Source organism: Colletes latitarsis, unplaced genomic scaffold (genome assembly GCF_051014445.1).
Source record: "Colletes latitarsis isolate SP2378_abdomen unplaced genomic scaffold, iyColLati1 scaffold0025, whole genome shotgun sequence".
Classification (NCBI taxonomy): domain Eukaryota; kingdom Metazoa; phylum Arthropoda; class Insecta; order Hymenoptera; family Colletidae; genus Colletes; species Colletes latitarsis.
Genome location: NW_027488375.1, coordinates 4,958,935 through 5,031,023, shown reverse-complemented (window position 1 = coordinate 5,031,023; position 72,089 = coordinate 4,958,935).

The window sequence follows — 72,089 nt, the reverse complement described above, 5'->3', positions numbered from 1 at the left end:
TCAAAACCAGAGAAAACCCAGGATCCGTTCAACAAGTATGTTAAGAATGCGAAAGTATGAGTCTGATCAGTGAAAATCTCGGGCCTCACCTAGACCTAACTTGCGTTGTCCTCTAAAATATTGTTGGAAACCAGGTTTCATTGACTGTTTCAGTGTGGTACTACATTACTACGTGATGCAATCCAGAAAAAGCCCAGGATCTAGCCATCAAGTATGAGAAATATGCGAAACAATGAGCCTGATGAGAGCAAATCCCAGACCTAACCTAGACCTACCATGCGTTATCCTCTAACATATTGAGCGAAACCAGGTTTAATGCACTGTTTCAGTGTGGTACCACACTATTTCATGATCCAAACCAGAGAAAGCCCAGGATCTGTTCAAGAAGTATGTGAAAAACGCTAAATTGTGAGCCTGATGAGGGCAAATCTTAGACCTAACCCAGACCTAAGATGCGTTATCCTCTAAAATATTTATCCAGACCAGGTTTCATTGAATGTTTCAGTGTGGTACCACTTTACTCCGTGATCCAATCCAGAAATAGCCCAGGATCTAGCCATGAAGTATGAGAAATATGCGAAAGTAGGAGCCTGATGAGGGCAAATCCTAGACCTATCCCAGGCCTAACTTGCGTTGTCCTCTAAAATATTGATCGAAACCAGGTTTACTTGACTGCTTCAGTGTGGTCCCACATTACTACGTGATCCAAACCAGAAAAAACCCAGGTTCCGTTCAACAAGTATGTGAAGAATGCGAAAGTTTGAGTCTGATGAGGGAAAATCCCAGGCCTAACCTAGACCTAACATGCGTTATCCTCTAAAATATTGATCGAAACCAGGTTTAGTCGACAGTTTCAGTGTGGTCCCACATTACTACGTGATCCAAACCAGAAAAAACCCAGGATCCGTTCAACAAGTATGTGAAGAATGCGAAAGTATGAGTCTGATGAGGTCAAATCCCAGACCTATCCCAGACTTAACTTGCGTTATCCTCTAAAATATTGATCGAAACCAGGTTTAATCGACTGTTTCAGCGTGGTACCACATTACTACGTGATACAATCCAGAAACAGCCCAGGATCTAGCCATGAAGTATGAGAAATATGCGAAAGTATGAGCCTGATGAGGGCAAATCCTAGACCTAACCCAAACCTAACATGCGTTATCCTCTAAAATATTTATCAAGACCAGGTTTAATTGAATGTTTCAGTGTGGTACCACATTACTACGTGAACCAAACCATAAAAAACCCAGGATCCGTTCAACAAGTATGTTAAAACTGCGACAGTATGACCCTGATGAGGGCAAATCCCAGGCCTAACCTAGACCTAACATGCGTTGTCCTCTAAAATATTGATGGAAACCAGGTTTAATTGACTGTTTCAGTGTTGTACTTCATTACTACGTGATGCAATCCAGAAAAAGCCCAGGATCTAGCCATCAAGTATGAGAAATATGCGAAAGAATGAGCCTGATGAGAGCAAATCCCGGACCTAACCTAGACCTAACATGAATTATTCTCTAAAATATTGATCGAAACCAGGTTTAATTGACTGTTTCAGTGTTGTACTTCATTACTACGTGATGCAATCCAGAAAAAGCCCAGGATCTAGCCATCAAGTATGAGAAATATGCGAAAGAATGAGCCTGATGAGAGCAAATCCCTGACCTAACCTAGACCTAACATGAATTATTCTCTAAAATATTGATCGAAACCAGGTTTACTTGACTGCTTCAGTGTGGTCCCACATTACTACGTGATCCAAACCAGAAAAAACCCGGGTTCCGTTCAACAAGTATGTGAAGAATGCGAAAGTATGAGTCTGATGAGGGAAAATCCCAGGCCTAACCTAGACCTAACATGCGTTATCCTCAAAAATATTGACCGAAACCAGGTTTAATCGACTGTTTCAGTGTGGTACCACATTACTACGTGATCCAAACCAGAAAAAAACCCAGGACCTGTTCAACAAGTATTTGAAGTATGCGAAAGAATGAGTCTGATGAGGGCAAATCCCAGGCCTAAACTGGTCCTAACTTGCGTTGTCCTCTAAAATATTGATGGAAACCAGGTTTCATTGACTGTTTCAGTGTGGTACTACATTACTACGTGATGCAATCCAGAAAAAGCCCAGGATCTAGCCATCAAGTATGAGAAATAAGCGAAAGAATGAGCCTGATGAGAGCAAATCCCAAACCTAACCTAGACCTAACATGCGTTATCCTCTAAAATATTGAGCGAAACCAGGTTTAATGGACTGTTTCAGTGTGGTACCACATTACTTCGTGATCCAAACCAGAAAAAGCCAGGATCTGTTCAACAAGTATGTGAAAAACGCTAAACTGTGAGCCTGATGAGGGCAAATCGTAGACCTAACCCAGACCTAAGATGCGTTAACCTCTAAAATATTTATCCAGACGAGGTTTCATTGAATGTTTCCGTGTGGTACCACTTTACTACGTGATGCAATCCAGAAAAAGCCCAGGATCTAGCCATGAAGTATGAGAAATATGCGAAAGTATGAGCCTGATGAGGGCAAATCCTAGCCCTAACCCAGACCTAACATGCGTTAGCCTCTAAAATATTTATCAAGACCTGGTTTAATTGAAAGTTTCAGTGTGGTACCACATTACTACGTGATGCAATCCAGAAAAAGCCCAGGATCTAGCCATCAAATTTGAGAAATATGCGAAAGAATGTGCCTGATGAGAGCAAATCCCAGACCTAACCTAGACCTAACATGAATTATTCTCTAAAATATTGATCGAAACCAGGTTTAATTGACTGTTTCAGTGTGGTCCCACGTTACTACGTGATCCAAACCAGAAAAAACCCAGGATCTGTTCAACATGTATGAGAAATATGCGAAAGAATGAGCCTGATGAGAGCAAATCCCAGACCTAACATAGACCTAACATGAATTATTCTCTAAAATATTGATCGAAACCAGGTTTAATTGACTGTTTCAGTGTGGTCCCTCATTACTACGTGATCCAAACCAGTAATAACCCAGGATCCGTTCAACAAGTATGTGAAGAATGCGAAAGTGTGAGTCTGATGAGTGAAAATCCCAGGACTAACCTAGACCTAACATGCGTTATCCTCTAAAATATTGATCCAAACCAGGTTTAATTGACTGTTTCAGTGTTGTACTTCATTCCTACGTGATGCAATCCAGAAAAAGCCCAGGATCTAGCCATCAAGTATGAGAAATATGCGAAAGAATGAGCCTGATGAGAGCAAATCCCAGACCTAACCTAGACCTAACATGAATAATTCTCTAAAATATTTATCGAAACCAGGTTTAATTGACTGTTTCAGTGTGGTGCCACATTACTACGTGATCCAAACCAGAGAAAACCCAGGATCCGTTCAACAAGTATGTGAAGAATGCGAAAGTATGAGTCCGATGAGTGAAAATCCCAGGCCTAACCTAGACCTAACATGCGTTATCCTCAAAAATATTGATTGAAACCTGGTTTAATCGACTGTTTCAGTGTGGTACCACATTACTATGTGATCCAGACCAGAAAATTGCCCAGGATCTGTTCAACAAGTATGTGAAAAACGCGAAAGTATGAGTCTGATGAGGCCAAATCCCAGACCTATCCCAGACTTAACTTGTGTTATCCTCTAAAATATTGATCGAAACTAGGTTTAATCGACTGTTTCAGCGTGGTACCACATTACTACGTGATACAATCCAGAAACAGCCCAGGATCTAGCCATGAAGGATGTGAAATATGCGAAAGTATGAGCCTGATGAGGGCAAATCCCAGACCTATCCCAGACTTAACTTGCGTTATCCTCTAAAATATTGATCGAAACCAGGTTTAATCGACTGTTTCAGCGTGGTACCACATTACTACGTGATCCCAACCAGAAAATAACCCAGGATCTGTTCAACGAGTATGTGAAGTGTGCGAAAGTATGAGTCTGATGAGGTCAAATCCCAGACCTATCCCAGACCTAACTTGCGTTATCCTCTAAAATATTGATCGAAACCAGGTTTAATTGACCGTTTCAGTGTGGTACCACATTACTACGTGATCCAAACCAGAAAATACCCAGGATCAGGTCAACAAGTATGTGAAGAATGCGAAAGTATGAGCCTGATGAGGGCAAATCCCAGACCTATCTCAGACCTAACTTGCGTTATCCTCTAAAATATTGATCGAAACCAGGTTTAATTGACCGTTTCAGTGTGGTACCACATTACAATGTGATCCAAACCAGAAAATAACCTAGGATCTGTTCAAGGAGTATGTGAAGTGTTGCGAAAGTATGAGTCTGATGAGGTCAAATCCGAGACCTATCCCAGACCTAACTTGCGTTATCCTCTAAAATATTGATCAAAACCAGGTTTAATCGACTGTTTCAGTGTGGTACCACATTACTACGTGATCCAAACCAGAAAAAACCCAGGATCTAGCCATCAAGTATGAGAAATATGCGAAAGAATGAGCCTGATGAGAGCAAATCCCAGACCTAACCTAGACCTTACATGCGTTATCCTCTAAAATATTGAGCGAAACCAGGTTTAATGGACTGTTTCAGTGTGGTACCACATTACTTCGTGATCCAAACCAGAAAAAGCCAGGATCTGTTCAACAAGTATGTGAAAAACGCTAAACTGTGAGCCTGATGAGGGCAAATCGTAGACCTAACCCAGACCTAAGATGCGTTAACCTCTAAAATATTTATCAAGACGAGGTTTCATTGAATGTTTCCGTGTGGTACCACTTTACTACGTGATGCAATCCAGAAAAAGCCCAGGATCTAGCCATGAAATATGAGAAATATGCGAAAGTATGAGCCTGATGAGGGCAAATCCTAGCCCTAACCCAGACCTATCATGCGTTAGCCTCTAAAATATTTATCAAGACCTGGTTTAATTGAAAGTTTCAGTGTGGTACCACATTACTACGTGATGCAATCCAGAAAAAGCCCAGGATCTAGCCATCAAGTTTGAGAAATATGCGAAAGAATGTGCCTGATGAGAGCAAATCCCAGACCTAACCTATACCTAACATGAATTATTCTCTAAAATATTGATCGAAACCAGGTTTAATTGACTGTTTCAGTGTGGTCCCATGTTACTACGTGATCCAAACCAGAAAAAACCCAGGTTCCGTTCAACAAGTATGTGAAGAATGCGAAAGTATGAGTCTGATGAGTGAAAATCCCAGGCCTAACCTAGACCTAACATGCGTTATCCTCAAAAATATTGAGCGAAACCAGGTTTAATGGACTGTTTCAGTGTGGTACCACACTACTTCGTGATCCAAACCAGAAAAAACCCAGGATCTGTTCAACAAGTATGTGAAAAACGCTAAACTGTGAGCCTGATGAGGGCAAATCTTAGACCTAACCCAGACCTAAGATGCGTTAACTTCTAAAATATTCATTCAGTCCAGGTTTCATTGAATGTTTCAGCGTGGTACCACACTACTACGTGATCCAAACCAGAAAAAACCCAGGATCTGTTCAACAAGTATGTGAAAAACGCGAAAGTATAAGCCTGATGAGGGCAAATCCCAGACATATCCCAGACCAAACTTGCGTTGTCCTCTAAGATATTGATGCAATCCACGTTTAATTGACTGTTTCAGTGTTGTACTTCATTACTACGTGATGCAATCCAGAAAAAGCCCAGGATCTAGCCATCAAGTATGAGAAATATGCGAAAGAATGAGCCTGATGAGAGCAAATCCCAGACCTAACCTAGACCTAACATGAATAATTCTCTAAAATATTGATCGAAACCAGGTTTAATTGACTGTTTCAGTGTGGCACCACTTTACTACGTGATCCTATCCAGAAATAGCCCGGGATCTAGCCATGAAGTATGAGAAATATGCGAAAGTAAGAGCCTGATGAGGGCAAATCCTAGACCTATCCCAGACCTAACTTGCGTTATCCTCTAAAATATTGATCGAAACCAGGTTTAATTGACTGTTTCAGCGTGGTACCACATTACTACGTGATCCAATCCAGAAACAGCCCAGGATCTAGCCATGAAGTATGAGAAATATGCGAAAGTATGAGCCTGGTGATGGCAAATCCCAGACATATCCCAGACCAAACTTGCTTTGTCCTCTAAGATATTGATGCAAACCACGTTTAATTGACTGTTTCAGTGTTGTACTTCATTACTACGTGATGCAATCCAGAAAAAGCCCAGGATCTAGCCATCAAGTATGAGAAATATGCGAAAGAATGAGCCTGATGAGAGCAAATCCCAGACCTAACCTAGACCTAACATGAATAATTCTCTAAAATATTGATCGAAACCAGGTTTAATTGACTGTTTCAGTGTGGTCCCACATTACTACGTGATCCAAACCAGAGAAAACCCAGGATCCGTTCAACAAGTATGTGAAGAATGCGAAAGTATGAGTCCGATGAGTGAAAATCCCAGGCCTAACCTAGACCTAACATGCGTTATCCTCAAAAATATTGATCGAAACCTGGTTTAATCGACTGTTTCAGTGTGGCACCACTTTACTACGTGATCCAATCCAGAAATAGCCCGGGATCTAGCCATGAAGTATGAGAAATATGCGAAAGTATGAGCCTGATGAGGGCAAATCCTAGACCTAACCCAGACCTAACATGCGTTATCCTCTAAAATATTTATCAAGATCAGGTTTAATTGATTGTTTCAGTGTGGTCCCACATTACTACGTGATGCAAACCAGAAAAAACCCACGATCTGTTCAACATGTATGAGAAATATGGGAAGGAATGAGCCTGATGAGAGCAAATCCCAGACCTAACTTAGACCTAACATGAATTATTCTCTAAAATATTGATCGAAACCAGGTTTACTTGACTGTTTCAGTGTGGTCCCACATTACTACGTGAACCAAACCAGAAAAAACCCAGGATCTGTTCAACAAGTATGTAAAAAACGCGAAAGTATGAGTCTGATGATGTCAAATCCCAGACCTATCCCAGACTTAACTTGCGTTATCCTCTAAAATATTGATCGAAACCAGGTTTAATCGACTGTTTCAGCGTGGTGCCACATTACTACGTGATACAATCCAGAAACAGCCCAGGATCTAGCAATGAAGTATGAGAAATATGCGAAAGTATGAGCCTGATGAGGGCAAATCCTAGACCTAACCTAGACCTAACATGAATTATTCTCTAAAATATTGATCGAAACCAGGTTTACTTGACTGCTTCAGTGTGGTCCCACATTACTACGTGATCCAAACCAGAAAAAACCCAGGTTCCGTTCAACAAGTATGTGAAGAATGCGAAAGTATGAGTCTGATGAGGGAAAATCCCAGGCCTAACCTAGACCTAACATGCGTTGTCCTCTAGAATATTGATGGAAACCAGGTTTAATTGACAGTTTCAGTGTTGTACTTCATTACTACGTGATGCAATCCATAAAAAGCCCAGGATCTAGCCATCAAGTATGAGAAATATGCGAAAGAATGAGCCTGATGTGAGCAAATCCCAGACCTAACCTAGACCTAACATGAATTATTCTCTAAAATATTGATCAAAACCAGGTTTATTTGACTGTTTCAGTGTGGTACCACATTACTACGTGATCCAATCCAGAAATAGCCCAGGATCTAGCCATGAAGTATGAGAAATATGCGAAAGTATGAGCCTGATGAGGGCAAATCCTAGACCTAACCTAGACCTAACATGAATTATTCTCTAAAATATTGATCGAAACCAGGTTTACTTGACTGCTTCAGTGTGGTCCCACATTACTACGTGATCCAAACCAGAAAAAACCCAGGTTCCGTTCAACAAGTATGTGAAGAATGCGAAAGTATGAGTCTGATGAGGGAAAATCCCAGGCCTAACCTAGACCTAACATGCGTTATCCTCTAAAATATTGATCGAAACCAGGTTTAATCGACTGTTTCAGCGTGGTACCACATTACTACGTGATACAATCCAGAAACAGCCCAGGATCTAGCCATGAAGTATGAGAAATATGCGAAAGTATGAGCCTGATGAGGGCAAATCCTAGACCTAACCCAAACCTAACATGCGTTATCCTCTAAAATATTTATCAAGACCAGGTTTAATTGAATGTTTCAGTGTGGTACCACATTACTACGTGAACCAAACCAGAAAAAACCCAGGATCCGTTCAACAAGTATGTTAAAACTGCGACAGTATGACCCTGATGAGGGCAAATCCCAGGCCAAACCTAGACCTAACATGCGTTGTCCTCTAAAATATTGATGGAAACCAGGTTTAATTGACTGTTTCAGTGTTGTACTTCATTACTACGTGATGCAATCCAGAAAAAGCCCAGGATCTAGCCATCAAGTATGAGAAATATGCGAAAGAATGAGCCTGATGTGAGCAAATCCCAGACCTAACCTAGACCTAACATGAATTATTCTCTAAAATATTGATCAAAACCAGGTTTATTTGACTGTTTCAGTGTGGTACCACATTACTACGTGATGCAATCCAGAAAAAGCCCAGGATCTAGCCATCAAGTATGAGAAATATGCGAAAGAATGAGCCTGATGAGAGCAAATCCCAGACCTAACCTAGACCTAACATGCGTTATCCTCTATAATATTTATCAAGATCAGGTTTAATTGATTGTTTCAGTGTGGTCCCAAATTACTTCGTGATCCAAACCAGAAAAAACCCAGGATCCGTTCAACAAGTATGTGAAGAATGCGAAAGTAAGAGCCTGATGAGGGCAAATCCTAGACCTATCCCAGACCTAACTTGCGTTATCCTCTAAAATATTGATCGAAACCAGGTTTAATTGACTGTTTCAGCGTGGTACCACATTACTACGTGATCCAATCCAGAAACAGCCCAGGATCTAGCCATGAAGTATGAGAAATATGCGAAAGTATGAGCCTGATGAGGGCAAATCCTAGACCTAACCCAGACCTAACATGCGTTATCCTCTAAAATATTTATCAAGATCAGGTTTAATTGATTGTTTCAGTGTGGTCCCACATTACTACGTGATGCAAACCAGAAAAAACCCACGATCAGTTCAACAAGTATGAGAAATATGGGAAGGAATGAGCCTGATGAGAGCAAATCCCAGACCTAACTTAGACCTAACATGAATTATTCTCTAAAATATTGATCGAAACCAGGTTTACTTGACTGTTTCAGTGTGGTCCCACATTACTACGTGAACCAAACCAGAAAAAACCCAGGATCTGTTCAACAAGTATGTAAAAAACGCGAAAGTATGAGTCTGATGATGTCAAATCCCAGACCTATCCCAGACTTAACTTGCGTTATCCTCTAAAATATTGATCGAAACCAGGTTTAATCGACTGTTTCAGCGTGGTGCCACATTACTACGTGATACAATCCAGAAACAGCCCAGGATCTAGCCATGAAGTATGAGAAATATGCGAAAGTATGAGCCTGGTGAGGGCAAATCCTAGACCTAACCCAAACCTAACATGCGTTATCCTCTAAAATATTTATCAAGACCAGGTTTAATTGAATGTTTCAGTGTGGTAACACATTACTACGTGAACCAAACCAGAAAAAACCCAGGATCCGTTCAACAAGTATGTTAAAACTGCGACAGTATGACCCTGATGAGGGCAAATCCCAGGCCTAACCTAGACCTAACATGCGTTGTCCTCTAGAATATTGATGGAAACCAGGTTTAATTGACTGTTTCAGTGTTGTACTTCATTACTACGTGATGCAATCCAGAAAAAGCCCAGGATCTAGCCATCAAGTATGAGAAATATGCGAAAGAATGAGCCCGATGTGAGCAAATCCCAGACCTAACCTAGACCTAACATGAATTATTCTCTAAAATATTGATCAAAACCAGGTTTATTTGACTGTTTCAGTGTGGTACCACATTACTACGTGATCCAATCCAGAAATAGCCCAGGATCTAGCCATGAAGTATGAGAAATATGCGAAAGTATGAGCCTGATGAGGGCAAATCCTAGACCTAACCCAAACCTAACATGCGTTATCCTCTAAAATATCTATCAAGAAAAGGTTTAATTGAATGTTTCAGTGTGGTACCACATTACTGCGTGAACCAATCCAGAAAAAACCCAGGATCCGTTCAACAAGTATGTTAAAACTGCGACAGTATGACCCTGATGAGGGCAAATCCCAGGCCTAACCTAGACCTAACATGCGTTGTCCTCTGAAATATTGATGGAAACCAGGTTTCATTGAATGTTTCAGTGTGGTACCACATTACTACGTGATCCAATCCAGAAATAGCCCAGGATCTAGCCATGAAGTATGAGAAATATGCGAAAGTATGAGCCTGATGAGGGCAAATCCTAGACCTAACCCAAACCTAACATGCGTTATCCTCTAAAATATTTATCAAGAAAAGGTTTAATTGAATGTTTCAGTGTGGTACCACATTACTACGTGAACCAAACCAGAAAAAACCCAGGATCTGTTCAACAAGTATGTTAAAACTGCGACAGTATGACCCTGATGAGGGCAAATCCCAGGCCTAACCTAGACCTAACATGCGTTGTCCTCTAAAATATTGATCGAAACCAGGTTTAATTGACTGTTTCAGTGTTGTACTACATTACTACGTGATCAAAACCAGAAAAAACCCAGGATCCGTTCAACAAGTATGTGAAGAATGCGAAAGTATGACTCTGATCAGTGAAAATCTCAGGCCCTACCTAGCCCTAACTTGCGTTGTCCTCTAAAATATTGATGGAAACCAGGTTTCATTGAATGTTTCAGTGTGGTACCACATTACTACGTGATCCAATCCAGAAATAGCCCAGGATCTAGCCATGAAGTATGAGAAATATGCGAAAGTAGGGGCCTGATGAGGGCAAATCCTAGACCTATCCCAGACCTAACTTGCGTAATCCTCTAAAATATTGATCGAAACCAGGTTTAATTGACTGTTTCAGCGTGGTACCACATTACTACGTGAACCAATCCAGAAACAGCCCAGGATCTAGCCATGAAGTATGAGAAATATGCGAAAGTATGAGCCTGATGAGGGCAAATCCTAGACCTAACCCAGACCTAACATGCGTTATCCTCTAAAATATTTATCAAGATCAGGTTTAATTGATTGTGTCAGTGTGGTCCCACATTACTACGTGATCCAAACCAGAAAAAACCCAGGATCTGTTCAACATGTATGAGAAATATGCGAAAGAATGAGCCTGATGAGAGCAAATCCCAGACCTAACCTAGACCTAACATGCGTTGTCCTCTAGAATATTGATGGAAACCAGGTTTAGTTGACTGTTTCAGTGTTGTACTTCATTACTACGTGATGCAATCCAGAAAAAGCCCAGGATCTAGCCATCAAGTATGAGAAATATGCGAAAGAATGAACCTGATGAGAGCAAATCCCAGACCTAACCTAGACCTAACATGAATTATTCTCTAAAATATTGATCGAAACCAGGTTTAATTGACTGTTTCAGTGTTGTACTACATTACCACGTGATCAAAACCAGAAAAAACCCAGGATCCGTTCAACAAGTATGTGAAGAATGCGAAAGTATGAGTCTGATCAGTGAAAATCTCAGGCCTTACCTAGACCTAACTTGCGTTGTCCTCTAAAATATTGATGGAAACCAGGTTTCATTGACTGTTTCAGTGTGGTACTACATTACTACGTGATGCAATCCAGAAAAAGCCCAGGATCTAGCCATCAAGTATGAGAAATAAGCGAAAGAATGAGCCTGATGAGAGCAAATCCCAGACCTAACCTAGACCTAACATGCGTTATCCTCTAAAATATTGAGCGAAACCAGGTTTAATGGACTGTTTCAGTGTCGTACCACACTACTTCGTGATCCAAACCAGAAAAAACCCAGGATCTGTTCAACAAGTATGTGAAAAACGCTAAACTGTGAGCCTGATGAGGGCAAATCTTAGACCTAACCCAGACCTAAGATGCGTTATCCTCTAAAATATTTATCCAGACCAGGTTTAATGGACTGTTTCAGTGTGGTACCACACTACTTCGTGATCCAAACCAGAGAAAGCCCAGGATCTGTTCAAGAAGTATGTGAAAAACGCTAAACTGTGAGCCTGATGAGGGCAAATCTTAGACCTAACCCAGACCTAAGATGCGTTATCCTCTAAAATATTGATCGAAACCAGGTTTAATCGACTGTTTCAGCGTGGTACCACATTACTACGTGATACAATCCAGAAACAGCCCAGGATCTAGCCATGAAGTATGAGAAATATCCGAAAGTTTGAGCCTGATGAGGGCAAATCCTAGACCTAACCCAAACCTAACATGCGTTATCCTCTAAAATATTTATCAAGACCAGGTTTAATTGAATGTTTCAGTGTGGTACCACATTACTACGTGAACCAAACCAGAAAAAACCCAGGATCCGTTCAACAAGTATGTTAAAACTGCGACAGTATGACCCTGATGAGGGCAAATCCCAGGCCTAACCTAGACCTAACATGCGTTGTCCTCTAGAATATTGATGGAAACCAGGTTTAATTGACTGTTTCAGTGTTGTACTTCATTACTACGTGATGCAATCCAGAAAAAGCCCAGGATCTAGCCATCAAGTATGAGAAATATGCGAAAGAATGAGCCTGATGAGAGCAAATCCCAGACCTAACCTAGACCTAACATGAATTATTTTCTAAAATATTGGTCAAAACCAGGTTTAATTGACTGTTTCAGTGTAGAACCACATTACTACGTGATCCAATCCAGAAATAGCCCAGGATCTAGCCATGAAGTATGAGAAATATGCGAAAGTATGAGCCTGATGAGGACAAATCGTAGACCTAACCCAGACCTAACATGCGTTATTCTCTAAAATATTTATCAAGACCAGGTTTAATTGAATGTTTCAGTGTGGTACCATATTACTACGTGATCAAAACCAGAAAAAACCCAGGATCCGTTCAACAAGTATGTGAAGAATGCGAAAGTATGAGTCTGATGAGGTCAAATCCCAGACCTATCCCAAACTTAACTTGCGTTATCCTCTAAAATATTGATCGAAACCAGGTTTAATGGACTGTTTCAGTGTGGTACCACACTACTTCGTGATCCAAACCAGAAAAAACCCAGGATCTGTTAAACAAGTATGTGAAAAACGCTAAACTGTGAGCCTGATGAGGGCAAATCTTAGACCTAACCCAGACCTAAGATGCGTTATCCTCTAAAATATTTATCCAGACCAGGTTTCATTGAATGTTTCAATGTGGTACCACTTTACTACGTGATCCAATCCAGAAATAGCCCAGGATCTAGCCATGAAGTATGAGAAATATGCGAAAGTAGGAGCCTGATGAGGGCAAATCCTAGACCTATCCCAGACCTAACTTGCGTTATCCTCTAAAATATTGATCGAAACCAGGTTTAATTGACTGTTTCAGCGTGGTACCACATTACTACGTGATACAATCCAGAAACAGCCCAGGATCTAGCCATGAAGTATGAGAAATATGCGAAAGTATGAGCCTGATGAGAGCAAATCCTAGACTTAACCCAGACCTAACATGCGTTATCCTCTAAAATATTTATCAAGATCAGGTTTAATTGATTGTTTCAGTGTGGTCCCACATTACTACGTGATCCAAACCAGAAAGAACCCAGGTTCCGTTCAACAAGTATGTGAAGAATGCGAAAGTTTGAGTCTGATGAGGGAAAATCCCAGGCCTAACCTAGACCTAACATGCGTTATCCTCTAAAATATTGATCGAAACCAGGTTAAGTCGACTGTTTCAGTGTGGTCCCACATTACTACGTGGTCCAAACCAGAAAAAACCCAGGATCCGTTCAACAAGTATGTGAAGAATGCGAAAGTATGAGTCTGATGAGGTCAAATCCCAGACCTATCCCAGACTTAACTTGCGTTATCCTCTAAAATATTGATCGAAACCAGGTTTAATCGACTGTTTCAGCGTGGTACCACATTACTACGTGATACAATCCAGAAACAGCCCAGGATCTAGCCATGAAGTATGAGAAATATGCGAAAGTATGAGCCTGATGAGGGCAAATCCCAGACCTAACCCAAACCTAACATGCGTTATCCTCTAAAATATTTATCAAGACCAGGTTTAATTGAATGTTTCAGTGTGGTACCACATTACTACGTGAACCAAACCAGAAAAAACCCAGGATCCGTTCAACAAGTATGTGAAGAATGCGAAAGTATGAGTCTGATCAGTGAAAATCTCAGGCCTTACCTAGACCTAACTTGCGTTGTCCTCTAAAATATTGATGGAAACCAGGTTTCATTGACTGTTTCAGTGTGGTACTACATTACTACGTGATGCAATCCAGAAAAAGCCCAGGATCTAGCCACCAAGTATGACAAATAAGCGAAAGAATGAGCCTGATGAGAGCAAATCCCAGACCTAACCTAGACCTAACATGCGTTATCCTCTAAAATATTGAGCGAAACCAGGTTTAATGGACTGTTTCAGTGTGGTACCACACTACTTCGTGATCCAAACCAGAAAAAACCCAGGATCTGTTAAACAAGTATGTGAAAAACGCTAAACTGTGAGCCTGATGAGGGCAAATCTTAGACCTAACCCAGACCTAAGATGCGTTATCCTCTAAAATATTTATCCAGACCAGGTGTAATGGACTGTTTCAGTGTGGTACCACACTACTTCGTGATCCAAACCAGAGAAAGCCCAGGATCTGTTCAAGAAGTATGTGAAAAACGCTAAACTGTGAGCCTGATGAGGGCAAATCTTAGACCTAACCCAGACCTAAGATGCGTTATCCTCTAAAATATTCATCGAAACCAGGTTTAATCGACTGTTTCAGCGTGGTACCACATTACTACGTGATACAATCCAGAAACAGCCCAGGATCTAGCCATGAAGTATGAGAAATATCCGAAAGTTTGAGCCTGATGAGGGCAAATCCTAGACCTAACCCAAACCTAACATGCGTTATCCTCTAAAATATTTATCAAGACCAGGTTTAATTGAATGTTTCAGTGTGGTACCACATTACTACGTGAACCAAACCAGAAAAAACCCAGGATCCGTTCAACAAGTATGTTAAAACTGCGACAGTATGACCCTGATGAGGGCAAATCCCAGGCCTAACCTAGACCTAACATGCGTTGTCCTCTAGAATATTGATGGAAACCAGGTTTAATTGACTGTTTCTGTGTTGTACTTCATTACTACGTGATGCAATCCAGAAAAAGCCCAGGATCTAGCCATCAAGTATGAGAAATATGCGAAAGAATGAGCCTGATGAGAGCAAATCCCAGACCTAACCTAGACCTAACATGAATTATTCTCTAAAATATTGGTCAAAACCAGGTTTAATTGACTGTTTCAGTGTAGTACCACATTACTACGTGATCCAATCCAGAAATAGCCCAGGATCTAGCCATGAAGTATGAGAAATATGCGAAAGTATGAGCCTGATGAGGACAAATCGTAGACCTAACCCAGACCTAACATGCGTTATTCTCTAAAATATTTATCAAGACCAGGTTTAATTGAATGTTTCAGTGTGGTACCATATTACTACGTGATCAAAACCAGAAAAAACCCAGGATCCGTTCAACAAGTATGTGAAGAATGCGAAAGTATGAGTCTGATGAGGTCAAATCCCAGACCTATCCCAGACTTAACTTGCGTTATCCTCTAAAATATTGATCGAAACCAGGTTTAATGGACTGTGTCAGTGTGGTACCACACTACTTCGTGATCCAAACCAGAAAAAACCCAGGATCTGTTAAACAAGTATGTGAAAAACGCTAAACTGTGAGCCTGATGAGGGCAAATCTTAGACCTAACCCAGACCTAAGATGCGTTATCCTCTAAAATATTTATCCAGACCAGGTTTCATTGAATGTTTCAATGTGGTACCACTTTACTACGTGATCCAATCCAGAAATAGCCCAGGATCTAGCCATGAAGTATGAGAAATATGCGAAAGTAGGAGCCTGATGAGGGCAAATCCTAGACCTATCCCAGACCTAACTTGCGTTATCCTCTAAAATATTGATCGAAACCAGGTTTAATTGACTGTTTCAGCGTGGTACCACATTACTACGTGATACAATCCAGAAACAGCCCAGGATCTAGCCATGAAGTATGAGAAATATGCGAAAGTATGAGCCTGATGAGAGCAAATCCTAGACTTAACCCAGACCTAACATGCGTTATCCTCTAAAATATTTATCAAGATCAGGTTTAATTGATTGTTTCAGTGTGGTCCCACATTACTACGTGATCCAAACCAGAAAAAACCCAGGTTCCGTTCAACAAGTATGTGAAGAATGCGAAAGTTTGAGTCTGATGAGGGAAAATCCCAGGCCAAACCTAGACCTAACATGCGTTATCCTCTAAAATATTGATCGAAACCAGGTTAAGTCGACTGTTTCAGTGTGGTCCCACATTACTACGTGGTCCAAACCAGAAAAAACCCAGGATCCGTTCAACAAGTATGTGAAGAATGCGAAAGTATGAGTCTGATGAGGTCAAATCCCAGACCTATCACAGACTTAACTTGCGTTATCCTCTAAAATATTGATCGAAACCAGGTTTAATCGACTGTTTCAGCGTGGTACCACATTACTACGTGATGCAATCCAGAAAAAGCCCAGGATCTAGCCATCAAGTATGAGAAATATGCGAAAGTATGAGCCTGATGAGGGCAAATCCTAGACCTAACCCAAACCTAACATGCGTTATCCTCTAAAATATTTATCAAGACCAGGTTTAATTGAATGTTTCAGTGTGGTACCACATTACTACGTGAACCAAACCAGAAAAAACCCAGGATCCGTTCAACAAGTATGTTAAAACTGCGACAGTATGACCCTGATGAGGGCAAATCCCAGGCCTAACCTAGACCTAACATGCGTTGTCCTCTAAAATATTGATGGAAACCAGGTTTAATTGACTGTTTCAGTGTTGTACTTCATTACTACGTGATGCAATCCAGAAAAAGCCCAGGATCTAGCCATCAAGTATGAGAAATATGCGAAAGAATGAGCCTGATGGGTGAAAATCCCAGACCTAACCTAGACCTAACATGCGTTATCCTCTAAAATATTGATCCAAACCAGGTTTAATGGACTGTTTCAGCGTGGTACCACACTACTACGTGATCCAAACCAGAAAAAACCCAGGATCTGTTCAACAAGTGTGTGAAAAACGCGAAAGTATGAGCCTGATGAGGGCAAATCCCAGACATATCCCAGACCTAACTTGCGTTGTCCTCTAAGATATTGATGGAAACCAGGTTTAATTGACTGTTTCAGTGTTGTACTTCATTGCTACGTGATGCAATCCAGAAAAAGCGCAGGAGCTAGCCATCAAGTATGAGAAATATGCGAAAGAGTGAGCCTGATGAGAGCAAATCCCAGGTCTAACCTAGACCTAACATGAATTATTCTCTAAAATATTGATCGAAACCAGGTTTAATTGACTGTTTCAGTGTGGTCCCACATAACTACGTGATCCAAACGAGAAAAAACCCAGGATCCGTTCAACAAGTATGTGAAGAATGCGAAAGTATGAGTCTGATGAGGTCAAATCCCAGGCCTAACCTAGACCTAACATGCGTTATCCTCAAAAATATTGATCGAAACCTGGTTTAATCGACTGTTTCAGTGTGGTACCACATTACTACGTGATCCAAACCAGAAAAAAACCCAGGATCTGTTCAACAAGTATGTGAAGTATGCGAAAGTATGAGTCTGATGAGGGCAAATCCCAGGCCTAAACTAGACATAACTTTCGTTATCCTCTAAAATATTGATCGAAACCAGGTTTAATTGACTGTTTTAGTGCGTTACCACTTTACTACGTGATCCAAAGCAGAAAAAACCCTCGATCAGGTCAACATGCATGTTAAAACTGCGAAAGTATGACCCTGATGAGGGCAAATCCCAGGCCTAACCTAGACCTAACATGCGTCATCTACTAAAATATTGAGCGAAACCAGGTTTAATTGACTGTTTTAGTGTGGTCCCACATTACTACGTGATCCAATCCAGAAAGAGCCCAGGATCTAGCCATGAAGTATGAGAAATATGCGAAAGTATGAGCCTGACGAGGGCAAATCCTAGACCTAACCCAGACCTAACATGCGTTATCCTCTAAAATATTTATCAAGGCCAGGTTTAATTGATTGTTTCAGTGTGGTCCCACATTACTACGTGATCCAAACCAGAAAAAACCCAGGATCCGTTCAACAAGTATGTGAAGAATGCGAAAGTATGAGTCTGATGAGTGAAAATCCCAGACCAAACCTAGACCTAACTTGCGTTATCCTCAAAAATATTGATCGAAACCGAGTTTAATCGACTGTTTCTGTGTGGTACCACATTACTACCTGACCCAAACCAGAAAAAACCCAGGATCTGTTCAACAAGTATGTGAAGAATGCGAAAGTATGAGTCTGATGAGTGAAAATCCCAGACCTATCCCAGACCAAACTTGCGTTATCCTCTAAAATATTGATCGAAACCAGGTTTAATCGACTGTTTCAGTGTGGTACCACTTTGCTACGTGATCCAAACCAGAAAAAACCCAGGATCAGTTCAACGAGCATGTGAAAAACGCGAAAGTATGAGCCTGATGAGGGCGAATCCCAGACCTATCCCAGACCAAACTTGCGTTATCCTCAAAAATATTGATCGAAACCGAGTTTAATCGACTGTTTCTGTGTGGTACCACATTACTACCTGACCCAAACCAGAAAAAACCCAGGATCTGTTCAACAAGTATGTGAAGAATGCGAAAGTATGAGTCTGATGAGTGAAAATCCCAGACCTATCCCAGACCAAACTTGCGTTATCCTCTAAAATATTGATCGAAACCAGGTTTAATCGACTGTTTCAGTGTGGTACCACTTTGCTACGTGATCCAAACCAGAAAAAACCCAGGATCAGTTCAACGAGCATGTGAAAAACGCGAAAGTATGAGCCTGATGAGGGCGAATCCCAGACCTATCCCAGACCTAACTTGCGTTATCCTATAAAATATTGATCGAAACCAGGTTTAACTGACTGTTTCAGCGTGGTACCACACTACTACGTGATACAATCCAGAAACAGCCCAGGATCTAGCCATGAAGTATGAGAAATATGCGAAAGTATGAGCCTGATGAGGGCAAATCCTAGACCTAACCCAAACCTAACATGCGTTATCCTCTAAAATATTGATCCAAACCAGGTTTAATGGACTGTTTCGGTGTGGTCCCACATTACTACGTGATCCAAACCAGAAAAAACCCAGGCTCCGTTCAGCAAGTATGTGAAGAATACGAAAGTATGTGTCTGGTGAGTGAAAATCCCAGGCCTAACCTAGACCTAACATGCGTTATCCTCATAAATATTGATCGAAACCTAGTTTAATCGACTGTTTCAGTGTGGTACCACATTACTACGTGACCCAAACCAGGAAAAACCCAGGATCTGTTCAACAAGTAAGTGAAAAACGCGAAAGTATGAGCCTGATGAGGGCAAATCCCAGACCTATCCCAGACCTAACTTGCGTTATCCTCTAAAATATTTATCCAAACCAGGTTTAATGGACTGTTTCAGTGTGGTACCACACTACTACGTAATCCAAACCAGAAAAGACCCAGGATCTGTTCAACAAGTATGTGAAAAACGCGAAAGTATGAGCCTGGTGAGGGCAAATCCCAGACCTATCCCAGACCTAACTTGCGTTGTCCTCTAAAATATTTATCATGACCAGGTTTAATTGATTGTTTCAGTGTGGCCCCACATTACTACGTGATCCAAACCAGAAAAAACCCAGGATCCGTTCAACAAGTATGTGAAGAATGCGAAAGTATGAGTCTGATGAGTGAAAATCCCAGGCCTAACCTAGACCTAACATGCGTTATCCTCAAAATTATTGATCGAAACCTGGTTTAATCGACTGTTTCAGTGTGGTACCACATTACTACGTGATCCAAATCAGTAAAAACCCAGGATCCGTTCAACAAGTATGTGGAGAATGCGAAAGTATGAGTCTGATGAGTGAAAATCCTCGGCCTAACCTAGACCTAACATGCGTTGTCCTCTAAAATATTGATGGAAGCAGGTTTAATTGACTGTTTCAGTGTTGCACTTCATTACTACCTGATCCAAACCAGTAAAAACCCAGGATCCGTTCAACAAGTATGTGAAGAATGCGAAAGTATGAGTGTGATGAGCGAAAATCCCAGGGCTAACCTAGACCTAACAAGCGTTACCCTCTAAAATATTTATCAAGACCAGGTTTAATTGACTGTTTCAGCGTGGTACCACATTACTACGTGACACAACCCAGAAACAGCCCAGGATCTAGCCATGAAGTATGAGAAATATGCGAAAGAATGAGCCTGACGAGAGCAAATCCCAGGCCTAACCTAGACCTAACATGAATTATTCTCTAAAATATTGATCGAAACCAGGTTTAATTGACTGTTTCAGTGTGGTCCCACATTACTACGTGATCCAAACCAGAAAAAACCCAGGATCCGTTCAACAAGTATGTGAAGAATGCGAAAGTATGAGTCTGATGGGTGAAAATCGCAGGCCGAAGCTAGACCTAACATGCGTTGTCCTCTAAGATATTGATGGAAACCAGGTCTAATTGACCGTTTCAGTGTGGTACCACATTACTACGTGATCCAAACCAGAAAAAACCCAGGATCTAGCCATCAAATATGAGAAATATGCGAAAGAATGAGCCTGATGAGAGCAAATTCCAGACCTAACCTAGACCTTACATGCGTTATCCTCTAAAATATTGAGCGAAACCAGGTTTAATGGACTGTTTCAGTGTGGTACCACACTACTTCGTGATCCAAACCAGAAAAAACTCAGGATCTGTTCAACAAGTATGTGAAAAACGCTAAACTGTGAGCCTGATGAGGGCAAATCTTAGACCTAACCCAGACCTAAGATGCGTTATCGTCTAAAATATTTATCCAGACCAGGTTTCATTGAATGTTTCAGTGTGGTACCACATTACTACGTGATCCAAACCAGAAAAAACCCAGGATCTAGCCATCAAATATGAGAAATATGCGAAAGAATGAGACTGATGAGAGCAAATTCCAGACCTAACCTAGACCTTACATGCGTTATCCTCCAAAATATTGATCGAAACCTGGTTTAATCGACAGTTTCAGTGTGGTACCACATTACTATGTGATCCAAACCAGAAAATAACCCAGGATCTGTTCAAGGAGTATGTGAAGTGTGCGAAAGTATGAGTCTGATGAGGTCAAATCCCAGACCTCTCCCAGACCTAACTTGCGCTTTCCTCTAAAATATTGATCGAAACCGGGTTTAATCGACTGTTTCAGTGTGGTCCCACATTACTACGTGATCCAAACCAGAAAAAACCCAGGATCCGTTCAACAAGTTTGTGAAGAATGCGAAAGTATGAGTCTGATGCGTGAAAATCGCAGGCCTAACCTAGACCTAACATGCGTTATCCTCCAAAATATTGATCGAAACCTGGTTTAATCGACTGTTTCAGTGTGGTACCACATTACTACGTGATCCAAACCAGAAAAAACCCAGGATCTAGCCATCAACTATGTGAAGAATGCGATAGTATGAGTCTGATGAGTGAAAATCCCAGGCCTAACCTAGACCTAACATGCGTTATCCTCAAAAATATTGATCGAAACCTGGTTTAATCGTCCGTTTCAGTAAGGTACCACATTACTATGTGATCCAAACCAGAAAAAACCCAGGATCTGTTCAACAAGTATGTGAAAAACGCGAAAGTATGAGCCTGATGAGGGCAAATCCTAGACCTAACCCAGACCTAAGATGCGTTACCCTCTAAAATATTTATCCAGACCAGATTTCATTGAATGTTTCAGTGTGGTACCACATTACTACGTGATCCAATCCAGAAAATAACCCAGGATCTGTTCAAGGAGTATGTGAAGTGTTGCGAAAGTATGAGTCTGATGAGGTCAAATCCCAGACCTATCCCAGACCTAACTTGCGTTATCCTCTAAAATATTGATCGAAACCAGGTTTAATCGACTGTTTCAGTGTGGTCCCACATTGCTACGTGATCCAAACCAGAAATAACCCAGGATCCGTTCAACAAGTATGTGAAGAATGCGATAGTATGAGTCTGATGGGTGAAAATCCCAGACCTAACCTAGACCTAACATGCGTTATCCTCTAAAATATTGATCCAAACCAGGTTTAATGGACTGTTTCAGCGTGGTACCACACTACTACGTGATCCAAACCAGAAAAAACCCAGGATCTGTTCAACAAGTGTGTGAAAAACGCGAAAGTATGAGCCTGATGAGGGCAAATCCCAGACATATCCCAGACCTAACTTGCGTTGTCCTCTAAGATATTGATGGAAACCAGGTGTAATTGACTGTTTCAGTGTTGTACTTCATTACTACGTGATGCAATCCAGAAAAAGCCCAGGAGCTAGCCATCAAGTATGAGAAATATGCGAAAGAGTGAGCCTGATGAGAGCAAATCCCAGGTCTAACCTAGACCTAACATGAATTATTCTCTAAAATATTGATCGAAACCAGGTTTAATTGACTGTTTCAGTGTGGTCCCACATAACTACGTGATCCAAACGAGAAAAAACCCAGGATCCGTTCAACAAGTATGTGAAGAATGCGAAAGTATGAGTCTGATGAGGTCAAATCCCAGGCCTAACCTAGACCTAACATGCGTTATCCTCAAAAATATTGATCGAAACCTGGTTTAATCGACTGTTTCAGTGCGGTACCACATTACTATGTGATCCAAACCAGAAAATAACCCAGGATCTGTTCAACGAGTATGTGAAGTGTGCGAAAGTATGTGTCTGATGAGGTCAAATCTCAGACCATTCCCAGACTTAACTTGCGTTATCCTCTAAAATATTGATCGAAACCAGGTTTAATCGACTGTTTCAGTGTGGTACCACATTACTACGTGATCCAAACCAGAAAAAACCCAGGATCTAGCCATCAAGTATGTGAAGAATGCGAAAGTATGAGTCTGATGAGTGAAAATCCCAGGCCTAACCTAGACCTAACATGCGTTATCCTCAAAAATATTGATCGAAACCTGGTTTATTCGTCTGTTTCAGTAAGGTACCACATTACTATGTGATCCAAACCAGAAAAAACCCAGGATCTGTTCAACAAGTATGTGAAAAACGCGAAAGTATGAGCCTGATGAGGGCAAATCCTAGACCTAACCCAGACCTAACATGCGTTAGCCTCTAAAATATTTATCAAGACCAGGTTTAATTGAATGTTTCAGTGTGGTACCACATTACTACGTGATGCAATCCAGAAAAAGCCCAGGATCTAGCCATCAAGTTTGAGAAATATGCGAAAGAATGAGCCTGATGAGGGCAAATCGCAGACCTAGCCTTGACCTAACATGAATTATTCTCTAAAATAATGATCGAAACCAGGTTTAATTGACCGTTTCAGTGTGGTACCACATTACTACGTGATCCAAAACAGAAAAAACCCAGGATCCGTTCAACAAGTATGTGAAAAATGCGAAAGTATGAGTCCGATCAGTGAAAATCTCAGGCCTTACCTAGACCAGCATGCGTTGTCCTCTAAAATATTGATGGAAACCAGGTTTCATTGTCTGTTTCAGTGTGGTGCTACATTACTACGTGATGCAATCCAGAAAAAGCCCAGGATCTAGCCATCAAGTATGAGAAATATGCGAAAGAATGAGCCTGATGAGAGCAAATCCCAGACCTAACCTAGACCTAACATGCTTTATCCTCTAAAATATTGATGGAAACCAGGTTTCATTGACTGTTTCAGTGTGGTACCATACTACTTTGTGATCCAAACCAGAAAAAACCTAGGATCTGTTCAACAAGTATGTGAAAAACGCGAAACTGTGAGCCTGATGAGGGCAAATCTTAGACCTAACCCAGACCTAAGATGCGTTACCCTCCAAAATATTTATCTAGACCAGGTTTCATTGAATGTTTCAGTGTGGTACCACATTACTACGTGATCCAATCCAGAAAATAACCCAGGATCTGTTCAAGGAGTATGTGAAGTGTTGCGAAAGTATGAGTCTGATGAGGTCAAATCCCAGACCTATCCCAGACCTAACTTGCGTTATCCTCTAAAATATTGATCGAAACCAGGTTTAATCGATTGTTTCAGTGTGGTCCCACATTACTACGTGATCCAAACCAGAAAGAACCCAGGATCTGTTCAACATGTATGAGAAATATGCGAATGAATGAGCCTGATGAGAGCAAATCCCAGATCTAACATAGACCTAACATGAATTATTCTCTAAAATATTGATCGAAACCAGGTTTAATTGGCTGTTTCAGTGTTGTACTTCATTACTACGTGATCCAAACCAGAAAAAACCCAGGATCTGTTCAACATGTATCAGAAATATGCGAAAGAATGTGCCTGATGAGAGCAAATCCCAGACCTAACCTAGACCTTACATGAATTATTCTCTAAAATATTGATCGAAACCTGGTTTAATCGACTGTTTCAGTGTGGTACCACATTACTATGTGATCCAAACCAGAAAATAACCCAGGATCTGTTCAACGAGTATGTGAAGTGTGCGAAAGTATGAGTCTGATGAGGTCAAATCCCAGACCAATCCCAGACTTAGCTTGCGTTATCCTCTAAAATATTGATCGAAACCAGGTTTAATCGACTGTTTCAGTGTGGTACCACATTACTACGTGATCCAAACCAGAAAAAACCCAGGATCCGTTCAACAGGTATGTGAAGACTGCGGAAGTATGAGTCTGATGAGTGAAAATCCCAGACCTAACCTAGACCTAACATGCGTTATCCTCTTAAATATTGATCCAAACCAGGTATAATGGACTGTTTCAGTGTGGTACCACACTACTACGTGATCCAAACCAGAAAAAACCCAGGATCTGTTCAACAAGTATGTGAAAAACGCGAAAGTATGAGCCTGATGGGGGCAAATCCAAGACCTATTCCAGACCTAACTTGCGTTGTCCTCTAAGATATTGATGGAAACCAGGTTTAATTGACTGTTTCAGTGTTGTATTTCATTACTACGTGATTCAATCCAGAAAAAGCCCAGGATCTAGCCATGAAGTATGAGAAATATGCGAAAGTATGAGCCTGATGAGGGCAAATCCTAGACCTAACCCAGACCTAACATGCGTTAGCCTCTAAAATATTTATCAAGACCAGGTTTAATTGAATGTTTCAGTGTGGTACCACATTACTACGTGATGCAATCCAGAAAAAGCCCAGGATCTAGCCATCAAGTTTGAGAAATATGCGAAAGAATGAGCCTGATGAGGGCAAATCCCAGACCTAACCTTGACCTAACATGAATTATACTCTAAAATATTGATCGAAACCAGGTTTAATTGACCGTTTCAGTGTGGTACCACATTACTACGTGATCCAAAACAGAAAAAACCCAGGATCCGTTCAACAAGTATATGAAAAATGCGAAAGTATGAGTCCGATCAGTGAAATTCTCAGGCCTTACCTAGACCAGCATGCGTTGTCCTCTAAAATATTGATGGAAACCAGGTTTCATTGTCTGTTTCAGTGTGGTGCTACATTACTACGTGATGCAATCCAGAAAAAGCCCAGGATCTAGCCATCAAGTATGAGAAATATGCGAAAGAATGAGCCTGATGAGAGCAAATCCCAGACCTAACCTAGACCTAACATGCTTTATCCTCTAAAATATTGATGGAAACCAGGTTTCATTGACTGTTTCAGTGTGGTACCACACTACTTCGTGATCCAAACCAAAAAAAACCTAGGATCTGTTCAACAAGTATGTGAAAAACGCGAAACTGTGAGCCTGATGAGGGCAAATCTTAGACCTAACCCAGACCTAAGATGCGTTATCCTATAAAATATTTATCCAGACCAGGTTTCATTGAATGTTTCAGAGTGGTACCACTTTACTACGTGATCCAATCCAGATATAGCCCAGGATCTAGCCATGAAGTATGAGAAATATGCGAAAGTAAGAGCCTGATGAGGGCAAATCCTAGACCTATCCCAGACCTAACTTGCGTTATCCTCTGAAATATTTATCAAGACCAGGTTTAATTGAATGTTTCAGTGTGGTACCACATTACTACGTGATCCAAACTAGAAAAAACCCAGGATACGTTCAACAAGTATGTGAGGAATGCGAAAGTATGAGTCTGATCAGTGAAAATCTCAGGCCTTACCTAGACCTAACTTGCGTTGTCCTCTAAAATATTGATGGAAACCAGGTTTCATTGACTGTTTCAGTGTGGTACTACATTACTATGTGATCCAAACCAGAAAATAACCCAGGATCTGTTCAAGGAGTATGTGAAGTGTGCGAAAGTACGAGTCTCATGAGGTCAAATCCCAGACTTATCCCAGACCTAACTTGCGTTATCCTCAAAAATATTGATCGAAACCAGGTTTAATCGACTGTTTCAGTGTGGTACCACATTACTACGTGATCCAAACCAGAAAAAACCCAGGATCCGTTCAACAAGTATGTGAAGAATGCGAAAGTATGAGTCTGATGAGTGAGAATCCCAGGGCTAACATAGACCTAACATGCGTTATCCTCTAAAATATTGATCGAAACCAGGTTTAATCGACTGTTTCAGTGTGGTACCACATTACTACGTGATCCAAACCAGAAAAAACCCCTTGATCAGTTCAACAAGTATGTGAAGAATGCGAAAGTATGAGTCCGATGAGTGAGAATCCCAGGGCTAACATAGACCTAACATGCGTTATCCTCTAGAATATTGATCGAAACCAGGTTTAATCGACTGTTTCAGTGTGGTACCACATTACTACGTGATCCAAACGAGAAAAAACCCAGGATCAGTTCGACAAGTATGTGAAAAATACGAAAGTATGAGTCCGATCAGTGAAAATCTCAGGCCTTACCTAGACCTAACTTCCGTTGTCGTCTAAAATATTGATTGAAACCAGGTTTCATTGACTGTTTCAGTGTGGTACCACATTACTACGTGATCCAAACCAGAAAAAACCCAGGATCCGTTCAACAAGTATGTGAAGAATGCGAAAGTATGAGTCTGATGAGTGAAAATCCCAGGCCTAACCTAGACCTAACATGCGCTGTACTCTAAAATATTGATGGAAACCAGGTTTCTTTGACTGTTTCAGTGTGGTACTACATTACTACGTGATGCAATCCAGAAAAAGCCCAGGATCTAGCCATCAAGTATGAGAAATATGCGAAACAATGAGCCTGATGAGAGCAAATCCCTGACCTAACCTAGACCTAACATGCGCTATCCTCTAAAATATTGAGCGAAACCAGGTTTAATTGACTGTTTCAGCGTGGTACCACATTACTACGTGATACAATCCAGAAACAGCCCAGGATCTAGCCATGAAGTATGAGAAATATGCGAAAGAATGAGCCTGATGAGAGCAAATCCCAGACCTAACCTTGACCTAACATGAATTATTCTCTAAAATATTGATCGAAACCAGGTTTAATTGACTGTTTCAGCGTGGTACCACATTACTACGTGATACAATCCAGAAACAGCCCAGGATCTAGCCATGAAGTATGAGAAATATGCGAAAGAATGAGCCTGATGAGAGCAAATCCCAGACCTAACCTTGACCTAACATGAATTATTCTCTAAAATATTGATCGAAACCAGGTTTAATTGACCGTTTCAGTGTGGTACCACATTACTACGTGATCCAAACCAGAAAAAACCCAGGATCCGTTCAACAATTATGTGAAAAATGCGAAAGTATGAGTCCGATCAGTGAGAATCTCAGGCCTTACCTAGACCTAACATGCGATGTCCTCCAAAATATTGATGGAAGCCAGGTTTCATTGTCTGTTTCAGTGTGGTACTACACTACTACGTGATGCAATCCAGAAAAAGCCCAGGATCTAGCCGTCAAGTATGAGAAATATGCGAAAGAATGAGCCTGATGAGAGCAAATCCCAGACCTAACCTAGACCTAACATGCGTTATCCTCTAAAATATTGAGCGAAACCAGGTTTAATGGACTGTTTCAGTGTGGTACCACACTACTTCGTGATCCAAACCAGAAAAAACCCAGGATCTGTTCAACAAGTACGTGAAAAACGCGAAACTGTGAGCCTGATGAGGGCAAATCTTAGACCTAACCCAGACCTAACTTGCGTTATCCTCTAAAATATTGATCGAATCCAGGTTTAATTGACTGTTTCAGCGTGGTACCACATTACTACGTGATACAATCCAGAAACAGCCCAGCATCTAGCCATGAAGTATGAGAAATATGCGAAAGAATGAGCCTGATGAGAGCAAATACCAGACCTAACCTTGACCTAACATGAATTATTCGCTAAAATATTGATCGAAACCAGGTTTAATTGACTGTTTCAGTGTGGTCCCACATTACTACGTGATCCAAACCAGAAAAAACCCAGGATCCGTTCAACAAGAATGTGAAGAATGCGAAAGTATGAGTCTGATGAGGTCAAAACCCAGACATATCCCAGACCTAACTTGCATTGTCCTCTAAGATATTGATGGAAACCAGGTTTAATTGACTGTTTCAGTGTTGTACTTCATTACTACGTGATGCAATCCTGAAATAGCCCAGGATCTAGCCATGAAGTATGTGAAATATGCGAAAGTATGAGTCTGATGAGGGCATATCCTAGACCTATCCCAGACCTAACTTGCGTTATCCTCCAAAATATTGATCGAAACCAGGTTTAATCGACTGTTTTAGTCTGGCACCACATTACTACGTGATCCAAACCAGAAAAAACCCAGGATCCGTTCAACAAGAATGTGAAGAATGCGAAAGTATGAGTCTGATGAGGTCAAAACCCAGACATATCCCAGACCTAACTTGCGTTGTCCTCTAAGATATTGATGGAAACCAGGTTTAATTGACTGTTTCAATGTGGTCCCACATTACTACGTGATCCAAACCAGAAATAACCCAGGATCCGTTCAACAAGTATGTGAAGAATGCGAAAGTATGAGTCTGATGAGTGAAAATCCCAGGCCTAACCTAGACCTAACATGCGTTATCCTCTAAAATATTGAGCGAAACCAGGTTTAATGGACTGTTTCAGTGTGGTACCACACTACTTCGTGATCCAAACCAGAAAAAACCCAGGATCTGTTCAACAAGTATGTGAAAAACGCGAAACTGAGAGACTGATGAGGGCCAATCTTAGACCTAACCCAGACCTAAGATGCGTTACCCTCTAAAATATTTATCCAGACCAGGTTTCATTGAATGTTTCAGTGTGGTACCACTTTACTACGTGATCCAATCCAGAAATAGCCCAGGATCTAGCCATGAAGTATGAGAAATATGCGAAAGTATGAGTCTGATGAGTGAGAATCCCAGGGCTAACATAGACCTAACATGCGTTATCCTCTAAAATATTGATCGAATCCAGGTTTAATTGACTGTTTCAGCGTGGTACCACATTACTACGTGATACAATCCAGAAACAGCCCAGGATCTAGCCATGAAGTATGAGAAATATGCGAAAGTATGAGTCTGATGAGTGAGAATCCCAGGGCTAACATAGACCTAACATGCGTTATCCTCTAAAATATTGATCGAAACCAGGTTTAATCGACTGTTTCAGTGTGGTACCACATTACTACGTGATCCAAACCAGAAAAAACCCCGGGATCAGTTCAACAAGTATGTGAAGAATGCGAAAGTATGAGTCCGATGAGTGAGAATCCCAGGGCTAACATAGACCTAACATGCGTTATCCTCTAGAATATTGATCGAAACCAGGTTTAATCGACTGTTTCAGTGTGGTACCACATTACTACGTGATCCAAACGAGAAAAAACCCAGGATCAGTTCGACAAGTATGTTAAAAATACGAAAGTATGAGTCCGATCAGTGAAAATCTCAGGCCTTACCTAGACCTAACTTGCGTTGTCGTCTAAAATATTGATTGAAACCAGGTTTCATTGACTGTTTCAGTGTGGTACCACATTACTACGTGATCCAAACCAGAAAAAACCCAGGATCCGTTCAACAAGTATGTGAAGAATGCGAAAGTATGAGTCTGATGAGTGAAAATCCCAGGCCTAACCTAGACCTAACATGCGCTGTACTCTAAAATATTGATGGAAACCAGGTTTCTTTGACTGTTTCAGTGTGGTACTACATTACTACGTGATGCAATCCAGAAAAAGCCCAGGATCTAGCCATCAAGTATGAGAAATATGCGAAACAATGAGCCTGATGAGAGCAAATCCCTGACCTAACCTAGACCTAACATGCGCTATCCTCTAAAATATTGAGCGAAACCAGGTTTAATTGACTGTTTCAGCGTGGTACCACATTACTACGTGATACAATCCAGAAACAGCCCAGGATCTAGCCATGAAGTATGAGAAATATGCGAAAGAATGAGCCTGATGAGAGCAAATCCCAGACCTAACCTTGACCTAACATGAATTATTCTCTAAAATATTGATCGAAACCAGGTTTAATTGACTGTTTCAGCGTGGTACCACATTACTACGTGATACAATCCAGAAACAGCCCAGGATCTAGCCATGAAGTATGAGAAATATGCGAAAGAATGAGCCTGATGAGAGCAAATCCCAGACCTAACCTTGACCTAACATGAATTATTCTCTAAAATATTGATCGAAACCAGGTTTAATTGACCGTTTCAGTGTGGTACCACATTACTACGTGATCCAAACCAGAAAAAACCCAGGATCCGTTCAACAATTATGTGAAAAATGCGAAAGTATGAGTCCGATCAGTGAGAATCTCAGGCCTTACCTAGACCTAACATGCGATGTCCTCTAAAATATTGATGGAAGCCAGGTTTCATTGTCTGTTTCAGTGTGGTACTACACTACTACGTGATGCAATCCAGAAAAAGCCCAGGATCTAGCCGTCAAGTATGAGAAATATGCGAAAGAATGAGCCTGATGAGAGCAAATCCCAGACCTAACCTAGACCTAACATGCGTTATCCTCTAAAATATTGAGCGAAACCAGGTTTAATGGACTGTTTCAGTGTGGTACCACACTACTTCGTGATCCAAACCAGAAAAAACCCAGGATCTGTTCAACAAGTACGTGAAAAACGCGAAACTGTGAGCCTGATGAGGGCAAATCTTAGACCTAACCCAGACCTAACTTGCGTTATCCTCTAAAATATTGATCGAATCCAGGTTTAATTGACTGTTTCAGCGTGGTACCACATTACTACGTGATACAATCCAGAAACAGCCCAGCATCTAGCCATGAAGTATGAGAAATATGCGAAAGAATGAGCCTGATGAGAGCAAATACCAGACCTAACCTTGACCTAACATGAATTATTCGCTAAAATATTGATCGAAACCAGGTTTAATTGACTGTTTCAATGTGGTCCCACATTACTACGTGATCCAAACCAGAAAAAACCCAGGATCCGTTCAACAAGAATGTGAAGAATGCGAAAGTATGAGTCTGATGAGGTCAAAACCCAGACATATCCCAGACCTAACTTGCGTTGTCCTCTAAGATATTGATGGAAACCAGGTTTAATTGACTGTTTCAGTGTTGTACTTCATTACTACGTGATGCAATCCAGAAATAGCCCAGGATCTAGCCATGAAGTATGAGAAATATGCGAAAGTATGAGTCTGATGAGGGCAAATCCTAGACCTATCCCAGACCTAACTTGCGTTATCCTCCAAAATATTGATCGAAACCAGGTTTAATCGACTGTTTTAGTCTGGCACCACATTACTACGTGATCCAAACCAGAAAAAACCCAGGATCCGTTCAACAAGAATGTGAAGAATGCGAAAGTATGAGTCTGATGAGGTCAAAACCCAGACATATCCCAGACCTAACTTGCGTTGTCCTCTAAGATATTGATGGAAACCAGGTTTAATTGACTGTTTCAATGTGGTCCCACATTACTACGTGATCCAAACCAGAAATAACCCAGGATCCGTTCAACAAGTATGTGAAGAATGCGAAAGTATGAGTCTGATGAGTGAAAATCCCAGGCCTAACCTAGACCTAACATGCGTTATCCTCTAAAATATTGAGCGAAACCAGGTTTAATGGACTGTTTCAGTGTGGTACCACACTACTTCGTGATCCAAACCAGAAAAAACCCAGGATCTGTTCAACAAGTATGTGAAAAACGCGAAACTGTGAGACTGATGAGGGCAAATCTTAGACCTAACCCAGACCTAAGATGCGTTACCCTCTAAAATATTTATCCAGACCAGGTTTCATTGAATGTTTCAGTGTGGTACCACTTTACTACGTGATCCAATCCAGAAATAGCCCAGGATCTAGCCATGAAGTATGAGAAATATGCGAAAGTAAGAGCCTGATGAGGGCAAATCCTAGACCTATCCCAGACCTAACTTGCGTTATCCTCTAAAATATTGATCGAATCCAGGTTTAATTGACTGTTTCAGCGTGGTACCACATTACTACGTGATACAATCCAGAAACAGCCCAGCATCTAGCCATGAAGTATGAGAAATATGCGAAAGAATGAGCCTGATGAGAGCAAATACCAGACCTAACCTTGACCTAACTTGCGTTGTCCTCTAAGATATTGATCGAAACCAGGTTTAATCGACTGTTTTAGTCTGGCACCACATTACTACGTGATCCAAACCAGAAAAAACCCAGGATCCGTTCAACAAGTATGTAAAGACTGCGAATGAATGAGCCTGATGAGAGCAAATCCCAGACCTAACCTAGACCTAACATGCGTTATCCTCTAAAATATTGAGCGAAACCAGGTTTAATGGACTGTTTCAGTGTGGTAGCACACTACTTCGTGATCCAAACCAGAAGAAACCCAGGATCTGTTCAAGAAGTATGTGAAAAACCCTAAACTGTGAGCCTGATGAGGGCGAATCGTAGACCTAACCCAGACCTAAGATGCGTTATCCTCTAAAATATTTATCCAGATCAGGTTTCATTAAATGTTTCAGTGTGGTATCACTTTACTACGTGATCCAAACCAGAAATAACCCACGATCCGTTCAACAAGTATGTAAAGACTGCGAAAGTATGAGTCTGATGAGGTCAAATCCCAGACCTATCCCAGACCTAACTTGCCTTATCCTCTAAAATATTGATCGAAACCAGGTTTAATCGACTGTTTCAGTGTGGTACCACATTACTACGTGATCCAAACCAGAAAAAACCCAGGATCCGTTCAACAAGTATGTGAAGAATGCGAAAGTATGAGTCTGATGAGTGATAATCCCAGGCCTAACCTAGACCTAACTTGCGTTATCCTCCAAAATATTGATCGAAACCAGGTTTAATTGACTGTTTCAGTGTGGTCCCACATTACTACGTGATCCAAACCAGAAATAACCCAGGATCCGTTCAACAAGTATGTAAAGACTGCGAAAGTATGAGTCTGATGAGTGAAAATCCCAGGCCTAACCTAGACCTAACATGCGTTATCCTCTAAAATATTGATCCAAACCAGGTTTAATGGACTGTTTCAGTGTGGTACTACACTACTACGTGATGCAATCCAGAAAAAGCCCAGGATCTAGCCATCAAGTATGAGAAATATGCGAATGAATGAGCCTGATGAGAGCAAATCCCAGACCTAACCTAGACCTAACATGCGTTATCCTCTAAAATATTGAGCGAAACCAGGTTTAATGGACTGTTTCAGTGTGGTACCACACTACTTCGTGATCCAAACCAGAAAAAACCCAGGATCTGTTCAAGAAGTATGTGAAAAACCCTAAACTGTGAGCCTGATGAGGGCGAATCGTAGACCTAACCCAGACCTAAGATGCGTTATCCTCTAAAATATTTATCCAGATCAGGTTTCATTAAATGTTTCAGTGTGGTATCACTTTACTACGTGATCCAATCCAGAAATAGCCCAGGATCTAGCCATGAAGTATGAGAAATATGAGAAAGCAAGAGCCTGATGAGGGCAAATCCTAGACCTATCCCAGACCTAACTTGCGTTATCCTCCAAAATATTGATCGAAACCAAGTTTAATTGACTGTTTCAGCGTGGTACCACATTACTACGTGATACAATCCAGAAACAGCCCAGGATATGTTCAACATGTATGAGAAATATGCGAAAGAAAGAGCCTGATGAGAGCAAATCCCAGACCTAACCTAGACCTAACATGAATTATTCTCTAAAATATTGATCGAAACCAGGTTTAATTGACTGTTTCAGTGTGGTACCACACTACTTCGTGATCCAAACCAGACAAAACCCAGGATTTTCAACAAGAAAGTGAAAAACGCGAAACTGTGAGCCTGATGAGGGCAAATCTTAGACCTAACCCAGACCTAAGATGCGTTATCCTCTAAAATATTTATCCAGACCAGGTTTCATTGAATGTTTCAGTGTGGTACCACATTACTATGTGATCCAAACCATAAAATAACCCAGGATCTAGCCACCAAGTATGAGAAATATGCGAAAGAATGAGCCTGATGAGAGCAAATCCCAGACCTAACCTAGACCTAACATGAATTATTCTCTAAAATATTGATCGAAACCAGGTTTAATTGACTGTTTCAGTGTGGTCCCACATTACTACGTGATCCAAACCAGAAAAAACCCAGGATCCGTTCAACAAGTATGTGAAGAATGCGAAAGTATGAGTCTCATGAGTGAAAATCCCAGGCCTAACCTAGACCTAAAACGCGTTATCCTCTAAAATATTGATCGAAACCTGGTTTAATCGACTGTTTCAGTGTGGTACCACATTACTATGTGATCCAAACCAGAAAATAACCCAGGATCTGTTCAAGGAGTATGTGAAGTGTGCGAAAGTATGAGTCTGATGAGGTCAAATCCCAGACCTATCCCAGACCTAACTTACGTTATCCTCTACAATTTTGATCGAAACCAGGTTTAATCGACTGTTTCAGTGTGGTACCACATTACTACGTGATCCAAACCAGAAAAAACCCAGGATCCGTCCAACAAGTATGTGAAGAATGCGAAAGTATGAGTCTGATGAGTGAAAATCCCAGGCCTAACCTAGACCTAACATGCGTTATCCCCTAAAATATTGATCCAAACCAGGTTTAATGGACTGTTTCAGTGTGGTACCACACTACTACGTGATCCAAACCAGAAAAAACCCAGGATCTGTTCAACAAGTATGTGAAAAACGCGAAAGCATGAGCCTGATGAGGGCAAATCCCAGACATATCCCAGACCTAACTTGCGTTGTCCTCTAAGATATTGATGGAAACCAGGTTTAATTGACTGTTTCAGTGTTGTACTTCATTACTACGTGATGCAATCCAGAAAAAGCCCAGGATCTAGACATCAAGTATGAGAAATATGCGAAAGAATGAGCCTGATGAGAGCAAATCCCAGAACTAACCTAGACCTAACATGAATTATTCTCAAAAATAATGATCGAAACCAGGTATAATTGACTGTTTCAGTGTGGTACCGCACTACTATGTGATCCAAACCAGAAAATAACCCAGGATCTGTTCAACGAGTATGTGAAGAATGCGAAAGTATGAGTCTGATGAGTGAAAATCGCAGGGCTAACCTAGACCTAACATGCGTTATCCCCTAAAATATTGATCCAAACCAGGTTTAATGGACTGTTTCAGTGTGGTACCACACTACTACGTGATCCAAACCATAAAAAACCCAGGATCTGTTCAACAAGTATGTGAAAAACGCGAAAGTATGAGCCTGATGAGGGCAAATCCCAGACATATCCCAGACCTAACTTGCGTTGTCCTCTAAGATATTGATGGAAACCAGGTTTAATTGACTGTTTCAGTGTTGTACTTCATTACTACGTGATGCAATCCAGAAAAAGCCCAGGATCTAGCCATCAAGTATGAGAAATATGCGAAAGAATGAGCCTGATGAGAGCAAATCCCAGACCTAACCTAGACCTAACATGAATTATTCTCTAAAATATTGATCGAAACCAGGTTTAATTGACTGTTTCAGTGTGGTACCGCACTACTATGTGATCCAAACCAGAAAATAACCCAGGATCTGTTCAACGAGTATGTGAAGTGTGCGAAAGTATGAGTCTGATGAGGTCAAATCCCAGACCAATCCCAGACTTAACTTGCGTTATCCTCTAAAATATTGATCGAAACCTGGTTTAATCGACTGTTTCAGTGTGGTACCACATTACTATGTGATCCAAACCAGAAAATAACCCAGGATCTGTTCAAGGAGTATGTGAAGTGTGCGAAAGTATAAGTCTGATGAGGTCAAATCCCAGACCTATCCCAGACCTAACTTGCGTTATCCTCTAAAATTTTGATCGAAACCAGGTTTAATCGACTGTTTCAGTGTGGTACCACATTACTACGTGATCCAAACCAGAAAAAACCCAGGATCCGTTCAACAAGTATGTGAAGAATCCCCTCAGGGGCTGCCAGCCTTTCAGCTGCGGTACGGACTTAACGAACCCGGGGTACCCGAGTCATACACACACCGTAAGCCTCCTGTTGGTCGTCACAACGACCCATTCACAATTCCCTATTGGTTTTGTGAATGGTACGTGACGACAGGAGGAACGGGGGTCTTGGCTTAACCGCCTGGGCCACGAGTATGGCGACTCTATAAAATCGCCCTCCAATCCTAAGCTATGGTGCGCGGCGATGGGATGCATGGTTGGGGGAGAAGGCCCAATCCCAAGCGACCACCTCCGGGGAACCTGCCGAACCCCCGGAGTATATAGGCTTACCCGGGTAAGGCGGCTCTGCCCGGGTGGACCTTTTCTTCCGACCTGCTCGTGGGAATATTATGGAGTTCAATATTAAAACGGGGATGGGACGGGGTAAGTCAGAGGGGGAGGACGAAGGCGGTGTTGGGACTGGAGTGACGGCGCTCGTGCCGCCTCCAGCGCCTGGCCCGGCTTCGTGGAAGGTGGAGGAGGACGACGAGACTGCGTCAGTCTCGTCCTTCTCCTCCACCAGGAGCCTCAGAGGCTCTAAGAGGAAGAGGGCGGGGCAGGCCGTCGTCGAGGTGGGCGGGGCGATGAGCCCGTCGGTGAGGCTGAGTTGCCTCAGGGACGAGGTGACCGAGGAGATATCGGAGAGGATCTCCTCGTCCCTGAGGCGGGTGGAGAAAGTCGCCGCTGCCTGCGCCTTTAAGGGGCAGAAAAGCGGTGGCGCGGAGGCCCTGAAGGCCGCGGCGGAGGAAATGAGGGAGGCGGCGCGGGAGCTCAGAGGGCGGAACGCCCGTCTGCAGCTCCTGTTGGAGGAGGAGCGACGGGGGAGGAGGAGGGCAGAGGCGCTGTGGAACAGCGTCCCTCGGCGGAGGTAAATAAGCGGAGTGCGGCGGCAGTGGTGCGGGGCACCGCGGGCCCCTCCACCCGCACTCCGCCCGTGAAGAAGTCCCCGTCCTCCTCAGAAGACGATCTTCTGAGGAGGATTGGGGACATGATTGATGGCAAGCTGGCCGCCTTCCGGGAGGAGCTCCTCGCCGGAAGAGCGGTCAGCAGGAAGGCGGTGCCTCCCCGACCTGTTCCGCTACAGTCGGGGAAGGCAAAGAAGGGCGGAGTGAAGGCTCCGCCCAGCGTTGCGGCACCAGGGCCCCGGGTCGCGACCCCCAAGGGGGGTCCCGTGGTCGCGGTGGTCGCGTCCTCCACGGCAACCTCCCAGGGGGGGGTGGCGTGGAGTGAGGTGGTGGGGCGGAAGGCGAAGCGGGCGGCGAGGAAGGCCTCGCAACCGCAGCCTCCGCCTCCGCCGCCGGCGGCCAAGGTAAAGGCCGCGAAGGTCGGGAAGGCACGACCAGGTCGTCCCCCAAAAACGGCAGCGGTGACGCTGACCGTTGCGCAGGGGGGCGACCTGACCCTCGCGGAGGCGATGCGGCTCGCCAGGGAGAATATCTCCCTGGAAGAGCTGGGCATCGCCTCCGTGAGGGCGGAGAGGGCCGTGACCGGGGGTCTCTTGCTGGAGATCCCCGGTGCAGAAGGCGGCGCGAAGGCGGATCGTCTCGCCCAGAGGCTCCGGGAGCAGCTGGGCGAGCGAGGTGTCCGGGTCGCTCGGCCCACGAAGCGCACGGAGATGCGCGTTTGTGGGCTGGACGACTCGGTCAGCGCACAGGATGTGTCCCGTGCCCTTGCGAGGGCGGGGGACTGTCCTGTGGAGGACCTGCGGATCGGAGAGATCCGCAGGTCGCCCTCCGGCCTCGGGTCGGTGTGGGCCCGGTGCCCCCTCTCCGCCGCCCGTAAGGTGGCGGAATCCGGGAGGGTGTTGGTGGGGTGGGTTTCGGCGCGGGTGGACATCCTCGCGCCGCGCCCGCTCCAGTGTCACCGCTGCCTCGAATTGGGGCACGTGAGGCAGTGGTGCACCTCGCCGGTAGACCGCAGCGGTCAGTGTTACCGCTGCGGTGCCAAAGAGCACCGTGCGAGCCAGTGCTCGGCGGCCCCCCACTGCCCGCTGTGTGCGGACATGGGGAGGCCAGCCGATCACAGGGTGGGGAGCAAGAAGTGCTCCCCCCCCTCCCGGAAGGAGAGGAAGAGGCGGGCTGCACCGGCTCCGGTGCCGAGGGCGGTGGCATCGTCCTCCATGGAGGTGGACGGTGCTACGGGGACGGACGGCCGGGAGGAGGCTGGCGCGGCCATTAATTAATGCCGCCCCGCCTCCTCCTCCAGGCCAACCTCAACCACTGCCGCGCGGCACAGGACTTGATGTCCCAAGTCCTCGCGGAGTGGGGGGTTGGCCTGGCGGTCGCCGCCGAGCCGTACCGCGTCCCTGATCACCCTCATTGGGTGGGCGACGCGGACGGCTTGGTGGCGACGGTATGGGGAGGGGGCGACGGGTCCCCACCGTTCTCCTTGTTGGAGCGCGGTCGGGGATTCGTCGCCGTGGACTGGGGGGGAGTCGCTGTGGTGGGGTGCTACATTTCGCCCCGTAGCGGTCACGCTGCGTTCGAGCTGTACTTGGCCGAGGTCGCGGCATGCGTGCAGCGCTACGCGGCCCGGCCGGTGCTGGTCCTGGGGGATTTTAATGCCAAGTCGGTGGCTTGGGGATCCCCCAGGACCTCCGTTCGCGGCGGGATCCTGGGCGATTGGGCGGCGGGGCTCGACCTCCGGGTATTGAACCGGGGGTCGGAGCACACATGCGTGCGGCGATATGGGGGGTCCATCGTGGATGTTGGATTCGCGACCCCCAACGCCGTGCGCATGGTGTCGGGTTGGCACGTGGTCGCGGGGGCAGAGACACTCTCCGATCACCGGTACATCCGGATGGAGGTCTCTGCCGCCGCGAGTGCATCCCGACACGGCCGCCTGCGTGGCACCCCACCACGCCGCTGGGCGCTTCGGCGCCTGGACAAGGACGCCCTGATGGCAGCTACCCTCGCTGCAACTTGGCCGCAGGGAGCGGCCGAGTTGCCGAGCATAGAGGAGGAGGTCGCCCGGCTCGGAGCATTGGTCGCGGGTATTTGCGACGCGGCGATGCCTCGGGTCGGGCGGGCTTCTCCTCGCCGGACGGTGTACTGGTGGTCGGACGCGATCGCGGAGTTGCGAGTCGCGACTGTCCGCGCCCGACGCCAGTACACCCGCGCGCGCCGTCGTCAACGTACAGGCGACGGCGTGGCGCGAGCGAGGGCAGCTGATGACCTGTATGGAGCATACCGCGTGGCGCGGGTTGCTCTGCAGGTCGCCATCAAACGGGCCAAGACCCGGGCATGGAAGGAGCTCCTCCAGACCCTTGATGACGATCCATGGGGGCGCCCATATAAGGTGGTGCTGAATAAGCTCCGCCCGTGGGCGCCCCCCGTCACCGAGGGTCTTGACCCCCGGCTGCTGGAGGACGTGGTCAATACACTCTTCCCAATTGGGGAGAGGGGACCGCGTCCTCCGGCGGCGGCGGCTGTCCCAGTGGAGTGGACGGCCGAGCTGGGGGTCACGCAGGAGGAGCTGGCAGCGGCCATCAGACGGCTCGGGGTTCGTAACACGGCCCCGGGTCCGGATGGTGTGCCCGGCCGGGTTTGGGTCTTGACCCAGGGCGTCCTTGGGGCCGACCTCAGGCGGTTGTTCGACCGCTGCCTGAGGGACGGGCGATTCCCCCCCAGTTGGAAGGTGGCGAGGATGGTCCTCCTCCGGAAGGAGGGTCGGCCCGCGGAGTCTCCCTCCGCATACCGGCCCATTTGTCTCCTCGACGAGGTGGGCAAGCTCTTCGAGCGTGTGATTGCTGCCCGCCTCGTCGAGCACCTGTCGCGGGGTGATCCCGGTCTGGCCGACTGCAAGTGCGGTTTCCGGGGGGGCCGATCGACTATCGCATGACTATGCTGCGTCGGGTGCAGAGGCGCATGGCGCTCAGGGTCGTCCGCGGGTATCGGACCATGTCACATGAGGCGGCGACGGTTCTAGCGGGGATGCCGCCCATGGACCTGCTCGCGCGGTCGCACGCGGCGATGTACCGGCACCGCGTCGACCGTCGCGCGGGGGTGGGGGCGGTCCCGGGCGGGCAGGAACCTGCTTGGGGCGATTTGAAGCGCCAGGCCCGGCAGTCCGTGTTGCTCGCGTGGCAGGAGCGGCTGGCTCTGCCAACCGCGGGGCACCGGACTGTCGGGGCTGTTCGGCCACTCCTGAAGGAGTGGCTGGACAGAGGCCATGGCAGCCTCACCTACCGGCTGGCACAGGTATTTTCCGGGCATGGCAGCTTCGGAAGATACCTGTGCCGGATAGGGAAGGAGCCGACGGCGCGTTGCTGCCACTGCGACGCTGAGCAGGACACGGCGGATCATACCCTGGAGGTATGCCCCGCGTGGGAGGGGGAGCGCCGTGTCCTGGTCGGCGTCGTCGGGCGGGATGTCTCGCTGCCGGGCGTGGTGCGCGCCATGCTCGGCAGCGAGGAGAAGTGGAGGGCCGTGGCCTCCTTCTGCGAGAACGTAATGTTGCAGAAGGAGGCCGCGGGGAGGGAGCGCGAGCTTCAGCGGCGCGCTGAAGCTCGCGCTCGTCCGGTGGCCCGAGGTCGTCGCCCGGTCGCGAGGCGTCGCGGGCGGCCGCCTCGGCGTGGCCTCGGCGTGACCTAGGCTGGGAGGGGGGTCCTGAGGGGACCCTCCTCCCGCCAGGCGGCGCCGGGTCGGACCCGTTGGGGGTAGAAGTGCCTCCCCCTACCGGTCCGACGCAAGGGGAGGCACCCTCGGCGGTCTGATGCGGCCATTAACGCCCGGCCGCCGAGGGGTGGAAACGGGGTCGCGGGCGGTTGCGAGTTGGGGCTCGCAGCCGCCACTAAACGCGGCCCTGGGACGGATAGCGGCGGGATGGAGTGGCCCCGTCCCGCCGCTATGAGGCAGTGTGTCTACTGGGGGAACCGATTGCCCCCCCGGGGGATGGGCGCGAAAGCGCGGGCACGGGGAGGATACCGGAAGAATGCTTCGAGCGATTCCCGGTATCCTCCCAAAGCGTGCCGAAGGGTCACCGTGGGGTTTTTAGCGGGTAGGTCCCGCGCCTGTCGTTGTACGGGCGCGGGGAATCCCACACACCCCTCCCACCTCTCCCCAAGGAGGTGGGAGGTAGTCTTTCGAAGATTTTCCCCACGACAAAAAAAAAAAAAAAAAAAAAAAAAAAAAAAAAAAGTATGAGCCTGATGAGGGCAAATCCCAGACCTCTCCCAGACCTAACTTGCGTTATCCTCTAAAATATTGATCGAAACCAGGTTTAATCGACTGTTTCAGTGTGGTACCACATTACTACGTGATCCAAACCAGAAAAAACCCAGGATCAGTTCAACAAGTATGTGAAGAATGCGAAAGTATGAGTCTGATGTGTGAAAATCCCAGGGCTAACCTAGACCTAACATGCGTTATCCACTAAAATATTGATCGAAACCAGGTTTAATCGACTGTTTCAGTGTGGTATCACACTACTACGTGATCCAAACCAGACAAAACCCAGGATCTCTTCAACAAGAATGTGAAAAACGCGAAACTGTGAGCCTGATGAGGGCAAATCTTAGACCTAACCCAGACCTAAGATGCGTTATCCTCTAAACTATTTATCCAGACCAGGTTTCATTGAATGTTTCAGTGTGGTACCACTTTACTACGTGATCCAATCCAGAAATAGCCCAGGATCTAGCCATGAAGTATGAGAAATATGCGAAAGTATGAGCCTGATGAGGGCAAATCCCAGACATATCCCAGACCTAACTTGCGTTGTCCTCTAAGATATTGATAGAAACCAGGTTTAATTGACTGTTTCAGTGTTGTACTTCATTACTACGTGATGCAATCCAGAAAAAGCCCAGGATCTAGCCATCAAGTATGAGAAATATGCGAAAGAATGAGCCTGATGAGAGCAAATCCCAGACCTAACCTAGGCCTAACATGAATTATTCTCTATAATATTGATCGAAACCAGGTTTAATTGACAGTTTCAGCGTGGTACCACACTACTTCGTGATCCAAACCAGTCAAAACCCAGGATCTGTTCAACAGGAATGTGAAAAACGCGAAACTGTGAGCCTGATGAGGGCAAATCTTAGACCTAACCCAGACCTAAGATGCGTTATCCTCTAAAATATTTATCCAGACCAGGTTTCATTGAATGTTTCAGTGTGGTACCACTTTACAACGTGATCCAATCCAGAAATAGCCCAGGATCTAGCCATGAAGTATGAGAAATATGCGAAAGTGAGAGCCTGATGAGGGCAAATCCTAGACCTATCCCAGACCTAACTACCGTTATCCTCTAAAATATTGATCGAAACCAGGTTTAATTGACTGTATCAGCGTGGTACCATATTACTACGTGATACAATCCAGAAGCAGCCCAGGATCTGTTCAACATGTATGAGAAATATGCGAAAGAAAGAGCCTGATGAGAGCAAATCCCAGACCTAACCTAGACCTAACATGAATTATTCTCTAAAATATTGATCGAAACCAGGTTTAATGGACTGTTTCAGTGTGGTACCACATTACTACGTGATCCAAACCAGAAAAAACCCAGGATCCGTTCAACAAGTATGTGAAGAATGCGAAAGTATGAGTCTGATCAGTGAAAATCCCAGACCTAACGTAGACCTAACATGAGTTATACTCTAAAATATTGATCGAAACCTGGTTTAATCGACTGTTTCAGTGTGGTACCACATTACTATGTGATCTAAACCAGAAAATAACCCAGGATCTGTTCAACGAGTAAGTGAAGTGTGCGAAAGTATGAGTCTGATGAGGTCAAATCCCAGACCTATCCCAGACATAACTTGCGTTATCCTCTAAAATATTGATCGAAACCAGGTTTAATCGACTGTTTCAGTGTGGTACCACATTACTACGTGATCCAAACCAGAAAAAACCCAGGATCAGTTCAACAAGTATGAGAAGAATGCGAAAGTATGAGTCTGATGAGTGAAAATCCCAGGGCTAACCTAGACCTAACATGCGTTATCCTCTAAAATATTGATCCAAACCAGGTTTAATGGACTGTTTCAGTGTGGTACCACACTACTACGTGATACAAACCAGAAAAAACCCAGGATCTGTTCAACAAGTATGTGAAAAACGCGAAAGTATGAGCCTGATGAGGGCAAATCCCAGACCTATCCCAGACCTAACTTGCGTTGTCCTCTAAGATATTGATGGAAACCAGGTTTAATTGACTGTTTCAGTGTTGTACTTCATTACTACGTGATGCAATCCAGAAAAAGCCCAGGATCTAGCCATCAAGTATGAGAAATATGCGAAAGAATGAGCCTGATGAGAGCAAATCCCAGACCTAACCTAGACCTAGCATGAATTATTCTCTAAAATATTGATCGAAACCAGGTTTAATTGACTGTTTCAGTGTGGTCCCACATTACTACGTGATCCAAACCAGAAAAAACCCAGGATCCGTTCAACAAGTATGTGAAGAATGCGAAAGTATGAGCCCGATTATCTCCGCGGCAGGTGGATCGAGTATCCGGGCCGGGATGGTGATATGCGGAGGGAGGTGTACTGCGGTGTTCCGCAGGGGTCGGTCCTCGGGCCACTCCTGTGGAACATCGCGTACGACTCGGTGTTGCGGGCCGGCCTCCCCGACGGCGTCAGCACGGTGTGTTATGCGGATGACACACTGGTGCTGGCCGTCGGGGCGCACTGGGGGAGGGCCATGCGTCGCGCGGAGGAGGGGTCGCAACGCGTCGTCGACCGGATCAGGGGGATGGGGATGACGGTGGCGGTCCATAAGACCGAGGTGATTGCGTTTCATTCACCTCGGCAGGATCCGCCACCCCCTCTGATCCGGGTGGGTGGGGCTGACATCGAGGTGAAGCCCCGGATCAGGTATCTAGGGCTGATCCTCGATAGCCACTGGCGTTTCGAGGAGCATTTCCGCTGCCTGGTCCCCCGGTTGGAAAGGATGGTTGCGGCTCTGGGCCGGATCCTGCCCAACCTGGGGGGCCCGGCGGGCCGAGTTCGTCGCCTCTATGTGGCAATGGTCCAGTCGGTGGCCCTATACGGGGCCCCCGTCTGGGCGGACGACCTGGCTGCCTCCCGGCGCAGCATGACTATGCTGCGTCGGGTGCAGAGGCGCATGGCGCTCAGGGTCGTCCGCGGGTATCGGACCATGTCACATGAGGCGGCGACGGTTCTAGCGGGGATGCCGCCCATGGACCTGCTCGCGCGGTCGCACGCGGTGATGTACCGGCACCGCGTCGACCGTCGCGCGGGGGTGGGGGCGGTCCCGGGCGGGCAGGAACCTGCTTGGGGCGATTTGAAGCGCCAGGCCCGGCAGTCCGTGTTGCTCGCGTGGCAGGAGCGGCTGGCTCTGCCAACCGCGGGGCACCGGACTGTCGGGGCGGTTCGGCCACTCCTGAAGGAGTGGCTGGACAGAGGCCATGGCAGCCTCACCTACCGGATGGCACAGGTATTTTCCGGGCATGGCAGCTTCGGAAGATACCTGTGCCGGATAGGGAAGGAGCCGACGGCGCGTTGCTGCCACTGCGACGCTGAGCAGGACACGGCGGATCATACCCTGGAGGTATGCCCCGCGTGGGAGGGGGAGCGCCGTGTCCTGGTCGGCGTCGTCGGGCGGGATGTCTCGCTGCCGGGCGTGGTGCGCGCCATGCTCGGCAGCGAGGAGAAGTGGAGGGCCGTGGCCTCCTTCTGCGAGAACGTAATGTTGCAGAAGGAGGCCGCGGGGAGGGAGCGCGAGCTTCAGCGGCGCGCTGAAGCTCGCGCTCGTGCGGTGGCCCGAGGTCGTCGCCCGGTCGCGAGGCGTCGCGGGCGGCCGCCTCGGCGTGGCGGATGACCTAGGCTGGGAGGGGGGTCCTGAGGGGACCCTCCTCCCGCCAGGCGGCGCCGGGTCGGACCGGTTGGGGGTAGGAGTGCCTCCCCCTACCGGTCCGACGCAAGGGGAGGCACCCTCGGCGGTCTGGTGCGGCCATGAACGCCCGGCCGCCGAGGGGTGGAAACGGGGTCGCGGGCGGTTGCGAGTTGGGGCTCGCAGCCGCCACTAAACGCGGCCCCGGGACGGATAGCGGCGGGATGGAGTGGCCCCGTCCCGCCGCTATGAGGCAGTGTGTCTACTGGGGGGACCGATTGTCCCCCCGGGGGATGGGCGCGAAAGCGCGGGCACGGGGAGGATACCGGAAGAATGCTTCGAGCGATTCCCGGTATCCTCCCAAAGCGTGCCGAAGGGTCACCGTGGGGTTTTTAGTGGGTAGGTCCCGCGCCTGTCGTTGTACGGGCGCGGGGAATCCCACACACCCCTCCCACCTCTCTCCAAGGAGGTGGGAGGGAGTCTTTCGAAGATTTTCCCCACGACAAAAAAAAAAAAAAAAAAAAAAAAAAAAAAAAAAAAAGTATGAGCCCGATGAGTGAAAATCCCAGGCCTAACCTAGACCTAACATGCGTTATCCTCAAAAATATTGATCGAAACCTGGTTTAATCGACTGTTTCAGTGTGGTACCACATTACTATGTGATCCAAACCAGAAAATAACCCAGTATCTGTTCAACAAGTATGTGAGGTGTGCGAATGTATGAGTCTGATGAGGTCAAATCCCAGACCAATCCCAGACTTAACTTGCGTTATCCTCTAAAATATTGATCGAAACCAGGTTTAATCGACCGTTTCAGTGTGGTACCACATTACTACGTGATCCAAACCAGAAAATACCCAGGATCTGTTCAACAAGTATGTGAAGAATGCGAAAGTATGAGTCTGATGAGTGAAAATCCCAGGGCTAACCTAGACCTAACATGCGTTATCCTCTAAAATATTGATCGAAACCAGGTTTAATCGACTGTTTCAGTGTGGTACCACATTACTACGTGATCCAAACCAGAAAAAACCCAGGATCAGTTCAACAAGTATGTGAAGAATGCGAAAGTATGAGTCTGATCAGTGAAAATCCCAGGCCTAACCTAGACCCAGCTTGCGTTATCCTCTAAAATATTGATCGAAACCAGGTTTAATCGACTGTTTCAGTGTGGTACCACATTACTACGTGACCCAAACCAGAAAAAACCCATTATCTGTTCAACAAGTATGTGAAAAACGCGAAAGTATGAGCCTGATGAGGGCAAATCCCAAACCTCTCCCAGACCTAACTTGCGTTATCCTCTAAAATATTGATCGAAACCAGGTTTAATTGACCGTTTCAGTGTGGTACCTCATTACTACGTGATCCAAACCAGAAAAAACCCAGGATCAGTTCAACAAGTATGTGAAGAATGCGAAAGTATGAGTCTGATGAGTGAAAATCCCAGGCCTAACCTAGACCTAACATGCGTTATCCTCTAAAATATTGATCGAAACGAGGTTTAATTGTCTGTTTCAGCGTGGTACCACATTACTACGTGATACAATCCAGAAACAGCCCGGGATCTAGCCATGAAGTATGAGAAAAAATGCGAAAGTATGAGCCTGATGAGGGCAAATCCTAGACCTAACCCAAACCAAACATGCGTTATCCTCTAAAATAATGATCGAAACCAGGTTTAATTAATTGTTTTAGTTGTGGCACCACATTACTACGTGATCCAAAGCAGAAAAAACCCTCGATCAGGTCAAAATGCATGTTAAAACTGCGAAAGTATGACCCTGATGAGGTCAAATCCCAGACCTTTCCCAGACCTGACATGCGTTATTCTCTAAAATATTTATCAAGACCAGGTTTAATTGATTGTTTTAGTTGTGGCACCACTTTACTACGTGATCCAAAGCAGAAAAAACCCTCGATCAGGTCAACATGCATGTTAAAACTGCGAAAGTATGACCCTGATGCGTGAAAATCCCAGGCCTAACCTAGACCTAACATGCGTTATCCTCAAAAATATTGATCGAAACCTGGTTTAATTGACTGTTTTAGTTGTGGTACCACTTTACTACGTGATCCAAAGCAGAAAAAACCCTCGATCAGGTCAAAATGCATGTTAAAACTGCGAAAGTATGACCCTGATGAGGTCAAATCCCAGACCTTTCCCAGACCTGACATGCGTTATTCTCTAAAATATTTATCAAGACCAGGTTTAATTGATTGTTTCGGTGTGGTCCCACATTACTACGTGATCCAAACCAGAAAAAACCCAGGATCCGTTCAACAAGTATGTGAAGAATGCGAAAGTATGAGTCTGATGAGTGAAAATCCCAGACCTAACCTAGACCTAACATGCGTTATCCTCAAAAATATTGATCGAAACCTGGTTTAATTGACTGTTTTAGTTGTGGTACCACTTTACTACGTGATCCAAAGCAGAAAAAACCCTCGATCAGGTCAAAATGCATGTTAAAACTGCGAAAGTATGACCCTGATGAGGTCAAATCCCAGACCTATCCCAGACCTGACATGCGTTATTCTCTAAAATATTTATCAAGACCAGGTTTACTTGATTGTTTCGGTGTGGTCACACATTACTACGTGATCCAAACCAGAAAAAACCCAGGATCCGTTCAACAAGTATGTGAAGAATGCGAAAGTATGAGTCTGATGAGGGCAAATCCCAGACCTATCCCAGACCTAACATGCGTTATCCTCTAAAAGATTTAGCAAGACCAGGTTTAATTGCCTGTTTCAGTGTGGTACCACATTGCTACGTGATCCAAACCAGAAAAAGCCCAGGATCTGTTCAACAAGTATGTGAAAAACACGAAAGTATGAGCCTGGTGAGTGAAATTCCCAGACCTAACCTAGACCTAACATGCGTTATCCTCTAAAATATTGATCCAAACCAGGTTTAATGGACTGTTTCAGTGTGGTACCACTTTACTACGTGATCCAAAGCAGAAAATACCCTCGATCAGGTCAACATGCATGTTAAAACTGCGAAAGTATGGCCCTGATGAGGTCAAATCCCAGACCTGTCCCAGACCTGACATGCGTTATCCTCTAAAATATTGATCCAAACCAGGTTTAATTGACTGTTTCAGTGTGGTCCCACATTACTACGTGATACAATCCAGAAACAGCCCAGGATCTAGCCATGAAGTATGAGAAATATGCGAGTGTATGAGCCTGATGATGACAAATTCTAGACCTAACCCAAACCTAACATGCGTTATCCTCCAAAATATTTATCAAGACCAGGTTTAATTGAATGTTTCAGTGTGGTACCACATTACTACGTGAACCGAACCAGAAAAAACCCACGATCCGTTCAACAAGTATGTGAAGAATGCGAAAGTATGAGTCTGATGAGTGAAAATCCCAGGGCTAACCTAGACCTAACATGTGTTATCCTCTAAAATATTGATCCAAACCAGGTTTAATTGACTGTTTCAGTGTGGTACCACATTGCTACGTGATCCAAACCAGAAAAAACCCAGGATCAGTTCAACAAGTATGTGAAAAACGCGAAAGTATGAGCCTGATGAGGGCAAATCCGAGACCTATCCCAGACCTAACATGCGTTATCCTCTAAAATATTTATCAAGACCAGTTTTAATTGACTGTTTCAGCGTGGTACCACGTTACTACGTGATACAATCCAGAAATAGCACAGGATCTAGCCATCAATTATGAGAAATATGCGAAAGAATGAGCCTGATGAGAGCAAATCCCAGACCTAACCTAGACATAACATGCGTTATTCTCTAAAATATTTATCAAGACCAGGTTTAATTGATTGTTTTAGTTGTGGCACCACTTTACTACGTGATCCAAAGCAGAAAAAACCCTCGATCAGGTCAACATGCATGTTAAAACTGCGAAAGTATGACCCTGATGCGTGAAAATCCCAGGCCTAACCTAGACCTAACATGCGTTATCCTCAAAAATATTGATCGAAACCTGGTTTAATTGACTGTTTTAGTTGTGGTACCACTTTACTACGTGATCCAAAGCAGAAAAAACCCTCGATCAGGTCAAAATGCATGTTAAAACTGCGAAAGTATGACCCTGATGAGGTCAAATCCCAGACCTTTCCCAGACCTGACATGCGTTATTCTCTAAAATATTTATCAAGACCAGGTTTAATTGATTGTTTCGGTGTGGTCCCACATTACTACGTGATCCAAACCAGAAAAAACCCAGGATCCGTTCAACAAGTATGTGAAGAATGCGAAAGTATGAGTCTGATGAGTGAAAATCCCAGACCTAACCTAGACCTAACATGCGTTATCCTCAAAAATATTGATCGAAACCTGGTTTAATTGACTGTTTTAGTTGTGGTACCACTTTACTACGTGATCCAAAGCAGAAAAAACCCTCGATCAGGTCAAAATGCATGTTAAAACTGCGAAAGTATGACCCTGATGAGGTCAAATCCCAGACCTATCCCAGACCTGACATGCGTTATTCTCTAAAATATTTATCAAGACCAGGTTTACTTGATTGTTTCGGTGTGGTCACACATTACTACGTGATCCAAACCAGAAAAAACCCAGGATCCGTTCAACAAGTATGTGAAGAATGCGAAAGTATGAGTCTGATGAGGGCAAATCCCAGACCTATCCCAGACCTAACATGCGTTATCCTCTAAAAGATTTAGCAAGACCAGGTTTAATTGCCTGTTTCAGTGTGGTACCACATTGCTACGTGATCCAAACCAGAAAAAGCCCAGGATCTGTTCAACAAGTATGTGAAAAACACGAAAGTATGAGCCTGGTGAGTGAAAATCCCAGACCTAACCTAGACCTAACATGCGTTATCCTCTAAAATATTGATCCAAACCAGGTTTAATGGACTGTTTCAGTGTGGTACCACTTTACTACGTGATCCAAAGCAGAAAATACCCTCGATCAGGTCAACATGCATGTTAAAACAGCGAAAGTATGGCCCTGATGAGGTCAAATCCCAGACCTGTCCCAGACCTGACATGCGTTATCCTCTAAAATATTGATCCAAACCAGGTTTAATTGACTGTTTCAGTGTGGTCCCACATTACTACGTGATACAATCCAGAAACAGCCCAGGATCTAGCCATGAAGTATGAGAAATATGCGAGTGTATGAGCCTGATGATGACAAATTCTAGACCTAACCCAAACCTAACATGCGTTATCCTCCAAAATATTTATCAAGACCAGGTTTAATTGAATGTTTCAGTGTGGTACCACATTACTACGTGAACCGAACCAGAAAAAACCCACGATCCGTTCAACAAGTATGTGAAGAATGCGAAAGTATGAGTCTGATGAGTGAAAATCCCAGGGCTAACCTAGACCTAACATGTGTTATCCTCTAAAATATTGATCCAAACCAGGTTTAATTGACTGTTTCAGTGTGGTACCACATTGCTACGTGATCCAAACCAGAAAAAACCCAGGATCAGTTCAACAAGTATGTGAAAAACGCGAAAGTATGAGCCTGATGAGGGCAAATCCGAGACCTATCCCAGACCTAACATGCGTTATCCTCTAAAATATTTATCAAGACCAGTTTTAATTGACTGTTTCAGCGTGGTACCACGTTACTACGTGATACAATCCAGAAATAGCACAGGATCTAGCCATCAATTATGAGAAATATGCGAAAGAATGAGCCTGATGAGAGCAAATCCCAGACCTAACCTAGACATAACATGAATTATTCTCGAAAATATTGATCGAAACCAGGTTTAATTGACTGTTTCAGTGTGGTACCACATTACTACGTGATCCAATCCAGAAATAGCCCAGGATCTAGCCATGAAGTATGAGAAATATGCGAAAGTATGAGCCTGACGAGGGCAAATCCTAGACCTAACCCAGACCTAACATGCGTTATCCTCTAAAATATTTATCATGAGCAGGTTTAATTGATTGCTTCAGTGTGGTCCCACATTACTACGTGATCCAAACCAGAAAATAACCCAGGATCTGTTCAACGAGTATGTGAAGTGTGCGAAAGTATGAGTCTGATGGGGGCAAATCCTAGACCTATCCCATACCTAACATGCGTTATCCTCTAAAGTATTTATCAAGACCAGGTTTAATTGTCTGTTTCAGTGTGGTACCACATTGCTACGTGATCCAAACCAGCAAAAACCCAGGATCCGTTCAACAAGTATGTGAAGAATGCGAAAGTATGAGTCTGATGAGGGCAAATCCTAGACCTATCCCAGACCTACCATGCGTTATCCTCTAAAATATTGATCCAAACCAGGTTTAGTGGACTGTTTCAGTGTGGTACCACATTACTACGTGATCCAAACCAGAAAATAACCCAGGATCTGTTCAACGAGTATGTGAAGTGTGCGAAAGTATGAGTCTGATGAGGGCAAATCCCAGACCTATCCCAGACCTAACATGCGTTATCCTCTAAAATATTTATCATGACCAGGTTTAATTGATTGTTTCAGTGTGGTCCCACATTACTACGTGATCCAAACCAGAAAATAACCCAGGATCTGTTCAACGAGTATGTGAAGTGTGCGAAAGTATGAGTCTGATGGGGGCAAATCCTAGACCTATCCCATACCTAACATGCGTTATCCTCTAAAGTATTTATCAAGACCAGGTTTAATTGTGTGTTTCAGTGTGGTACCACATTGCTACGTGATCCAAACCAGCAAAAACCCAGGATCCGTTCAACAAGTATGTGAAGAATGCGAAAGTATGAGTCTGATAAGGGCAAATCCTAGACCTGTCCCAGACCTACCATGCGTTATCCTCTAAAATATTGATCCAAACCGGGTTTAGTGGACTGTTTCAGTGTGGTACCACATTGCTACGTGATCCAATCCAGAAATACCCCAGGATCTAGCCATGAAGTATGAGAAATATGCGAAAGTATGAGTCTGATGAGTGAAAATCCCAGGGCTAACCTCGACGTAACATGTGTTATCCTCTAAAATATTGATCCAAACCAGGTTTAATTGACTGTTTCAGCGTGGTACCACGTTACTACGTGATACAATCCAGAAATAGCACAGGATCTAGCCATCATGTATGAGAAATATGCGAAAGAATGAGCCTGATGAGAGCAAATCCCAGACCTAACCTAGACATAACATGAATTATTCTCTAAAATATTTATCAAGACCAGGTTTAATTGACTGTTTCAGTGTGGTACCACATTGCTACGTGATCCAAACCAGAAAAAACCCAGGATCCGTTCAACAAGTATGTGAAGAATGCGAAAGTATGAGTCTGATGAGGGCAAATCCCAGACCTATCCCAGACCTAACATGCGTTATCCTCTAAAAGATTTAGCAAGACCAGGTTTAATTGCCCGTTTCAGTGTGGTACCACATTGCTACGTGATCCAAACCAGAAAAAGCCCAGGATCTGTTCAACAAGTATGTGAAAAACACGAAAGTATGAGCCTGGTGAGTGAAAATCCCAGACCTAACCTAGACCTAACATGCGTTATCCTCTAAAATATTGATCCAAACCAGGTTTAATGGACTGTTTCAGTGTGGTACCACTTTACTACGTGATCCAAAGCAGAAAATACCCTCGATCAGGTCAACATGCATGTTAAAACTGCGAAAGTATGGCCCTGATGAGGTCAAATCCCAGACCTGTCCCAGACCTGACATGCGTTATCCTCTAAAATATTGATCCAAACCAGGTTTAATTGACTGTTTCAGTGTGGTCCCACATTACTACGTGATACAATCCAGAAACAGCCCAGGATCTAGCCATGAAGTATGAGAAATATGCGAGTGTATGAGCCTGATGATGACAAATTCTAGACCTAACCCAAACCTAACATGCGTTATCCTCCAAAATATTTATCAAGACCAGGTTTAATTGAATGTTTCAGTGTGGTACCACATTACTACGTGAACCGAACCAGAAAAAACCCACGATCCGTTCAACAAGTATGTGAAGAATGCGAAAGTATGAGTCTGATGAGTGAAAATCCCAGGGCTAACCTAGACCTAACATGTGTTATCCTCTAAAATATTGATCCAAACCAGGTTTAATTGACTGTTTCAGTGTGGTACCACATTGCTACGTGATCCAAACCAGAAAAAACCCAGGATCAGTTCAACAAGTATGTGAAAAACGCGAAAGTATGAGCCTGATGAGGGCAAATCCGAGACCTATCCCAGACCTAACATGCGCTATCCTCTAAAATATTTATCAAGACCAGTTTTAATTGACTGTTTCAGCGTGGTACCACGTTACTACGTGATACAATCCAGAAATAGCACAGGATCTAGCCATCAATTATGAGAAATATGCGAAAGAATGAGCCTGATGAGAGCAAATCCCAGACCTAACCTAGACATAACATGAATTATTCTCTAAAATATTGATCGAAACCAGGTTTAATTGACTGTTTCAGTGTGGTACCACATTACTACGTGATCCAATCCAGAAATAGCCCAGGATCTAGCCATGAAGTATGAGAAATATGCGAAAGTATGAGCCTGACGAGGGCAAATCCTAGACCTAACCCAGACCTAACATGCGTTATCCTCTAAAATATTTATCATGAGCAGGTTTAATTGATTGCTTCAGTGTGGTCCCACATTACTACGTGATCCAAACCAGAAAATAACCCAGGATCTGTTCAACGAGTATGTGAAGTGTGCGAAAGTATGAGTCTGATGGGGGCAAATCCTAGACCTATCCCATACCTAACATGCGTTATCCTCTAAAGTATTTATCAAGACCAGGTTTAATTGTCTGTTTCAGTGTGGTACCACATTGCTACGTGATCCAAACCAGCAAAAACCCAGGATCCGTTCAACAAGTATGTGAAGAATGCGAAAGTATGAGTCTGATGAGGGCAAATCCTAGACCTATCCCAGACCTACCATGCGTTATCCTCTAAAATATTGATCCAAACCAGGTTTAGTGGACTGTTTCAGTGTGGTACCACATTACTACGTGATCCAAACCAGAAAATAACCCAGGATCTGTTCAACGAGTATGTGAAGTGTGCGAAAGTATGAGTCTGATGAGGGCAAATCCCAGACCTATCCCAGACCTAACATGCGTTATCCTCTAAAATATTTATCATGACCAGGTTTAATTGATTGTTTCAGTGTGGTCCCACATTACTACGTGATCCAAACCAGAAAAAACCCAGGATCCGTTCAACAAGTATGTGAAGAATGCGAAAGTATGAGTCTGATGAGGGCAAATCCTAGACCTGTCCCAGACCTACCATGCGTTATCCTCTAAAATATTGATCCAAACCAGGTTTAGTGGACTGTTTCGTGTGGTACCACATTACTACGTGATCCAAACCAGAAAATAACCCAGGATCTGTTCAACGAGTATGTGAAGAATGCGAAAGTATGAGTCTGATGAGGGCAAATCCTAGACCTATCCCAGACCTACCATGCGTTATCCTCTAAAATATTGATCCAAACCAGGTTTAGTGGACTGTTTCAGTGTGGTACCACTTTACAACGTGATCCAAAGCAGAAAAAACCCTCGATCACGTCAACATGTATGATAAAACTGCGAAAGTATGACCCTGATGAGGGCAAATCCCAGGCCTAACCTTGACCTAACATGCGTTATCTTCTAAAATATTGATGGAAACCAGGTTTAATTGTCTGTTTCAATGTTGTTCTTCATTACTACGTGATACAATCCAGAAAAAACCCAGGATCTAGCCATCAAGTATGAGAAATATGCGAAAGAATGAGCCTGATGAGAGCATATCCAAGACCTAACATAGACCTAACATGAATTATTCTCTAAAATATTGATCAAAACCAGGTTTAATTGACTGTTTCAGTGTGGTACTACATTACTACGTGATCCAAACCAGTAAAAACCCAGGATCTGTTCAACAAGTATGTGAAGAATGCGAAAGTATGTGTCTGATGAGGGCTAATCCCAGACCTATCCCAGACCTAACTTGCGTTATCCTCTAAAATAATGATCGAAACCAGGTTTAATTGACTGTTTTAGTAGTGGCACCACTTTACTACGTGATCCAAAGCAGAAAAAACCGTCGATCAGGTCAACATGCATGTTAAAACTGCGAAAGTATGACCCTAATGAGGGCAAATCCCAGGCCTAACCTAGACCTAACATGCGTTATCTTCTAAAATATTGAGCGAAACCAGGTTTAATTGACTGTTTCAGTGTCGTACCACATTACTACGTGATCCAATCCAGAAATAGCCCAGGATCTAGCCATGAAGTATGAGAAATATGCGAAAGTATGAGCCTGATGAGGGCAAATCCCAGACCTAACACAGACCTAACATGCGTTGTCCTCTAAAATATTTATCAAGACCAGGTTTAATCGACTGTTTCAGTGTGGTCCCACATTACTACGTGATCCAAACCAGAAAAAACCCAGGATTCGTTCAACAAGTATGTGAAGAATGCGAAAGAATGAGTTAGATGCGTGAAAATCCCAGGCCTAACCTAGACCTAAAATGCGTTATCCTAAAAAATATTAATCGAAACCTGTTTTAATCGACTGCTTCAGTGTGGTACCACATTACTACGTGACCCAAACCAGAAAAAACCCAGGATCTCTTCAACAAGTATGTGAAAAACGCAAAAGTATGAGCCTGATGAGGGCAAATCCCAGACCTATCCCAGACCAAACTTGCGTTATCCTCTAAAATATTGATCGAAACCTGGTTTAATCGACTGTTTCAGTGTGGTACCACATTACTATGTGATCCAAACCAGAAAATAACCCAGGATCTGTTCAACGAGTATGTGAAGTGTGCGAAAGTATGAGTCTGATGAGGGCAAATCCTAGACCTATCCCAGACCTAACATGCGTTATCCTCTAAAATATTTATCAAGACCACGTTTAATTGACTGTTTCAGTGTGGTACCACATTACTATGTGATCCAAACCAGAAAAAGCCCAGGATCTGTTCAACAAGTATGTGAAAAACACGAAAGTATGAGCCTAATGAGGGCAAATCCTAGACCTATCCCAGACCTAACATGCGTTATCCTCTAAAATATTTATCAAGACAAGGTTTAATTGACTGTTTCAGCGTGGTACCACGTTACTACGTGATACAGTCCAGAAATAGCCCAGGATCTAGTCATGAAGTATGAGAAATATGCGAAAGTATGAGTCTGATGAGGGCAAATCCCAGACCTATCCCAGACCTAACATGCGTTATCCTCTAAAATATTTATCAAGACCAGGTTTAATTGTCTGTTTCAGTGTGGTACCACATTGCTACGTGATCCAAACCAGCAAAAACCCAGGATCCGTTCAACAAGTATGTGAAGAATGCGAAAGTATGAATCTGATGAGGGCAAATCCTAGACCTATCCCAGACCTACCATGCGTTATCCTCTATAATATTAATCCAAACCAGGTTTAGTGGACTGTTTCAGTGTGGTACCACATTACTACGTGATCCAAACCAGAAAATAACCCAGGATCTGTTCAACGAGTATGTGAAGTGTGCGAAAGTATGAGTCTGATGAGGGCAAATCCCAGACCTATCCCAGACCTAACATGCGTTATCCTCTAAAATATTTATCATGACCAGGTTTAATTGATTGTTTCAGTGTGGTCCCACATTACTACGTGATCCAAACCAGAAAATAACCCAGGATCTGTTCAACGAGTATGTGAAGTGTGCGAAAGTATGAGTCTGATGGGGGCAAATCCTAGACCTATCCCATACCTAACATGCGTTATCCTCTAGAGTATTTATCAAGACCAGGTTTAATTGTGTGTTTCAGTGTGGTACCACATTGCTACGTGATCCAAACCAGCAAAAACCCAGGATCCGTTCAACAAGTATGTGAAGAATGCGAAAGTATGAGTCTGATAAGGGCAAATCCTAGACCTGTCCCAGACCTACTATGCGTTATCCTCTAAAATATTGATCCAAACCAGGTTTAGTGGACTGTTTCAGTGTGGTACCACATTGCTACGTGATCCAATCCAGAAATACCCCAGGATCTAGCCATGAAGTATGAGAAATATGCGAAAGTATGAGTCTGATGAGTGAAAATCCCAGGGCTAACCTCGACGTAACATGTGTTATCCTCTAAAATATTGATCCAAACCAGGTTTAATTGACTGTTTCAGCGTGGTACCACGTTACTACGTGATACAATCCAGAAATAGCACAGGATCTAGCCATCATGTATGAGAAATATGCGAAAGAATGAGCCTGATGAGAGCAAATCCCAGACCTAACCTAGACATAACATGAATTATTCTCTAAAATATTTATCAAGACCAGGTTTAATTGACTGTTTCAGTGTGGTACCACATTGCTACGTGATCCAAACCAGAAAAAGCCCAGGATCTGTTCAACAAGTATGTGAAGTGTGCGAAAGTATGAGTCTGATGAGGGCAAATCCTAGACCTAACCCAAACCTAACATGCGTTATCCTGTAAAATATTTATCAAGACCAGGTTAGTTGAATGCTCCAGTGTGGTACCACATTACTACGTGAACCAAACCAGAAAAAACCCAGGATCCGTTCAACAAGTATGTGAAGAATGCGAAAGTATGAGTCTGATGAGTGAAAATCCCAGGCCTAACCTAGACCTAACATGCGTTATCCTCAAAAATATTGATCAAAACCTGGTTTAATCGACTGTCTCAGTGTGGTACCACATTACTATGTGATCCAAACCAGTAAAAACACAGGATCCGTTCAACAAGTATGTGAAAAACGCGAAAGTATGAGCCTGATGAGGGCAAATCCCAGACCTATCCCAGACCTAACTTGCGTTATCCTCTAAAATATTGATCGAAACCTGGTTTAATCGACTGTTTCAGTGTGGTACCACATTACTGTGTGATCCAAACCAGAAAATAACCCAGGATCTGTCCAACGAGTATGTGAAGTGTGCGAAAGTATGAGTCTGATGAGGGCAAATCCTAGACCTAACCCAAACCTAACATGCGTTATCCTGTAAAATATTTATCAAGACCAGGTTAGTTGAATGCTCCAGTGTGGTACCACATTACTACGTGAACCAAACCAGAAAAAACCCAGGATCCGTTCAACAAGTATGTGAAGAATGCGAAAGTATGAGTCTGATGAGTGAAAATCCCAGGCCTAACCTAGACCTAACATGCGTTATCCTCAAAAATATTGATCGAAACCTGGTTTAATCGACTGTCTCAGTGTGGTACCACATTACTATGTGATCCAAACCAGAAAATAACCCAGGATCTGTTCAACGAGTATGTGAAGTGTGCGAAAGTATGAGTCTGATGGGGGCAAATCCTAGACCTATCCCATACCTAACATGCGTTATCCTCTAAAATATTTATCAAGACCAGGTTTAATTGTCTGTTTCAGTGTGGTACCACATTGCTACGTGATCCAAACCAGAAAAAACCCAGGATCAGTTCAACAAGTATGTGAAAAACGCGAAAGTAAGAGCCTGATGAGGGCAAATCCCAGAACTATCCCAGACCTAACTTGCGTTATCCTCTAAAATATTGATCGAAACCTGGTTTAATCGACTGTTTCAGTGTGGTACCACATTACTATGTGATCCAAACCAGAAAATAACCCAGGATCTGTTCAACGAGTATGTGAAGTGTGCGAAGGTATGAGTCTGATGAGGGCAAATCCTAGACCTATCCCAGACCTAACATGCGTTATCCTCTAAAATATTTATCAAGACCAGGTTTAATTGACTGTTTCAGCGTGGTACCACGTTACTACGTGATACAATCCAGAAATAGCGCAGGATCTAGCCATCAAGTATGAGAAATATGCGAAAGAATGAGCCTGATGAGAGCAAATCCCAGACCTAACCTAGACATAACATGAATTATTCTCTAAAATATTGATCCAAACCAGGTTTAATGGACTGTTTCAGTGTGGTACCACTTTACTACGTGATCCAAAGCAGAAAATACCCTCGATCAGGTCAACATGCATGTTAAAACTGCGAAAGTATGACCCTGATGAGGTCAAATCCCAGACCTATCCCAGACCTGACATGCGTTATCCTCTAAAATATTGATCCAAACCAGGTTTAATTGACTGTTTCAGTGTGGTCCCACATTACTACGTGATACAATCCAGAAACAGCCCAGGATCTAGCCATGAAGTATGAGAAATATGCGAATGTATGAGCCTGATGATGACAAATTCTAGACCTAACCCAGACCTAACATGCGTTATCCTCTAAAATATTTATCACGAGCAGGTTTAATTGATTGCTTCAGTGTGGTCCCACATTACTACGTGATCCAAACCAGAAAATAACCCAGGATCTGTTCAACGAGTATGTGAAGTGTGCAAAAGTATGAGTCTGATGGGGGCAAATCCTAGACCTATCCCATGCCTAACATGCGTTATCCTCTAAAATATTTATCAAGACCAGGTTTAATTGTCTGTTTCAGTGTGGTACCACATTGCTACGTGATCCAAACCAGAAAAAACCCAGGATCCGTTCAACAAGTATGTGAAGAATGCGAAAGTATGAGTCTGATGGGGGCAAATCCTAGACCTATCCCATACCTAACATGCGTTATCCTCTAAAATATTTATCAAGACCAGGTTTAATTGTCTGTTTCAGTGTGGTACCACATTGCTACGTGATCCAAACCAGAAAAAACCCAGGATCCGTTCAACAAGTATGTGAAGAATGCGAAAGTATGAGTCTGATGAGGGCAAATCCTAGACCTATCCCAGACCTACCATGCGTTATCCTCTAAAATATTGATCCAAACCAGGTTTAGTGGACTGTTTCAGTGTGGCACCACATTACTACGTGATCCAAACCAGAAAATAACCCAGGATCTGTTCAACGAGTATGTGAAGTGTGCGAAAGTATGAGTCTGATGAGGGCAAATCCCAGACCTATCCCAGACCTAACATGCGTTATCCTCTAAAATATTTATCATGACCAGGTTTAATTGATTGTTTCAGTGTGGTCCCACATTACTACGTGATCCAAACCAGAAAAAACCCAGGATCCGTTCAACAAGTATGTGAAGAATGCGAAAGTATGAGTCAGATGAGTGAAAATCCCCGGCCTAAAACAGACCTAACATGCGTTATCCTCTAAAATATTGACCCAAACCAGGTTTAGTGGACTGTTTCAGTGTGGTACCACTTTACAACGTGATCCAAAGCAGAAAAAACCCTCGATCACGTCAACATGTATGATAAAACTGCGAAAGTATGACCCTGATGAGGGCAAATCCCAGACCTATCCCAGACCTAACTTGCGTTATCCTCTAAAATATTGATTGAATCCAGGTTTAATTGACCGTTTCAGTGTGGTACCACATTACTACGTGATCCAATCCAGAAATAGCCCAGGATCTAGCAATGAAGTATGAGAAATATGCGAAAGTATGAGCCTGACGAGGGCAAATCCTAGACCTAACCCAGACCTAACATGCGTTATCCTCTAAAATATTTATCATGACCAGGTTTAATTGATTGTTTCAGTGTGGGCCCACATTACTACGTGATCCAAACCAGAAAAAACCCAGGATCCGTTCAACAAGTATGTGAAGAATGCGAAAGAATGATTCTGATGAGGGCAAATCCTAGACCTATCCCAGACCTAACATGCGTTATCCTCTAAAATATTGATCCAAACCAGGTTTAATGGACTGTTTCAGTGTGGTACCACACTGCTACGTGATCCAAACCAGAAAAAACCCAGGATCTGTTCAACAAGTATGTGAAAACTGCGAAAGTATGACCCTAATGAGGGCAAATCCCAGGCCTAACCTTGACCTAACATGCGTTATCTTCTAAAATATTGATGGAAACCAGGTTTAATTGTCTGTTTCAATGTTGTTCTTCATTACTACGTGATACAATCCAGAAAAAGCCCAGGATCTAGCCATCAAGTATGAGAAATATGCGAAAGAATGAGCCTGATGAGAGCATATCCAAGACCTAACATAGACCTAACATGGATTATTCTCTAAAATATTGATCAAAACCAGGTTTAATTGACTGTTTCAGTGTGGTACTACATTACTACGTGATCCAAACCAGTAAAAACCCAGGATCTGTTCAACAAGTATGTGAAGAATGCGAAAGTATGTGTCTGATGAGGGCTAATCCCAGACCTATCCCAGACCTAACTTGCGTTATCCTCTAAAATAATGATCGAAACCAGGTTTAATTGACTGTTTTAGTAGTGGCACCACTTTACTACGTGATCCAAAGCAGAAAAAACCCTCGATCAGGTCAACATGCATGTTAAAACTGCGAAAGTATGACCCTAATGAGGGCAAATCCCAGGCCTAACCTAGACCTAACATGCGTTATCTTCTAAAATATTGAGCGAAACCAGGTTTAATTGACTGTTTCAGTGTCGTACCACACTACTACGTGATCCAATCCAGAAATAGCCCAGGATCTAGCCATGAAGTATGAGAAATATGCGAAAGTATGAGCCTGATGAGGGCAAATCCCAGACCTAACCCAGACCTAACATGCGTTGTCCTCTACAATATTTATCAAGACCAGGTTTAATCGACTGTTTCAGTGTGGTCCCACATTACTACGTGATCCAAACCAGAAAAAACCCAGGATCCGTTCAACAAGTATGTGAAGAATGCGAAAGAATGAGTCAGATGCGTGAAAATCCCAGGCCTAACCTAGACCTAAAATGCGTTATCCTAAAAAATATTGATCGAAACCTGGTTTAATCGACTGCTTCAGTGTGGTACCACATTACTACGTGACCCAAACCAGAAAAAACCCAGGATCTCTTCAACAAGTATGTGAAAAACGCAAAAGTATGAGCCTGATGAGGGCAAATCCCAGACCTATCCCAGACCAAACTTGCGTTATCCTCTAAAATATTGATCCAAACCAGGTTTAGTGGACTGTTTCAGTGTGGTACCACATTACTACGTGATCCAAACCAGAAAATAACCCAGGATCTGTTCAACGAGTATGTGAAGTGTGCGAAAGTATGAGTCTGATGAGGGCAAATCCCAGACCTATCCCAGACCTAACATGCGTTATCCTCTAAAATATTTATCATGACCAGGTTTAATTGATTGTTTCAGTGTGGTCCCACATTACTACGTGATCCAAACCAGAAAATAACCCAGGATCTGTTCAACGAGTATGTGAAGTGTGCGAAAGTATGAGTCTGATGGGGGCAAATCCTAGACCTATCCCATACCTAACATGCGTTATCCTCTAAAGTATTTATCAAGACCAGGTTTAATTGTGTGTTTCAGTGTGGTACCACATTGCTACGTGATCCAAACCAGCAAAAACCCAGGATCCGTTCAACAAGTATGTGAAGAATGCGAAAGTATGAGTCTGATAAGGGCAAATCCTAGACCTGTCCCAGACCTACTATGCGTTATCCTCTAAAATATTGATCCAAACCAGGTTTAGTGGACTGTTTCAGTGTGGTACCACATTGCTACGTGATCCAATCGAGAAATACCCCAGGATCTAGCCATGAAGTATGAGAAATATGCGAAAGTATGAGTCTGATGAGTGAAAATCCCAGGGCTAACCTCGACGTAACATGTGTTATCCTCTAAAATATTGATCCAAACCAGGTTTAATTGACTGTTTCAGCGTGGTACCACGTTACTACGTGATACAATCCAGAAATAGCACAGGATCTAGCCATCATGTATGAGAAATATGCGAAAGAATGAGCCTGATGAGAGCAAATCCCAGACCTAACCTAGACATAACATGAATTATTCTCTAAAATATTTATCAAGACCAGGTTTAATTGACTGTTTCAGTGTGGTACCACATTGCTACGTGATCCAAACCAGAAAAAGCCCAGGATCTGTTCAACAAGTATGTGAAGTGTGCGAAAGTATGAGTCTGATGAGGGCAAATCCTAGACCTAACCCAAACCTAACATGCGTTATCCTGTAAAATATTTATCAAGACCAGGTTAGTTGAATGCTCCAGTGTGGTACCACATTACTACGTGAACCAAACCAGAAAAAACCCAGGATCCGTTCAACAAGTATGTGAAGAATGCGAAAGTATGAGTCTGATGAGTGAAAATCCCAGGCCTAACCTAGACCTAACATGCGTTATCCTCAAAAATATTGATCAAAACCTGGTTTAATCGACTGTCTCAGTGTGGTACCACATTACTATGTGATCCAAACCAGTAAAAACACAGGATCCGTTCAACAAGTATGTGAAAAACGCGAAAGTATGAGCCTGATGAGGGCAAATCCCAGACCTATCCCAGACCTAACTTGCGTTATCCTCTAAAATATTGATCGAAACCTGGTTTAATCGACTGTTTCAGTGTGGTACCACATTACTGTGTGATCCAAACCAGAAAATAACCCAGGATCTGTCCAACGAGTATGTGAAGTGTGCGAAAGTATGAGTCTGATGAGGGCAAATCCTAGACCTAACCCAAACCTAACATGCGTTATCCTGTAAAATATTTATCAAGACCAGGTTAGTTGAATGCTCCAGTGTGGTACCACATTACTACGTGAACCAAACCAGAAAAAACCCAGGATCCGTTCAACAAGTATGTGAAGAATGCGAAAGTATGAGTCTGATGAGTGAAAATCCCAGGCCTAACCTAGACCTAACATGCGTTATCCTCAAAAATATTGATCGAAACCTGGTTTAATCGACTGTCTCAGTGTGGTACCACATTACTATGTGATCCAAACCAGAAAATAACCCAGGATCTGTTCAACGAGTATGTGAAGTGTGCGAAAGTATGAGTCTGATGGGGGCAAATCCTAGACCTATCCCATACCTAACATGCGTTATCCTCTAAAATATTTATCAAGACCAGGTTTAATTGTCTGTTTCAGTGTGGTACCACATTGCTACGTGATCCAAACCAGAAAAAACCCAGGATCAGTTCAACAAGTATGTGAAAAACGCGAAAGTAAGAGCCTGATGAGGGCAAATCCCAGAACTATCCCAGACCTAACTTGCGTTATCCTCTAAAATATTGATCGAAACCTGGTTTAATCGACTGTTTCAGTGTGGTACCACATTACTATGTGATCCAAACCAGAAAATAACCCAGGATCTGTTCAACGAGTATGTGAAGTGTGCGAAGGTATGAGTCTGATGAGGGCAAATCCTAGACCTATCCCAGACCTAACATGCGTTATCCTCTAAAATATTTATCAAGACCAGGTTTAATTGTCTGTTTCAGTGTGGTACCACATTGCTACGTGATCCAAACCAGAAAAAACCCAGGATCAGTTCAACAAGTATGTGAAAAACGCGAAAGTAAGAGCCTGATGAGGGCAAATCCCAGAACTATCCCAGACCTAACTTGCGTTATCCTCTAAAATATTGATCGAAACCTGGTTTAATCGACTGTTTCAGTGTGGTACCACATTACTATGTGATCCAAACCAGAAAATAACCCAGGATCTGTTCAACGAGTATGTGAAGTGTGCGAAGGTATGAGTCTGATGAGGGCAAATCCTAGACCTATCCCAGACCTAACATGCGTTATCCTCTAAAATATTTATCAAGACCAGGTTTAATTGACTGTTTCAGCGTGGTACCACGTTACTACGTGATACAATCCAGAAATAGCGCAGGATCTAGCCATCAAGTATGAGAAATATGCGAAAGAATGAGCCTGATGAGAGCAAATCCCAGACCTAACCTAGACATAACATGAATTATTCTCTAAAATATTGATCCAAACCAGGTTTAATGGACTGTTTCAGTGTGGTACCACTTTACTACGTGATCCAAAGCAGAAAATAACCCAGGATCTGTTCAACGAGTATGTGAAGTGTGCGAAAGTATGAGTCTGATGAGGGCAAATCCCAGACCTATCCCAGACCTAACATGCGTTATCCTCTAAAATATTTATCATGACCAGGTTTAATTGATTGTTTCAGTGTGGTCCCACATTACTACGTGATCCAAACCAGAAAATAACCCAGGATCTGTTCAACGAGTATGTGAAGTGTGCGAAAGTATGAGTCTGATGGGGGCAAATCCTAGACCTATCCCATACCTAACATGCGTTATCCTCTAAAGTATTTATCAAGACCAGGTTTAATTGTGTGTTTCAGTGTGGTACCACATTGCTACGTGATCCAAACCAGCAAAAACCCAGGATCCGTTCAACAAGTATGTGAAGAATGCGAAAGTATGAGTCTGATAAGGGCAAATCCTAGACCTGTCCCAGACCTACTATGCGTTATCCTCTAAAATATTGATCCAAACCAGGTTTAGTGGACTGTTTCAGTGTGGTACCACATTGCTACGTGATCCAATCGAGAAATACCCCAGGATCTAGCCATGAAGTATGAGAAATATGCGAAAGTATGAGTCTGATGAGTGAAAATCCCAGGGCTAACCTCGACGTAACATGTGTTATCCTCTAAAATATTGATCCAAACCAGGTTTAATTGACTGTTTCAGCGTGGTACCACGTTACTACGTGATACAATCCAGAAATAGCACAGGATCTAGCCATCATGTATGAGAAATATGCGAAAGAATGAGCCTGATGAGAGCAAATCCCAGACCTAACCTAGACATAACATGAATTATTCTCTAAAATATTTATCAAGACCAGGTTTAATTGACTGTTTCAGTGTGGTACCACATTGCTACGTGATCCAAACCAGAAAAAGCCCAGGATCTGTTCAACAAGTATGTGAAGTGTGCGAAAGTATGAGTCTGATGAGGGCAAATCCTAGACCTAACCCAAACCTAACATGCGTTATCCTGTAAAATATTTATCAAGACCAGGTTAGTTGAATGCTCCAGTGTGGTACCACATTACTACGTGAACCAAACCAGAAAAAACCCAGGATCCGTTCAACAAGTATGTGAAGAATGCGAAAGTATGAGTCTGATGAGTGAAAATCCCAGGCCTAACCTAGACCTAACATGCGTTATCCTCAAAAATATTGATCAAAACCTGGTTTAATCGACTGTCTCAGTGTGGTACCACATTACTATGTGATCCAAACCAGTAAAAACACAGGATCCGTTCAACAAGTATGTGAAAAACGCGAAAGTATGAGCCTGATGAGGGCAAATCCCAGACCTATCCCAGACCTAACTTGCGTTATCCTCTAAAATATTGATCGAAACCTGGTTTAATCGACTGTTTCAGTGTGGTACCACATTACTGTGTGATCCAAACCAGAAAATAACCCAGGATCTGTCCAACGAGTATGTGAAGTGTGCGAAAGTATGAGTCTGATGAGGGCAAATCCTAGACCTAACCCAAACCTAACATGCGTTATCCTGTAAAATATTTATCAAGACCAGGTTAGTTGAATGCTCCAGTGTGGTACCACATTACTACGTGAACCAAACCAGAAAAAACCCAGGATCCGTTCAACAAGTATGTGAAGAATGCGAAAGTATGAGTCTGATGAGTGAAAATCCCAGGCCTAACCTAGACCTAACATGCGTTATCCTCAAAAATATTGATCGAAACCTGGTTTAATCGACTGTCTCAGTGTGGTACCACATTACTATGTGATCCAAACCAGAAAATAACCCAGGATCTGTTCAACGAGTATGTGAAGTGTGCGAAAGTATGAGTCTGATGGGGGCAAATCCTAGACCTATCCCATACCTAACATGCGTTATCCTCTAAAATATTTATCAAGACCAGGTTTAATTGTCTGTTTCAGTGTGGTACCACATTGCTACGTGATCCAAACCAGAAAAAACCCAGGATCAGTTCAACAAGTATGTGAAAAACGCGAAAGTAAGAGCCTGATGAGGGCAAATCCCAGAACTATCCCAGACCTAACTTGCGTTATCCTCTAAAATATTGATCGAAACCTGGTTTAATCGACTGTTTCAGTGTGGTACCACATTACTATGTGATCCAAACCAGAAAATAACCCAGGATCTGTTCAACGAGTATGTGAAGTGTGCGAAGGTATGAGTCTGATGAGGGCAAATCCTAGACCTATCCCAGACCTAACATGCGTTATCCTCTAAAATATTTATCAAGACCAGGTTTAATTGTCTGTTTCAGTGTGGTACCACATTGCTACGTGATCCAAACCAGAAAAAACCCAGGATCAGTTCAACAAGTATGTGAAAAACGCGAAAGTAAGAGCCTGATGAGGGCAAATCCCAGAACTATCCCAGACCTAACTTGCGTTATCCTCTAAAATATTGATCGAAACCTGGTTTAATCGACTGTTTCAGTGTGGTACCACATTACTATGTGATCCAAACCAGAAAATAACCCAGGATCTGTTCAACGAGTATGTGAAGTGTGCGAAGGTATGAGTCTGATGAGGGCAAATCCTAGACCTATCCCAGACCTAACATGCGTTATCCTCTAAAATATTTATCAAGACCAGGTTTAATTGACTGTTTCAGCGTGGTACCACGTTACTACGTGATACAATCCAGAAATAGCGCAGGATCTAGCCATCAAGTATGAGAAATATGCGAAAGAATGAGCCTGATGAGAGCAAATCCCAGACCTAACCTAGACATAACATGAATTATTCTCTAAAATATTGATCCAAACCAGGTTTAATGGACTGTTTCAGTGTGGTACCACTTTACTACGTGATCCAAAGCAGAAAATACCCTCGATCAGGTCAACATGCATGTTAAAACTGCGAAAGTATGACCCTGATGAGGTCAAATCCCAGACCTATCCCAGACCTGACATGCGTTATCCTCTAAAATATTGATCCAAACCAGGTTTAATTGACTGTTTCAGTGTGGTCCCACATTACTACGTGATACAATCCAGAAACAGCCCAGGATCTAGCCATGAAGTATGAGAAATATGCGAATGTATGAGCCTGATGATGACAAATTCTAGACCTAACCCAGACCTAACATGCGTTATCCTCTAAAATATTTATCACGAGCAGGTTTAATTGATTGCTTCAGTGTGGTCCCACATTACTACGTGATCCAAACCAGAAAATAACCCAGGATCTGTTCAACGAGTATGTGAAGTGTGCAAAAGTATGAGTCTGATGGGGGCAAATCCTAGACCTATCCCATGCCTAACATGCGTTATCCTCTAAAATATTTATCAAGACCAGGTTTAATTGTCTGTTTCAGTGTGGTACCACATTGCTACGTGATCCAAACCAGAAAAAACCCAGGATCCGTTCAACAAGTATGTGAAGAATGCGAAAGTATGAGTCTGATGGGGGCAAATCCTAGACCTATCCCATACCTAACATGCGTTATCCTCTAAAATATTTATCAAGACCAGGTTCAATTGTCTGTTTCAGTGTGGTACCACATTGCTACGTGATCCAAACCAGAAAAAACCCAGGATCCGTTCAACAAGTATGTGAAGAATGCGAAAGTATGAGTCTGATGAGGGCAAATCCTAGACCTATCCCAGACCTACCATGCGTTATCCTCTAAAATATTGATCCAAACCAGGTTTAGTGGACTGTTTCAGTGTGGCACCACATTACTACGTGATCCAAACCAGAAAATAACCCAGGATCTGTTCAACGAGTATGTGAAGTGTGCGAAAGTATGAGTCTGATGAGGGCAAATCCCAGACCTATCCCAGACCTAACATGCGTTATCCTCTAAAATATTTATCATGACCAGGTTTAATTGATTGTTTCAGTGTGGTCCCACATTACTACGTGATCCAAACCAGAAAAAACCCAGGATCCGTTCAACAAGTATGTGAAGAATGCGAAAGTATGAGTCAGATGAGTGAAAATCCCCGGCCTAAAACAGACCTAACATGCGTTATCCTCTAAAATATTGACCCAAACCAGGTTTAGTGGACTGTTTCAGTGTGGTACCACTTTACAACGTGATCCAAAGCAGAAAAAACCCTCGATCACGTCAACATGTATGATAAAACTGCGAAAGTATGACCCTGATGAGGGCAAATCCCAGACCTATCCCAGACCTAACTTGCGTTATCCTCTAAAATATTGATTGAATCCAGGTTTAATTGACCGTTTCAGTGTGGTACCACATTACTACGTGATCCAATCCAGAAATAGCCCAGGATCTAGCAATGAAGTATGAGAAATATGCGAAAGTATGAGCCTGACGAGGGCAAATCCTAGACCTAACCCAGACCTAACATGCGTTATCCTCTAAAATATTTATCATGACCAGGTTTAATTGATTGTTTCAGTGTGGGCCCACATTACTACGTGATCCAAACCAGAAAAAACCCAGGATCCGTTCAACAAGTATGTGAAGAATGCGAAAGAATGATTCTGATGAGGGCAAATCCTAGACCTATCCCAGACCTAACATGCGTTATCCTCTAAAATATTGATCCAAACCAGGTTTAATGGACTGTTTCAGTGTGGTACCACACTGCTACGTGATCCAAACCAGAAAAAACCCAGGATCTGTTCAACAAGTATGTGAAAACTGCGAAAGTATGACCCTAATGAGGGCAAATCCCAGGCCTAACCTTGACCTAACATGCGTTATCTTCTAAAATATTGATGGAAACCAGGTTTAATTGTCTGTTTCAATGTTGTTCTTCATTACTACGTGATACAATCCAGAAAAAGCCCAGGATCTAGCCATCAAGTATGAGAAATATGCGAAAGAATGAGCCTGATGAGAGCATATCCAAGACCTAACATAGACCTAACATGGATTATTCTCTAAAATATTGATCAAAACCAGGTTTAATTGACTGTTTCAGTGTGGTACTACATTACTACGTGATCCAAACCAGTAAAAACCCAGGATCTGTTCAACAAGTATGTGAAGAATGCGAAAGTATGTGTCTGATGAGGGCTAATCCCAGACCTATCCCAGACCTAACTTGCGTTATCCTCTAAAATAATGATCGAAACCAGGTTTAATTGACTGTTTTAGTAGTGGCACCACTTTACTACGTGATCCAAAGCAGAAAAAACCCTCGATCAGGTCAACATGCATGTTAAAACTGCGAAAGTATGACCCTAATGAGGGCAAATCCCAGGCCTAACCTAGACCTAACATGCGTTATCTTCTAAAATATTGAGCGAAACCAGGTTTAATTGACTGTTTCAGTGTCGTACCACACTACTACGTGATCCAATCCAGAAATAGCCCAGGATCTAGCCATGAAGTATGAGAAATATGCGAAAGTATGAGCCTGATGAGGGCAAATCCCAGACCTAACCCAGACCTAACATGCGTTGTCCTCTAAAATATTTATCAAGACCAGGTTTAATCGACTGTTTCAGTGTGGTCCCACATTACTACGTGATCCAAACCAGAAAAAACCCAGGATCCGTTCAACAAGTATGTGAAGAATGCGAAAGAATGAGTCAGATGCGTGAAAATCCCAGGCCTAACCTAGACCTAAAATGCGTTATCCTAAAAAATATTGATCGAAACCTGGTTTAATCGACTGCTTCAGTGTGGTACCACATTACTACGTGACCCAAACCAGAAAAAACCCAGGATCTCTTCAACAAGTATGTGAAAAACGCAAAAGTATGAGCCTGATGAGGGCAAATCCCAGACCTATCCCAGACCAAACTTGCGTTATCCTCTAAAATATTGATCGAAACCTGGTTTAATCGACTGTTTCAGTGTGGTACCACATTACTATGTGATCCAAACCAGAAAATAACCCAGGATCTGTTCTACGAGTATGTGAAGTGTGCGAAAGTATGAGTCTGATGAGGGCAAATCCTAGACCTATCCCAGATCTAACATGCGTTATCCTCCAAAATATTTATCAAGACCAGGTTAAATTAAATGTTTCAGTGTGGTACCACATTACTACGTGAACCAAACCAGAAAAAACCCACGATCCGTTCAACAAGTATGTGAAGAATCCGAAAGTATGAGTCTGATGAGTGAAAATCCCAGGGCTAACCTAGACCTAACATGTGTTATCCTCTAAAATATTGATCCAAACCAGGTTTAATTGACTGTTTCAGTGTGGTACCACATTGCTACGTGATCCAAACCAGAAAAAACCCAGGATCAGTTCAACAAGTATGTGAAAAACGCGAAAGTATGAGCCTGATGAGGGCAAATCCGAGACCTAGCCCAGACCTAACATGCGTTATCCTCTAAAATATTTATCAAGACCAGGTTTAATTGACTGTTTCAGCGTGGTACCACGTTACTACGTGATACAATCCAGAAATAGCACAGGATCTAGCCATCAAGTATGAGAAATATGCGAAAGAATGAGCCTGATGAGAGCAAATCCCAGACCTAACCTAGACATAACATGAATTATTCTCTAAAATATTGATCGAAACCAGGTTTAATTGACTGTTTCAGTGTGGTACCACATTACTACGTGATCCAATCCAGAAATAGCCCAGGATCTAGCCATGAAGTATGAGAAATATGCGAAAGTATGAGCCTGACGAGGGCAAATCCTAGACCTAACCCAGACCTAACATGCGTTATCCTCTAAAATATTTATCATGAGCAGGTTTAATTGATTGCTTCAGTGTGGTCCCACATTACTACGTGATCCAAACCAGAAAATAACCCAGGATCTGTTCAACGAGTATGTGAAGAATGCGAAAGTATGAGTCTGATGAGGGCAAATCCTAGACCTATCCCAGACCTACCATGCGTTATCCTCTAAAATATTGATCCAAACCAGGTTTAGTGGACTGTTTCAGTGTGGTACCACATTACTACGTGATCCAAACCAGAAAATAACCCAGGATCTGTTCAACGAGTATGTGAAGTGTGCGAAAGTGTGAGTCTGATGAGGGCAAATCCCAGACCTATCCCAGACCTAACATGCGTTATCCTCTAAAATATTTATCATGACCAGGTTTAATTGATTGTTTCAGTGTGGTCCCACATTACTACGTGATCCAAACCAGAAAAAACCCAGGATCCGTTCAACAAGTATGTGAAGAATGCGAAAGTATGAGTCAGATGAGTGAAAATCCCCGGCCTAAAACAGACCTAACATGCGTTATCCTCTAAAATATTGATCCAAACCAGGTTTAGTGGACTGTTTCAGTGTGGTACCACTTTACAACGTGATCCAA